The following is a 72,089-nucleotide window of genomic DNA, read 5'->3' as shown; positions in this document are numbered from 1 at the left end:
GATGTTGTTTCCCTTTTTTCCTTCCTCTCTTTCTTCCTCTCTCCCTCGATCCCTTCCCTCCCTCCCTCCCTTTCTTTATTTCTTTCCTTCCTTCCTTCCTTCCTTCCTTCCTTCCTTCCCTTCCTTCCTGTCTGTCTGTCTGTCTGTCTGTCTTTCTTTCTTTTCTTTCTTTCACCTGACTCCCTAAGGATATTCATAGCTTAGTGAAAAATAATCTCAGCAGAGCTTATTTTATGCTCTATACTTCAAGCCCCTGCGCCTGAGCTGTATGTAGGTTGAGAAATGCATTCAGTAGTCCAGCAATTTTACAAGGCTCTCCATTCTTTCAATTTTTGCTGGCCTCCCAGTGTTCATTTGCTTGCATGGATATTTTAGCAGTCAGTCAGTGATATGTGAAGAGCTTATTATTTTAGTTCTTCTAAAGCTCTCTTGCTCAGAATTATATACTTCATTTTCCCAGGTGCTCATAAGCACAGTAACAAATACCACTTACTGAGTACTTACTGAGTACTTATTACGTACCAGGCCTTATGTAAGCACGCTTCTTATACTAGTTTATTTAGTCTTCTACACAACTTGCCAGATAAGTATTATTACCTACTATGTCATTTTTTTTCTTTTATTTTTTCTTTAACAAATTATAAAACTGAAGCTCAGGAGGATGAAACCCTCAAAGCTAAACCCTCCACCCATCTTAAGCTATGACGTATTGCTATAGGGAAAATAACATGCAGAATTTATTCGGTCCACTATGTTAAGCGCTTACCACATGCCAACAACTGCGCTAGGTATTACAATGCTTCAGTGAGCAAGACAGACACAAGCCTTGCCCTACACAGAGCTTGCAGGCCTGTTGGGTGGACTAATGAGAGCTGTGACAGAGAGCTCAGAGTAATGAGTGATTCAATTTAATCAGGGAAGTAAGAAAGCTTTTGCAGAGAACATAGAATTAGAAACATATTATTATTGAAGTAAGAAAAAGAAAAAAGCAGGCAGTCACAATAGGCCAATTGATACATGCAAAGACACGAGTTCTGCTCTTGCTCTGGTGAAGGATGAAATGGACTTTTTCTTACCACCAGGTGCTAAGAGTGACTGGGCTAGAGAGGCAGCAAAGCATCAATTCCTCATGTCTGGGATTGTAATGATCTGGTCTCCTCAACCAAGATGTTTTAAGTAATGTTTCCTTTGAATCAAAATAACTATTATTGTTTAGATTTATTTGTTTTATGCTTTTAATTTATTTTATAAATAAAAAATATTAGGTATCTTAATGTTCTCTCCATAATGGTCTCAGGCATCTGTAAGGAAATGGCAGGGGGAATAGCATAGCTAAAACAGAGTCTCGAAAAAAATAGCATTGCTAATTTGAAAACATATTTTACTGGGTATAATAGATCTTATACTCAGTGTAATAAAATTATCATATTGGTAATCGACTGTCTCGGGTTCTATAAGTAGTAGTTCTGTCGGAGACTGCCCCTGTGAACCTCAAGAAAATGACAAGCTTCAAATTTTATGCTCACTATTCTTATCTCGATCCATTTAACATCCCTTTGATCCTTACGGTCTATTTAAATTGTGAAATTTGCTGAATTTCTTTTTAAAATTAGATTTTTAGAGCCAATTATGAAAAACCATAAATGACTTTCCTTAAGGGAGCAAATCATTTGAATCACTCACTCTACTATTATGATAAACTTTTTTCTTCACTTTAAAAATAAAAGAAAATATGAGGTAAAACTCACATTTTAAGAAAGGAGACACTGAATTCCTAGACACAGTTTTAATATTTCCCCTAGGATTCAAGTGGTTAGGCAGATAACTTATTTCCATCCTCTATGTTCTAAACATAAAAGAGACATATTCTACCTTGAGCAAAAATGAAAGTGAGACTTTCGCTGTAGAATGACAGTTATTGCCAATAACAGTCGAAGATGGGTCATATTAATAGCAAATTCATCCTTTTGGCTGTGGGCATAAACAAAAAAGATAATCACATACTGTTAAAAAGCAGTAATTTTTTTTTCTGTGTTCAAGTTGAAGAGAAGTTTATTGTTAAGCAGAGGAAGAAGGGAATTACAATTTAGAATTGTATTACAGAAAAAATCCATGATTTACAAAATAAATCAACACTGTAATTATGATTGATTTTGATTAAGTATGCCTCAAATCTAAGTACAAATATTGTGTTTACATTTGCTATGGAACCTGATATCATAAAAATATAAATTCCCTTACTGGATCACAACTTCTCTGAGCAATTGGTTAGTTCTCTGTGCAGTTCATTTTTAGATAGAGTAAATAAATGATTAGTTATGATTTCAATCTTAAGAAGACAAAAAATTATAGAGAAAACTTTTGATGTCGTAAGCATTTTATATATTTATTTATTACTTAATGCCCATAAAAAATTATTTCATAGGTACTATTATTACTTCCTCATGTTACAAAAACCGAAGCACAGAGAGATAAGTAATATAAATAGAAAGTGTCGGCGGGACGCGGTGGCTCATGCCTGTAATCCTAGCACTCTGGGAGGCCGAGGCGGGTGGATTGTTTGAGCTTAGGAGTTCGAGACCAGCCTGAGCAAGAGCGAGACCCCATCTCTACTAAAAATAGAAAGAAATTATCTGGCCAACTAAAATATATATATAGAAAAAATAAGCCGGGCATGGTGGCACATGCCTGTAGTCCCAGCTACTCGGGAGACTGAGGCAGTAGGATCGCTTAAGCCCAGGAGTTTGAGGTTGCTGTGAGCTAGGCTGACGCCACGGCACTCACTCTAGCCCGGGCAACAGAGCAAGACTCTGTCTCAAAAAAATAAATAAATAAATAGAAAGCGTCAAGCCAGGATTTAAACTCAGTTTGGTTCCAGACCCCACACTCTTAGGCATCATACCATACCCCTTTGACATGCTAGAATTTAAAACATTAGTGTTAATGTAAGCATGAATATTTCTGGATAGCAACATTAACTCCAGCTAATTCTAATAATATGTAAGATTTTTCTCATTTGTTGCATCAATAACTTATATGTATTCGCCAATTATACTTAATAGGTTAATACAGCTGATAATCCTCTACATACTAAAATTGTGAAATAGAGGGAGGGGAATTCAGGAATCATAAATTCAACCTACTTTTCACTATTGCATTATTTAAATTGATTTTTTGACAACCATATTGATTGCTGTGCTAGTGACTAGAGGTAGAGCAGTAATGAAGATCAAAACGATTCCGTCTTCATGGAACTTAAATTCTGATGGCAAATCAGAAAATAACATGTCACCAAAGAAGAAAGAAGAATATTACAGATTGCAATAAATTATTTGTGGAGATGGTTAAAGGATGATGTGATAGAATGGCCGTGGGGAGGATGCTAACTTCAACAGGGTGATTGACCAGTGAAGGTGCGGCTTGCAAGTGGAGATGCTCAAGTCAAATGTCACAGGAAATATAAAGCTACTCCTTCCACTTTGAAGAAACAAATAAAAGTCTCAGATCTGAGAAAATAGTTTGGTATAGTCAAGAAAATGGGAGACCAAGTTGTCTACAGCAAAATGAGGTGACACAATGATACAAGGAAAAATGCAGAGGTAGCCAGAATAAGAGTCACAAACATGTTTTCAAGAGCCCTTTATTTCTTTGCTGGAAAAGTATGCCCTGGTCACAGTAGTAGATAGTTTCCTTTAATTTTTTAGCTTTTGGACCTGATCTCCCACTTGCTATTCCTGGTTTGGCTTGGACATTCACATTTGCCTTTCTAAAAATTCAGGTTTAAAAATGTGACGCACAACGTCTGGGAATTACGGAGAGCTGAGCTGCGTTACGAGCAGCGTTCAAACCATGAGCTTTTTCAGCGGAGAACCCCGAAACAGATGGAAGTATAAGTTTGGAATTTTAAGAATTAAAGACAAGATAGGAGAAATATCATGATAAATAAATCCCTCCCAATGCCCTCCACTCTAAAAATATCAAGACAGTCTACACTGATATTTTTAATGAGACTATAATATAATCCATAAGCATCTAAGAATGAGTGTATTCTCACTCCTAAAGTGCTTTTCTTGTGCCTCCCAATCCAATAGCAAAAATGTTTTCTGGATATGATATATACATATAAATTAATATGAATTAGTTTTACCCTTCTTAACTACTTCAATTTTTAGAATATCTGTGATTTGAATATTTTAGCTATTTTGCCATGCACATATTTATCACCACATTTAATCCATCATTACCCTATAACTCATCTCATTTCTTTTACTTCAATCTTAAATTTAGAACATTACATTTTAAAAATTTATTTACTACACCCATTAAACCTACTTCCTAGAGAGGGAAAAAATATTTTCTATCTCAAACTCACATTTTTTGTAAAGGACATTTGGTCCTAAATATCTAGAGGTAAACAATGTCAGTATTGGAGGTGGAATAGTTAACTACACACAGCAGGCAAAACCACCAGGTTTTATATCCATTTTGAAAAAAATTTTTAGTAAGAGGAAGTAAAACCACTTGAATTGAGATAGATCCATTGTCTTCAGATTTGTATGCCCAAGATATATTCAATATTTGTTAATGACTATAATCTTTAAGATTAGCATAAATGATCAGTCCCAGATAAGGATGATTGATTTTATATTTGGCATAGCGCTTATTGTTTCGTTGCGTAGGCATTCAAACTCAGCTAAAATAGGCTCTTACAAAAAAGGTGACTGGAGCCCTTTGCATGAAAATACTAAATGGGCAACGACTTTATTATATGTGTAGAAAAACTACCATAAAAGTTAATGATGCCTCATAAAATAATAACTGTACTTATTAAACTATAAGAGAATTATACACATATATACAGTCATTTAATGCTCTACTTATATCAGCATTTTATTATGGCTGAAAAGGAATTTAAATGTTTTTTTTAAACAGAGGCAAGTTTTACACCCTTTCATATTGTAAGTATACAAATTATTTGACCTCATAAATAATACAGAAAGTATAATGTATATATAATTTTTGCATTTAAAATTAGAACTTAAGTCAAAAATATTTTCTGAACTATGCAGGTGATAATATAAAGATAAATTTTAAGAATAAACAACTCGCTTCTACTCTCATTGAACTCATTATACAATAAAGAAATACACACACACACACACGTATATATAGTTGGAGTTAGCTTTGCTCAAATTTAAACACTATTTTTAAATAGAAATACATATGTTTGTATACATATACATGCACATATATATGCAAAAGTTGGTGTCACATTTTTTTCTGAGTAATTTAAATATATCTCTTCATACAAAAATTATGAAAAGAGAAATGCAAATCAAAACCACAGTGAGATAATCACCTAACCCCAGTGAGATTGGCCTCTATCAAAAAAATCCCAAAACAACAAATGCTGGTGAGGATGTGGAGAGACAGGAACATTCTTACACTGCTGGTGGGACTGCAGATTGGTACAACCTCTGTGGAAAAGAATTTGGAGATACCTCAAAAAGCTAAAAATAGAAATACCATTTGATCCAGCAATAGCACTATTAGGCATCTACCCAAAAGAGCAAAAGACATTCTATAATAAAGACGTCTGCACCTGAATGTTTATGGCAGCACAATTCACTATTGCAAGGATGTGGAAACAACCCAAGTGCTGTCAATTCATGAGTGAATTATTAAAATTTGGTATATGTATACAATGGAATATTACTCAATTATAAAAAACGACAGTGATCTAGCACCTCTTTTATTTTGCTGGATAGAGCCTGAGCCCATCGTCCAAAGTGAGGTATCACAAGATCGGAGGAATAGGTCCCCCATGTACTCGCCATCAAATTGGCACTAACTGATCAACACTATGGTGCTCACACAGTAGTAATATTCTCCAAGGATTAGGAGGCTGGGGGGGAAGGGAGTAAACTCACAACTAACAGACACGGTGAGCATTGTAGAGGGGAAGGCCATGCCTCTAATCCTCACTTGGGTGAGGCAAAGTCATAAAATTTAACCAAAATGTTTGTACCCCCATAATATCCTGAAATAAAAGTAAATATTAAAAAAAAAGAAAAATTATGAAAAGAAAACTTCTCTGTGAGCTGAAAGTAGGGATTGATAGTAACCACAGTTAGCATATTTTGTAGAATTTTTTATAGACATGATGCATATTGAATACAAGCAGGATGCAGATTATTTTGTATTCCTTAGGTGAGGCACCCACAGTGAAATATTTCTGCCTACTCTTGGATCTCTGTCAATGTCAATAGATAAGGAAGCATAATGAAGTGTACATAATTTCAAAATCTTAATGATTTAGGAAAATAAGAGTTAATGTTCTTAAAAAATGTTAATATCTTACTTATGCTACAAGCCCAGTTATTTCGTTGAACATATGACATTATAATCTCCCAGGTACTCAGGCTGATTTAGCAATCATCTACATGCTATTCACTGATTACTGGGTCAGGGAGTAGGAAACATGGCCAATTATTACCTGGCTACTAAACATCCCACCTGGAAATGACATACATAAATATTGTTCAAAGCTACCTACACAGTCACACCCAATGCTACATGCTCTGAAGGAAACCTTAAAATACTTGACAAAAATATTGATCTATGTAATGCATACATGAGATATAAGTATAGGAAAGAAAAGAGAAAAATGATGATAGTAATTTCCCAATAAAATTATTTAATTTACTAAGCATAAAGCACAAGCTTTATGCTTGAAAAAATAAAAACCACTAGAAAATTTGGAAATGTATACAATTTAACATGAAGAAAACTATAAAAGTCTATTTTGAGACCTAAAGAAAAATTTGAATATGTGAAGCAACTGTTGTTTACAGAAACATTATAATTTTGTAAAGATTTCCAGTCTCCCTAAATTTATCTATGTATTTATTGTAATCACAACATAAAATTCTATAATAATTGTTCTTAGAAATAGAGAAAATTGCTCTAAAAAGTGTAATGAGTCTTACTAGGAAATTTTAGCCAGAGAAAAGTTAAATAATTATTAAAAAAATTGGTCTTGTGTGGTAATGCAAATTATGTGGCTTGGGCTCCTTTCATTCTGAGTGAACGGAAGCAGTAACCATAAAGTTACAGTAGGGTTCTGGATACCCCCACTATGCCAGGATGTAATGCTCTAATTATTGGAAAACAAGAAAGTCCTAAGGCCTTGAGGGAAAAACAGTGATTGGGGCAGTGGGTATTTACTAACCAGTATAGAAGTGTTGAAATTCAGTATTTTAACAAGTGGAGATGTACAAGGTGTTGGCTAGTGTGAGTGTGGTACTGGTGCCAGATAAAAGTTTTATAGAAGAAATTTAATAAAAATAATAGAAATCTAAGAAATTATTTAAAAATGCACAATAAATATGAATTTTTATAATCAGACTATAAAATAGATGGACTATAAAATAAGCAATTTTCTAACAAAATCTTTCATTATAATAATCATAATTATGTTATAAATGAATGAATTCCAAAGAAATCAAAGAATTGTCCATTCATTCAGTTTTAAGTCTCTCTGTTGTACTCTCAGATCATATTTTGAATCTATCACTTTCTCTTCACCTCCCCAATCAGCAAACATCCAATCAACCATCATTTCTCATCTGGTTCTAAGAAGTTACTTTTTCCTGCTTACTTTCTGCTGCTTTTGCAATCACTGCTATGTTTAGCATACAGAGTGACTGTTCTGAACTGAATTGTGTCCCCTCTAAATGCGTATGTTGAGGCTCTAACTCCCAATGGTGGTTGAAGGCGAGGCCTTTGGGAGGTTATTAGGTTTAAATGAGTTCATGAGTGGGAGATCTTCATGATGGAATTAGTGCCCTTCTAAAAAATATCAGAGAACTTGCTCTTTCGAAAGATCTGTGGGGACACAGCAAGAAATTGGGCATCTGCTAGCAGGAAAGAGAGCCCTGGCCAGGAGCTGAGTCAGCCCCCATCTTGATTTTGTATAATACTTCCCAGCCCCCAGAACTGTGAGATATAAATGCCTGATGATATAAAAGGCATTCAGTATATGGCATTTTGTTATAGCAACCCTAGATGAATAAGAGAGTGAGCATTTAAAAAAAATTAAATCATAATATTTCCTTACAAAATCTCCAGTGGATTTTTTTTTAACTTAAAAAAAAAAAAAGAACCTAGTCACATTGGCCTCTATAATTCTGACTCTCATTAAACTCTTTCCCACCTCAGAGTCTTCGTGCCTTCTGTACCTTAATTATGAAAAACATTCTACCAACATCTTGGAAAATGATTTCTTCTTACCTTTCATGTCTGCACCTAAAGGTCACCCTCTCCAAGAGACCCTTCCTGAACACTACATGAAGGAGGAGCATAATGCTTATATATTTCCCAGATAATACTCATCTGAATCTGTACTTATTTTATACTTTCATATCTTTTTGAATTTTTTGCTATGTTCTAAGCTGGAATATTAACTGTTGTTTGGTAATACTATATGCAAATTCAAAGTAAATAAACAAGACTGGAAATCACATTGGTCAAAGTTTATTTCCATGATGAAATGTGATCTGTTATAATACCTTTTATGTGACATGTTTCCTTTTATATTTATAATTAGCATAATTAAGAATAAAAGTAATATAAAACATGACTGTAACTATGTATTTATTTATCAGCAATGTATGTGGGTGCAAAAGGTATTATCAGAAAATGAAACATTTGGAATTCCAAGTTACTAAATGAATTGTGTGTATTTTCAACATAGGGAGCACTGGACAGAAGACTGCTAAGCATTATAATATTTTATAATGAATAAAAGTAAATATTTACATTTCATATTATATGCTCCAGTTCAAGTTGAGAAGTAATTACAAAGTTATGAGAAAAAATAATATCAGATACCTTTTTTGGGACTAAATGTGACTCAGATAATAACTATACATTCTAGACAAAATATAACAAACACTACTATTGTAATAGGGGGAATGGCCTGAAAGTGGTAAAAATGTTTTCTGTCTCTCTAAAACCTCCCCCAACTCCTTTTGGGAATTAAAACCTACATCCTTGCCTCAGGCCAGTGGTCAGAAAGGGTAGGGGAGTGTCCTTTTTGGAAATTAAAACCCACATCCCTACCCCAGGCCAGTGGTCAGGAGGGGCAGGAGAGAGTCCTTTGTTCTTTGTGCAATAAGAGACGGCTCAAGAGAATAGTCTAGGTGGAAGTCACAAGATTGTCTTAGCTGAAGATGGGATGAATCAGAACCATCAACTGTAGTTGAACAACAATAGCCTGAAGCTGAAAACCTCCCCTTCAAAAGTTCTGTATTTCAGTTCACAGGTAGGACGTTGGTACTTTAAGATGGGAGTCTGCCAACCTTCCCATTTGACGGCAAATTAATAAACTTCTCTTTCCTTCTCCTCAAACCGTTTGTTCTCATTCTTCTGATGCAGGCCCAAGGACAAATGCTGAGCTTTTGGTAACACAAGCACAGGGTAAAACTGCTGGGGTTCTGCTATGTGCACTTTGGTCTAGAAACTCTTTCCAGGCAAACTATGACAAGCATAGGGCTCAGCTTGTGTATTTCCCCTCTCTCAGTGATCCCTGCCTTTGCTGCCTGTTGTCTTGTACCAAAAAACAATTTCTTTCACCTATATTATTTCTGAATTTTTAGTTGTTTTAGACAAGAACTGTTACTCTATCATGGCTGGAAGTGGAAGTCTCTCATAATCCTTTAAAATTATGGGAGGAAGAGATTTAGCTTTTAGTGTAAACATTCTTCACATATGTTATACATTATTTGAAAACTACATTGAATGTACTATACACACATGCCCCCCCCAGGGGGATTTTATGATATAAGCAAAAGAGATGCACATTGCTACAAGATAGAAATGGGAAATAAAAAATAGGGTGGTTCCTATTGTGCTTTTATTTCAAAGTTTTATTAAAATATGAATTCTTTTTGTTTTAAATATAGTACATAGAAAGTGAGTCTGGGATCATTTTCTAAATAGCATGCCTATATTCTCTTTACTGGAGTGAAAACAAAATAAGCAGTTTTTGTGTAGCATGAAAACTTTTCTCTAATTCCCTTTGAAATGGCCTTACAAAGGTTGGGAGCAAAACTTTACATGCAGTACAAGCATATACCAGACTGGAGCCATTGAAAGATAGGAAGACAACTGTTGACTACCTGGTCAAATTTTTAAAAAAGTCATATCTTGTCAAAAATAAGTCCAACGATATTTCTGATGCCTAGGAGGGATCTAAATTAACATATTTTCTTAGTCCTCCAAGTGAAATAGATCGGAAGATAAAAAAAATCAGAAGAAAGATTATAACATATTCATCTACTACTAGCAATAGATGGAACAGTGGCTCCCCAGATTAGCCTGGAAGGCTCCCCTTTTCCCTGTAATTCTGCAAGCCATATATGAGCTGCTTGGAAGTCCTCGACTATAAAGACATGACCATTTTACCCAATCAGGCATATCTTTTGTTCTTCCATAGCCTTGAAGTAAAAGCCTTTGGAAGGCACCCTAGTGTCTTTGGATTATCACAAAATTTAACCCCAAACATCCAGATGCATATGGCGAGTGTGTTTAAGGTGAATCAGCTCTCTGACTTAGGAATCAGAGATTTCACTTGCTGTGTGTGAAGAATAAATCAAAGGGGTTTCAGCATCAGTTTCCAGGGGTCAGGAATTCACAAGAGTTTTGTGCTTTGTCTCTCTTTCAAACATGCAGGAATAGTTCAAAAATTAGTGAAAACTGACCATGTTATTTTAAGTACCTATGTTCCAATTCAAAAATTAGTGAAAACTGACCATGTTGTTTTAAATACCTATGTTCCAGCTCTTCCAACAAATAACATTTATTGGACTCTCAAGATCAGTATTTTAATTTTCTTATTTTCTCTACTTGTGTCAGGTTTTAGTCTGAAATGTTGATTCTTTAGTGAGCTCATGGCCGAAGAAGGGCCAGACACACCAAGTAAGGCAAGCACGAAAATGAGGTTTATTGAGGAGAGAAAGATAGGATTATACAGCAAGAGCAAGATATAGGTTTACAGAGCATGACACATACGTCACAGATAATGACGGGACCCATTCTCATAGCAAAGGGAGAGCCAAAGGAAGGGCGCAAAGGGAGTGGTTAAGGCTGCATCTTGTGTTACAGTGCCTGATTGGGACCTCCCTTGTGGTTCAGACGTCACCATGGAACCACTTTGATTGGACAGTTGGGAGCTGCATTACTATGCATGTGGGTTGTTCTCGGTCAATTTCTGGACTCTATTGTACCTATGCTGCTTGCCCCATGGGCTAGAGAGTCCTCTGTATTCTTTTGCACCTGGAGTGCTAAGCTATGATTAGCACATTTGTAGGGCATTCCCTCCTCCCCCAAGAACAGCAATCTCTTGGGAGAGGATTAAGGTGGGGCAGGACCAAGATGGGTCCTGGGGCCCACCCTTGTCCTTCCCAGGTGGGGCAATTGCACCTAGGCAACAGCACCCATTTTCATCCCTAGGAGACCCAGAATCCTCACTATCTACCTAACACTTGGAGATTTTTTTTGCATTTTTATCTTCCAATATTTCTACTAAGTTTTAAATTTATGCTATCATACTTTTAACTTCCATTTTTTTGGTAAGGAATTACTTATTATAGCATGTTTAATTTTATTATGGGTACTGAAAAGGCTAAGAATACTAACAGTAATCTTTTAAGTTTCATTACTCGAGCCTTATCTCTGTTTTCCTCAATTGTACTTGTTTTCTGTTTTTGTTTGTTTCTGCTTTCAATTTTAGATATTTTCTTAATTATGTGGTGATCATTAGCTGCCACTTTGTATTTAGTGATAGAAAATTAAGAAAGACCTTTCTTCGTCTGTCTAACATACATACACTCCATGAGAGTATCTTTATGTGTTTTCTTTTGAATTCAACATATTTAAGAGCAAATACTTCCATTATCCACCTAAATTGTAAACCACCTGGTTACCAGATGGTTTTGCTTAGCATGTGAAGAAAGTATGTGGTGGTCTTAATGTAACCAGCTCTACAAATAAATTTCAATGACACCTATATGTTTTTATAATCCTTTCCTTTCACCTTTTAGTTGTTTCCCAGAAATAGTGGAATCTCTGTAACATAAAAGAGTTGAGACTCTGAAGGCCCCTGAGCAAGATTCCTGATGCCAAGACTCACCATTTCCCACAGCCTGGCCCCCAATGCACATAGTCTCTTGTTAGTTACACCAAGACCTGCCCCAAGGGATTTGGCCCACCTTTGTAAGCCCACAGTCTCCATTAGTTGGGAAAAGAAAGCTGAGGCAGCTTCTCCCATTCTCCCAAGATATCTGTTGTATTAAAAAATTCCTTTCTTCCTTAGTAATCCTCATTGTCTCAATAATTGGATGTTTGTGCAAGGAACAACTGGACGTAGGCCAAATCCCCCTTGCATTTTTGACAGCATTTACATTTCAAAATCAAATATTCACTTAATGTCTGTGTCCAGTCTTCAGTGTGATACCTAAGTCCTTTATTTTTATCTGATGTCCAGATGTTGTCAAAACTGAAAAGGAATTACATCTCAACTTAGACTTAAAGGAAAGTTTGTTATGTAAACTTTGAGCCATTGGCCTTTCTATTGTAAAAGTTTTTGTAGTTTAGGTGCAGAGAGGGAGGTGCCTTTACAAGTGGAGATTTTCTTTTTATAGAGGTAAAATTTCTCTTACAAAGAGCTAACTATAGGTAGATTTTGTGTGGCAGGAGGTATTTTCAATTTAGCTTGTTTCTTAATTAGATTACTGGCTTTCAGGTAGAGTTCCTTAAAGGACCAGGATGAAGAAAGCCCATGATTTTAGCACCAGTACAGGTGAGAGGCAGAATATTTGGATCCCAGTTACCATTTCAAGTTATTTTAGAATATTAGATGTACAACTAATGTGATTAATTGTGCCCTCAGAAAAGTCATTCAGTTTCTAAAGAAATTCAACATCTAACATATTTTCTTAAACAAAGTTGGGGGGAAAGAGAAGGAAAAGAATTTTAAAACATAGACCAAGAAACAATCACTAAATATAGTTTTAATTATTACTTTTAAACTTAAAAAGCCTACCAAGATAACAAATGTAAGTATAGTAGTAAGACTTGCTATTCTGAAAAATGTAACATCTTTAAGTTTTATAAATATAGTAGAAATTTAACACATCTTACTTAAAAATGTTAACAAATTACATCTTTTTAAAAATACCAACATCCCAAAATAAAATTTATTGATATGACATCACTTCATTATAGACTGAATCAATCTTTAGTGTTAGGTAGATAGCAAGGGACCTCTGATCTCTCCTAGGGGAAAAAGTTGACGCCTTGTCTTGGTGCTGCCTCCAGCAATTGCCCCACCTGGGAAGGACAAGGGCGGGCACCCCATCTTAGTGCTGCCACACCTTAAGCCTGCCCCATCAACTGCCACGAATGGGGGAAGAAGGAACTCCTCCTAATCTGGGAAAGGATGCAGGGAATTCCCCAGCCAGCAGGCCGGGTAGCGCAGGCACAATAGGATTTGGACAGTGACCTAGAGTAATCTAAGGCTAATTATCATATCATTAACTGTTCATTCACGTTGTTCAGTGGTGATGTCTGAATCATGAGGAGGGCCCAATCCAGACACTATAAAACAGGATCCCAGATCACAATTGGGGCTCCGTTGGTCCATTCATCATTTATGGTGAATGTATCTTGCTCTTGCTCCATAAACCTATCTTGTCCTCTTGCCCTTCCTCAATAAACTTCTTTTCACACTTGCCTTGCTTTGGTGTGTCTGGTCATTCTTCGGCCAAGAGCACAGCAAGAACTGAGAACAGACAACTACAACCTGACACTTAGCATCTCAGTTAATGATACAAAGTCTTAACATTTTTTTTATGCAAGGATCAAGATAAAGCTATCTTAAAAACAATCTAAATGGTCTCAAACCACTTTTCTGCTTAAATGTAAATTCAGGTCTTCCAAAGAGTAAGACTGTTTTGAAATTCTCTTTGGATTCTAAGAATAATTACTCTATAAAAATTAACAGTTCAGGGAATTTAAAAAAAAAAAATTTCTTAGGCAAAAGGCCTTTGCTATGGCAACACAATGTACATATAGCAGGCTGGCTTATAGCCAGTACTCAGAACAAATCAAGGGCTAAACAAACTAAAGGGAAGCCTCCAATTTGATTCAAACAGTTTTGTGCGTACATTTCCACAGACCATAAAGTCAATGGAAGAAACTGCATTAACAGCTAGAATTAAGAGACCAAAACCAAAATGTATTTATAAACCTTTGACCAAAATTTCTTTTTTATGCTATCATTTAGTTAGAATTTTATTTATTCTAAGTCTGACACATTTTTGTTTAGATGTGCCTATTTTTTACCTAAGCAAGACTCTTAAATTTAAACACATGGGTAACTTTGCAGTTAACTCAGGAGATTTCACTGTTTTAATTATAGCAACTTATCAAAAATCACACAAACATACATCATTTTGTTTTGGCTGGGTTTATAGTTTTATAACTTCTGTGTCAAACTCTGACACCTTCAAATATGAAAATAATCAGTAGTAAACCCCAGGCAAAAATGTATACTGACAATTTTGAAGACATTTTTATTTTTATTTTACCAATAATTGTTTTAGGACCAACTTATTTACCAAAGATTACTAAATTCATGTGAACTTGAAAAGGTTTTGGACTTATTATGTTTACTTAACTTATGAGAGCTCCTTTTATTTATAAGTGAACTTTGGTACCATATAATACATATACATACACAAAACACATTTAAACACATACAAATCCACACAAAGTTTCAATAGCTTTTATCTTAGAACTCTAGCCATGAGATCCTCTGAAGTTCCACATAAATCTGTACGCATTATGTTTCCATTCCTTTCTTTCCCTTTCCAACAGTGACCTCTATCTCGGTCAGGATTGCCTCCATGGACGGGCATCTTTTAATCTCCTAGAGTTTAGGACAGAGATGTCTTCTAATCTCCCAGACATTAGGATGGAGGTGTCCTTTAACCTTAGAACCTGCTGCAATAGGAACTACCATCAGAGGTGTCCTTCAATCTCCCAGACCTTGGACTGCACTAATAATACCATCAACAGAAAATTTAAAGTAGACAAAACTAAAATAGAGACAAAGAGCTTAACAGACTCCACATTTATATACCACATATCAATGCAGATCAACACTCAATGAAAAGAGAAATTCATGATGTCCCAAACAAGCTAATTGCAGTTTTACCTACTAAGCCCTGGTAGTGCCAAATCAAAACAAGTTAGTTCCCACTTTCATAAATGGTTGGGGGCTTATCCAACCCAAAACAATTGAGAAGGGGATCCACCACTGTTCGGTATCTTCAAATAGCACTCACCTATCTGGACACAAATGTCAAAATCCAAATCCAGACCTGGAGGCAATCAGCAATGCAATGGAGGCCACTAATGGCGGAGCTGGCGGGAGAGTCCAAAGCCACCCTCTGGCAAACATGGCCAGGCAGATGTGAAGGGAAGCTTTTGGTCTCTCCCTGCTTTGCAGCCATGAAACCACAAAAAACACCATCCTGAATGAGCCCCCATAATTATTGAAACTGCGAGGGGGTTTTGGTCCAGTTCCATTTGCTCTTTGCACAATGATCCAATTAGTGAGAGAATGAGGATTGCCACGAGAAAAAAGGAATACTTTAACATGACAAATGTCTTGTCAGGAGAATCTGTCTCAAATTTTAAGCTTCTCAGGGACCTTCAGACATCAGCTTCCTTGTCTTGTAGAAAATTCACCATTTCTGAGAAACAATTCAAAAGGCCAAGTAATTAGTTAAGGGAGAGGATTATAAAAAATGTATAAGGGCCATTGAAAACATATAGGGGGTCACTGAGATTTGTTGATGGGGCCAGTTACACAAAGACCTTCTCTTTCACTCTTTGTGGGATATAACCTCTAAGCTTCTCCAAGGGCTTTGGAGAAGATTCAGAGTTGTAGAACGGCTCCATCGGCCATGCTACATTGTCTGTTTCTCTTTATTAATGTTGTCACACAACCCTCCCATTTTTATTCCTTCAACAAACCTCCCTACCCATATATTCCTTGGTGTTGGGGAATTTTATAATATAAATTGGTTTTCTTTTTTGTCTTAGACTCAGATAAGCCAGTTCCCATTCGTCTATTTTCTCTCCAGATTCCAATATATATTGCTATTCTTTCCTCTCTCTCTCTTTTTTTTTGCTCTCGTGGAACAAAAACATTATCGTCATTTTAGTGATTTACAGACAGAGTGGAACTAAATAAATGTGTTTGAGACACTGATTTTAATCAGGAGTTTTGCTTTTCTTAAGGGAATTTCTTAAATTTTCATGCAGCACTAGATAGAAATAATTTAAGTTCTTAAAAATGTGTAACACTTGACACATATCAGTATAACTACTCTCCATATCCATATTAAGAAGTATATTATAAAAATGACTCTCATACACATTATAAACTCATCAAATTATAAGAAATCTGCTAAATGGAAGGCTAAATGTAAAATTTTCTTCCTTGCTATATCTCTCACAGCGTATTTTTAGCACACTGTGTCAATTTGTAGAAGTATCCTACAGCATAGATTAAAAAAGGACAATGTAGTAAAATAAAAATTGATGGAGGCTCTTTATTTTCTAAAAATATATAGTAGAAAAATTATTTTAAATGCTTTCTTGTACTTTCATTGTTATTCTTCTGAGGCATTCATTACAAAGAAAGAAAGGAAGTCCTGAAAGACACATTTTCTTAATAAAGAATTGCCTAGTTTCATGCTCACAGTAGAATGTCACAGAGACACTCTATCTTGAGCTCTACCAGAGAGAACTAATTTATTATTAATGAAGCTTTATACAAACATGTATTCATGATACCAGTTTGCCCTCTTTAACTGTACCTCTGGGCACCATGTGAATCATTTATGAAGTGACTGTATGTCACACAGTTGAAAAGATTATAAATTTACAAGCAGGCCATGAGGAAGACATATGCATTCATGTATGAACACACACACACACACACACACACACACATATACATTATGAGTTTCTTTTCATGAGAAGCAATTTCTCATTTTGTAGAATAATAAATATCAAAAAACCTAGCTCTATTAATTAGAAAAGATTTTCTCACACAAATAGATTTTTATCTAGTAGCTGGGAGACAATTGTATTAAAGTTGTACATGATTGGTTGTAGATTATATAAATGATAAAATATAAAGGGTTAATACATAAAACTTGAAAAAAGTAAAATAAATTATCAGATTATGGTGTCATATGTCATGGATATCATGAAAAAAATTGAAAGTATTAAAACAAATAGGCAAACCATTCTTATCAAATTATAAAACAACACAAAAAATACATCTTTGACTACTATATTAGCATAGCACACAAAATATATTATACCTCAGACAGAAATGCCCCCTGTGGGGTGACAGTCACAGGTTAATTGTCATTAAGTTGTCTAAATATTGATATCATAGCAGTGGAGATAGCAATAATAGGATACCATTCTTGTCTGCTCTAAATATGAAATATATTTGGAACACAGAAAAATGAGTTGTTCAGATTATGAACAAATATATAATTTTCATATTATAAATATCCTATTTCCCTATCACTTTTTCAAATGTAATTTATTATTTTCAATATATATATAGATTTTGTTTATAGATATTTGCTACTTTTTATGTTGTTCTGGTATTTTAATTTTCTTACTGGGTTCATTTTACAAAGAAAATATACAAAAGATTTTTAATATATCTTAGAAAAATTAACAAAAAATTAAAGTTGAGAATATTACATGGTACAAAGTTTCAATAAGGGTGTTTGAAGATTATAAATATTTGATTTTCTCTCAGCATAGCATATCACAAAAATACATTTTTAAAACTTTTTTCATGCATAATTCCTATAAATGATCATATCCCTCCCTACTTATTAAGGAAAAGGCCTGATTATGACAAACAGTCAAACAGTTCTGAAATTTTCTGTATAGTAATTACAAATTTTGGAAAAGGTCCAAGACAACTTTGACAAGATTGAATTCAATAGGATGTGTTGGACCCTCTGGATATTTGCTGTTTACGAAGACAGGTTTATTCATAATATGGAGGACTTTTTGCAAAAAAATAATTTTAACGGAGACATCGTAATAAAATGTTTCATAAAAATTAAAGAGCATTGAAAACATTTTAAAAACTACAATAATTCTAAAAATGAACAATCGATGGGATGACTATCTTTTAGTTGATCCAATACCAAGAGCACTTTTTATGTCTAAATATTTTCGGATGCCAAATAATACCACTTATGCTCTTAGTATTCATTGCTGGTTAATTCCCCTAATTTTGACAACAAAAATATAAATTTAATTTGGAAAAAAATTTTTATTATAGTTATATCTACGTATGAAGAATAGTAAAACACAAATCTGTAAGATTTTGTAGAATGTAGACAACAATGCTCAAATATATACATTAAAAGATATCACATTAATTCTATGATCTCCTAGGAGTACATTGCCCATAAAAGATGTTTCTTTATTAGCCAATAAAATTTTTCAAATTATTTAGAAGTGTTCATTTGCCTCTGAAGTCTACATGGATACTAAAATATATAGTCAAACAGTAGTACTAGAGAATTTAATGAAATCTGTAATACTTTTATATTTATTAGAAATATAATTATATAAACAGAATCGTTCTTGGCAAGTAAAAATCATCTACTTGGTATTAATATATAGCAAAATATAAAGTAATTTTTAGAAGAAATTTATTTTACATCAACTTTAAATAAGAAAGATATTTGATTTCTAAATAGCATTTCTGTTCAATTTAGTTTTAAAGTTGACATACTTAAATGTCTAAATTATGCATTAGGATTTCATTTTTAGATTGATTAAAGAATCTGAGCATGTCTCTGCCTTAAAAATTGTATTTAAATGTAAGTACTTTAACTGCAATTCCTTAAGTTCTTAGAACATCTGAGTCATCTATAAAAAGAACCCATCATTGTGTTGTCAAAATGAGTGATTATGATTTTCTATTATCAAGAACAAATGATTACAATTGTTTTAAACATGACTTCAACATTTTATAATTATGCACACACAGTGCACTTTTGCAATTTCATCAACTAGTGTGAATCAGGTCTCCGGTTATCATGAAATAAAAGCATAAAAAATTGGAAATTTTATCATTTAAAATATTTATTACTCATTTACTTCCAAAAATGTAAATGTTGTATTAAGTTTTATTATAATCAGGTATGACCACCCACATATATTATTTCATTTAAACTTCAGTAAGGAGGTCATTTTGATGGCATTACATGGTGTACTTAACAATGACAAAATGATGATGACTTTAAAATCAACAGGGATGTATTTATTAAATAAAACTGCCAGCCTCTTCAGCTGTCATACTGTCACTTACGTACCTCTTTTCAAATCCTGTCATCTGGCAGAGTAAAAACTTTCCTATTCTTTCCCAAGCAGATATATAACATTAGCTAGGTAAATCACTTTCTATTCCTACATATGGTAGAAAGAAAAAATTCCAAATACACCAAGTATTCTAGAAGTCATGATAGTACTTTTCTAAATACTATTTAACATCCAAAGATTAACACTATGCTTTGGTCAATATATGTGCATTGCCTAGATGAATGAATGAATGAATGAATGAAAAGTTCTCAAAGTCTAAATATACTTCATATTTTTATTTGAGAATAAAATAAGACTTCCACCACCTCTTAAAGCTCTATAAATGTAAAGCAGAATACAAGAGAATAATGCATTACATATTTTAAATGCAGATTTCAGTTTTCATTGTATTATGTCACATGTTCAGCTGTTAACAGGAATATTTCATTTTAAGTCAATTTAGAAATACAAATATTTTCACAAAAAATCAAGTCAAAGTTTTTAAACTACAAACTTTTCCACAATTTATGATGAAAATTGAAATGGATTACATTGTTTTTAATGAGAATATAGAGCTATAAAAAGGAACAGAATGATTGATGGGTTGAGCCCGAATTTTTTACTTCTTGTTTAAACATAAAAAGTAAAGAGGCTAATATTATAGAAACAGTTATACATAATGCACGAAATTCATATGAATGAATAGTTTTCCCAGCTCCATTCTCCAACAGACAATGCCAGAAAAAAATTGGGTATGTTCCAGTCCATATTTTTATATATTGAATATATGTATATCCATAAAGTTTATTTTTAAACCACTTTCTTATAGTATAATTGATATGGAAAAAGCTATACTCAATGTATAGCTTAAAGTATACCACTCAATGAGTTTGGGGATAAGTATGTATTTGTGAATCCATCACCTGCATCAGGGGCGTGCATATCCATCACAGCACAAAGTTTACCACACCCCTGTTATTTATTTACTTATTGTAAGAACACAACATAGGATCTACCTTCTTAGAAAATTTTAAATCCACAATACAGTAATGTTAATTATAGGTATTATTCTGTATAGTAGATCTCTATAACTTAATTATCTTGCATAAGAAACTTTAGAAGTTTTATGAACAACTGTTTAATATACATCAGTTCTATCCTATTATCCTGTCTTTTACCAACTTGCTATTTTCATTTAACATATTGTTTTGAAAATACATTCATGTTGATACATGTGCTTTGGGGATTGTTTTTCTGTATCATACCCCCATTATTTGATGATAAATAATTCTTCCTTTGATTATTGGTTACTCTGATTTCTTTTTTAAAAAATGTATATGATTATAGGTTGTTCACAATTTTACAACCATTTTTATACTGACCCATTTGCCTTTTCCTTCTCTGAATATTTAGAGTGCCTTTTGTTTTATAAAAATTATATTTTTAATATGATAAAATTTATCAGTTTTTTAAGATTCTTGCTTTCTTCTTTTTAAGATATACTTCTGTATGTCAAGGTAAATAGATTTTCTCAAGGTTTTTTTCCCTAAAGACTTAATTGTTTCATATTTGTACTGTTTTGAGCAATTTGATATTTTCACATTTGTTCAATTTAAAAAAAAGTTTTTTGGAAAAACTATTGGATAGTCTTTTTCTGATTATTTTTAAGGATTCTGCTATAAAATTACAGTCTAATACAAGTGTTTTGTTATCTTTCTGACTTCTTATTCCATTACATGAGTTTATTTCCATAATCCTGCACAACTACTAGATTTTAATTAGTACACTCTACGCCTTGGTTTCTAGTAAAGATTTTCCTCCATTCATGTTGTTTTCTCAGAATGATCTTGTCTTTGAGTAGCATTTATTTTATTGCTACTGTTTTTGTTGTTGCTGTTGTTTTATTTGTTTATTTTGCGTCAGATGGAAATCAGCTGCTTTCCAATCATGTTTTTCAATTTTATTTCAATCATGTTTTGTATAATTTTTGTTACATTCATTCTTAAATATTTTAGATTTTTGTTGCTATTTTAAATGGTGTCTCTATAGACTTATTTTATTTTCTCATTAGCTATTACTTGTTTTTATATAACTCTCCCTCCTTCCTCATTATCCTCTTTCTTACACCTACCCCATTGCTGTTTCTCGGTGCCTTTCACTCTCTTGCTGTCATCACTCTCTGGCTCTCTAGCATCTTTCTCTGTCTTTGTCTCATCTTACTGCCTCTGAGGCTCAATAGCAGAAGTAATGGTGCCCATTTAGTTGTCTTGGTAGAAATATCTCTCTTTTTCCTTCTGCACTTGATTCCAGACACAGTGTACTCTGTCTTCAGGGTTTGTGTGAGTAGATAGGGCTCACCATTCTAATCTAGGTTAATCTCCTGATTTTAAGGTTTTTAACCTTAATCACATCTGCAAAGTCCTTTTGCCATGCAAGGTTAAGATAGTCACAGCTTCCAGCAGTTAGTGCATAGGCAGTTTTGGGGGCAATTCTGCATACTATGCACAATGCAAAAGAGAGATTCATAGTCCCTGACTCACAATATAAATACAAGAAGTTCTGAAAGTTTCAGAGTACTTGAATGTCCTGTAAAAAATTGATAAGATATGATAAAATAAATGTACAACACACAAATAACACCTGCTGGGTGCCAGACACTGTTGTAAATATTTTATATTTAATCCTCACAGTGATTGTGTAAGACGATTGGTATCCCAGTTTTATATAAGGAGAAACTGAGATACGGGGCAGTTAATTAACATACACAGTGCAACAAGAAAAAGAAAGGGAAGGAAGGAAGGACAGATGGAAGGAGAAGGAGTTTCAATTTTGTTAAGGGGGATAAGAAAACTACATTGTTTCATAAACTGCATGGTTCAGCTCTTTCGTATTTGTCTTCCTTCTAGAGACAATACTTCTCAAATTGACATAATTTCTCTAGCAAGGCTACATTTATAGTTAATCTACTAACACTATTCATTTTCGCCTATATGACAGTTATCAACAAAATAGCCAGATATGGAATGAACTGTTGCCTTAAATTGGAGAAAACTGTCACGAAGAATTATTTTTCATATGTGTGAGTCCTCAGAAGACTGTGCAAAATCATTCTGAGTGACAGAAGACATCCTTTCAGTCTGAAATAATCACAAAAGCCATGGTAAAAACTTTGGGCTATAGAAGACTACTGTACTTGAATTAGGTTTACAGCATATCAGATTAAAAAAAAGAATATCATGTAAATGCCACATAGCTTCTTGCCCAATGAGATAACCGTTAAAGTATACATTAATTACAAAAGATGGGCAATAAGCATAGGAATTTCTAAAGCAATCTTATTTGTGAATGTGAAGCTATTCATTCTTGATTTACATTTTCTGATTTTCTATCAATGATCCATAGCTGAATATACTTCTCCATTGCCTTGGATAGGAGTAAATGTTACATAGGAAAACTAAACTTACTCATTGATATATGGTATCTAATTCTTCCTTTAATGTTATTTTGACACATGTTAACCCTCTCTCATTCAGTCTCTTCACTGTGACCTCACTGCCATAAAACTGACTCCATTTTACATTTCTTATAAATCTGTCTTCCCAAAAACATAGTAAGTTTCTTGGGGATAGGCAATGTGTTGTCATTTGGAAAATGCCGCCACACAGGAGATACTGAATATGTGTTTGTTGACTGACTGAATAGATCGATGGCAACGTATTACCCTCTCTATCATGACGAGAAAGTGAGGCAGAGCGAGGAGTGGGAGTAGAACAATATTTGGATGAGAAGGAAATACGTCCACAAGGAAGTGGTCAGCATTGCCACATGCTGCAAAATGATTAAGGAGAACGAAGATCAAGAGAATGCAGAAGCCAGATTATAATGAGATAGAATGTTAAAGTATGCTGAGGAGCAGCAATAGGTATAAACAACAAATTCATGTATTTTTACAAAATAGAAGTGAAAAACTGGTCATAGAAACTCAGTGCAAAGCAAGGGAAAATAATTCTGCAAAGTAAAGGGCTTCAGTTGATGCAAAAGAAAGGAAATATTACATTATGTAGTAGGAATGGAAACAGGCAGAACCTGTGAAATTTATTATTTTTATGGCAATTCATTGAAGTGCACTTGTACTTTTATTATATTCACTATGCAAAATGGCATTTTCCTAATGGACTCAATAATTTTATAAAATTTGGCATCATATATGGTTACAGAGCATACATTAAATTTAGTCATCAATTTTTTTGTGTGTTTATTTACATTCTTCCTCATTCCACAAAGGAACTGAGATGGTTAGCTACAGCTAATCTTTGTACATCACATTCTTATTGACAAAGTATTTTACATAAATATCTAGATCTACTGAAATCTTATTGTGGGAAGGGAAAGAAAAATATTTTACAAGATTTTCTGTCCTGGATAAACATACATTTTAATAATAGAGACAAACATATAAATGGGCCAATTCCAATATAGGCATTAAAATAAACATATGTGCAATGTGATACAAAAGCAAAGAATGGGCAGGGCAGGATATGTTAGGAAAAGCTTCTTATAGTTGTCGGCAATTAATTGGAAGTGGGAGGAGGTGAAGAATTATAAAATAGATTCCAGGTTATAGATTTATAGTGTACGTGGGATAAGTTTTGCCATTAATTTAGGTTATATGGATTCGAAGTTTAACAGATTTATGATAATCGATGTTCAATTCTATTTTGAATATCAGGAGCTTAAGGTAACTTTGAGACACACAGACCTGATTTACAGGCAGGTAAATACATGAGGTAGACATGAAGGATGAGGTCCGGGCTAAAGAGAGACATCAGGAGTCATTAGCATATTGATGGAATTTTCAATCAGGGGAGTAAATTAAAACAACCAAAGAAAAGGTATAGAAAAAGAAGCAAGATGGTGAGATGATGTATATGTTAAGTTGCTTCACTATAGTAGTCTTTTTGCTGTTTATATGTTTCCTTTAACATCATGTTGTATTCCTTAAATGTATATATGATACAATCTATTGTTTACAAAAAGCACAATGGGCTACTTTACAACTCCTTGCAAGAACAAATGCTTACGGGCCAAATATGGAAGTCAAAACCCATAAAGTGAATACAAAGAATGAGGAAAGTAAGACCAGACAAAATAGTGTCTAGCATCTTGAAGAAGGAAAGACTTTAAAAAATGAGCATCGAACGCATCGGAGAGTCTCAGTAAGATGTAGACTGAAGAATCCATTTTAGACAAATGGATTATAATGTAATGGAAGAAATAGAAGCTGTGTTAATATATTTGAGAAGTGACTAGCGAAGCTCTCAATGGCCGAATAATTTTTAAAATACTTGGCTGAGAGTGAAGTTAAAAAAAAAAATACGAAACCTAAAAGAAAAATGTAGAGAGGCTATAAGGATGCAATTTAGACAAACCGAAATGACTCATAAACATAACGGGTGTATTGAGTAGGTTGGCCTTAATGGGGCACAAATAAGAAATGACTTAATGTTTTTCAAGTATAATACTGTGTTCAGTCAGGCTGTGTTTAATCTCTCACATCTACCCTTTGATGTTATTGAGCAATCCCAGAGCTTTCCTTTTACTTTTGTTCATATTATTAGTCTCATTGTAGTGATTGCTACTCACCTTCTGTTGTAATAAAGTTCTGTCCAGTCCCGGATAAACTTTAATCTTGCAGCAAACACAATTGTTCTCTATTATTCTAGGCACACACCAGAGCCATGGCTTAGCTTCCTTCAGATGGGGAAGGAATGGGAGCACGAGATATGGGAAAGTAGGCAAAAGCATTTCATTTATGCGGTGTGCATAGTTCTCTCTTGGGTATAAATTTTGTGTGTGTGAACAGGAAACACAATTTTCTGTGCAATATATTTTTAGGGCTCATTCACATAAGCCTGTAAGGTTCTGCAGATAATCAGCTCATAATGTCCCCTCTTGACAGGCTTCCAGACTTCTCTAAGAGGCTTTCTTGCAGACCCCGTCACAAGCCTTGAGGTTAACGTAGCGATAAGGCAGAGAAGGAAAGTCAAGAGAGCCTGAGTGTAGCCATTTTGACCAGTACCAGACCCTAGTGACCCTAAACAAGGACATCACCAGAAAATCGCTGGCCCCGGACCCCCCAAGGATGGATGAATTTACTAAGCCAGCTGTCTTACAAACTGCACTTACCTTTCTGTGACAGCAGTTTATGATTAACGTTTATGGCTTGAACAAAAGACAATGCTGGTCACGTACAGGGGTTTGAACATAATGTTACCATTGCCCCATAAGGGGTCCCCCTCCTGCTTAGGAAAGCACCCCTGCTCTGTCTGTGGCACTGCAGGGGTGGGGGACCTGCAGCCATAGGGCCACATGTGGCTTTCTAGGTCCTTAAGTGAGGCCTTTTGAGTGAATCCAAATGTTACAGAACAAATACTTTTATTAAAAAGATTTATTAAAAGGGCTTATTAAAGGATTAATAAAAAGATTTATTGTTGGTTGCATTAAGGTAATCATTTTAAATCACGAAGAAGATGAGAAGAGATAAGAGCGATGCTCAGAATGATTTTATAACTCCGTTCAATCATCTCAGAATGTATTAAAGTTTTTCATTGATTTACAAAGTAGTAAAATATAGAATAATAGTAGTTCGATTTACATAAACAATTTATTTTCTCTTCCCATGTAGTATTGTGGTTCATTCTGTCAGTCAAATAACTGAGAGTCCTTTTACAAAGTGTAAAACAACAGAACCTGAGAATTTATAGTAACACCTTATAATTGTGTACTTATCTATATAAGGATCTACAGAATATTTATTAGAAAAAATATCAGTTAAGATGCAAAGTGTTATGAAATATTATTTAATATATGGTGTTTAAATCTATATACCATTAGTAAAAAATGGTTGCATATTGAAAATACAAAATTAATAGCATATCTAAATATCAGCAACAGACAGGCCAAAAAAAAAATCTAAGATTAAAAAAATACAACTTATAATAGCATTGAAATATCACATAACAATAAGAATATCTAAAATAGTAAGAAAAACTTTATAAACTTTAAAACATTAAAGAAGAAATTAAAGAGGACCTACATAAATGGAAGCATTTTATGAATTTGAATACTCAATATTTAAATATTTATTTTTATCTATATTAGTTCATAGATTTTATGCTATCCCAGTCAAAACATCATAGCATATGTGTTTGCATGTATAAGTATGTATGCATAAGTGAAACTAGACAAACTGAATCTAAAATTTATACAGAAATATAGGTAAGACTGACACAGTGGAAGAACTAACGCTAATGGAAAACAATGTTTATCTCAAAGCTGCAGTAATTAACCACAAGAGAATCTAATCAATGAACTTGTGTACAGAGACAGAAACTGATCAATACAAACATGGATACTTAATTAATGGAAAAAGTGGCATTGCAGAGAAATAATGAAAGAACAGTGTTACTAATAAATGGCTTTAGTTCCATATACTACCATTAAAAGAAAAAGTTAAATTTGCTCATTCTCAAACTATTTTTAAAATTAAGTTCCTTTGAAAGGAAAAAATAAAATAACATCAAAAATGGCAAAACTCTTAGAGGATGACATGAGCTACATTGCTTTGGAGCAAGTTAAGACTTCTTAAACTTTGCAATTGGTAAACTTGACTACATTAAAACTAAGAACTCTGTCAAAAAATATAATGAAGGGAAAAGTCAAGGTAAAGTGTGGGAAATTATTTGCAACACATATATTTTTTAAAAGGTTCATATCCTGAGCACAAAAACAACTTCCATTAAGCAAAAAGAAAAAAATTAATAGAAAACATTGGGAAAGAAATTTAAGCTAGCACATCAGGAAAAAGAATATTGAATGCCTTGTCAATATATGAAAAAAAATCTCTTGTTAAGATTCAGGAAAATCCAAAAGAAAAACATAATGTGATATTACTACAAATCTTCATATACAGCTCACATCTAAACAGCACTTACTACCAAAACTGTACTTACTGTAGAGGATAGATGGTAATATTCATTCATTTTGGTAGGAATGTAATTTAGTCAACCATGGCAATAAATTTAGCAGTACCTACTAAAATTTAATCTGTACAAATTCTAAGACAAAACAATTCCACTGCTAAATGCATATTTTATGATAATGAGTGTACTTGTGCAATGACAATTGTACAAGAATATATCAGCATCAAGCCAGAAAGCACACAAATGCCCATATATTAAAATTTTGAGGAAAAATACAGTAATGAAGATAACACCTACATGCAACAACATAGTTAAATCCCACAAATGTGACGTTGAGCAAGATATCACAGAAAACCAATGTATGAACCCATTTAGACAAAGTCCCAAAACAGCCAAAACAAAAATATACTGTTAGAGACCAAGATCATGTTCACATTTTGGGAGAAGGGGGAGGGTAAGAATTGGAAGAAGCACAAAAGTGTCTTTGGAAATACTAAAATATATTATTTTTCTAGACTTGGGTCAGATTATATGTGTTCACTTTTGAATAATTCATTGTGTTGTAAAATGTCCTGTGTACTTTTTATATATGTGTTATATTTCATAATAAAAAATTTAAATAATTTTTAAAAATGCTTTTAACATTTGCATCAAGCTATTTTTATTACTTTGCTGTGAAACTTTAGAAAACAATGTATGCACATTGAAGAGTTATATGAGATTATAGGCTAGAAATCTCTGTTAAAATTTTTCAATTGTGTCATCATGTTTTAAATTAATTTTTATGATATATATTTATTTGTATTAAATTATCACTCAATTGTTTTTTATTTTTATTTTTATAGTTAATTCACTGGGGACATTAGAAACTTTAGGAACATTTTAACAGAATTACAGAATTAGTATTAATTTTTACATGTAGTTTAATTTCTCTTCCATTAGATGCTAACTTTAAAGTATTATGTCTTCTTAATTCAGTAAAAGTTCGTTCTTAGTTAAATTTACTGTCTTTAAACAAAATGCCTGGTTCAATATTCTACAGTATAAGTTAACTTAATTCCAGTGTCTAAATTCTCACATATGATATATTGCTTTTGAAATGAAGATTATCATCCAAAACATTCACAATTTTTTCACAATTATACTATATTAATCCCTAAAATTTTGCATATAGCCTGTAGTTAATTTTTTATAAATATACAATAATAGCAATAGAATAATTAGCTATAATTACAAATATTTATATAGATAGAAATATAAATTCAAATCCTTTCTTACAATATAAATGGAGTGATAAATCTTTACAATCATTCATTATACATTCTATGTGAATGTATAAATAAGACTATCTCCATTCTTGAGATACTTCACTTAATATAATGGGTTCCAACTCTCTCCAGGAGAACCAAAGAGATGCCATATCACTGTTATTTCTTATAGCTGAGTAATACTCCATGGTATACATATACCACATTTTACTACATGTACTCACCAGCAAATTGGTTTCCCTGATCATCACCTAAGTGCACATTTGGGAATAAAAACAATTGGGTATCGGACAGAGGTGGGGGTTGGGGGGAGGGGATGGGTGTATACCTACCTGATGAGTGCGATGTGCACTGTCTGGGGAATGGACACGCTTGAAGCTCTGACTCGGGATGGGGAAGCATGGGCAATATATATGACCTGAACTTTTGTACCCCCATAATAAACTGAAAAAAAAAAAAAGACCATCTCTGTTCCTAACAAAACCTACCAATGATTTTATTGGTAACATCCAAATATTTTAAGAAATTCCTTTTCCCCAGGATGACAAACATGGAATGAAATTGATGAGTTTGCCACAGTGTATCATTACTTCCTTTATTCCTACTTCTCTGGGTTTTGCTTCCCCCTCCATCATTACAACTGCTTTAAGAATGATCAGAAACAATAACCCAGGAAATGAAGAAAGTAAGATTGATTAGATAAGGTAATTATTTAAAGAAAAATTGCATCATGTGAGGTTACTTTATCACTGACTGAGCACGGAAGTTGACTTGTACTAAAAAAAAGTGGGGGAAGCGAAAGAGGTTTGATAAATGGATACAATCAATGAAAGATAGATGACCACAATCGTCTGACTTGATCATTTATGAACTTGTGAGAAACATTCAATCTCAGTGAAGACTGCTGAGTTCACTGCTTTTGGTCAAGTCTTCATATAATTCAATCCTTCCTCAAACCCAAGTAGTAAAAGTGAACAGGAATACAAAATTAGTCATTTAACAAAGAGTTTCCAGAAACACACATGCCCATGCACATACAAGTAAACATTTTCTTTCTCCAACTTAAATGCAAGCATATCATTATCATATTATTTTCTATAATTTTTCAATGTTTATCCTATTTTAACAATGAGTAAACAGAACAATCAGAAGCTGTGAAGTGAATGGAATTTGTTGCTTGTTCTCTTAGTTATCATGATATCTTGAGCATATTTCTTCCTCAATGAAATGCAATCTTTTTAAATGGGAGGCTAATTGAAGATAATGTTTGTGAAAGCAGTTTGCAAGCAAAACGCAATAGTGTTAAGAGTTTGAGAGACCTGGTTTTGAATCTCTCTACATGTGTGAAGCCTTGGAGAGTCAACTTTTTTGCTGAGTCTGAATTTTATTGTGTACGGAATAGAGATTATAAAACACTATTTGTTGTGCAAATTAAATATTTTAAACTTACTATATTGACATAAAATGAGTGGCCATTAAATATAATATTCTTCTCATTTACTATTTAAAGTAAAACATGCATTTGTCATCACAGTTTGCCAGTCTTAATTTCTTACATTAAAATACTACTGACTTTTATATATTTATTCCTAGGTGGCAGCCTTTAACCAAAAGATTGCAAGAAATATTTGAGCATAAAAAAATGTAAAACAATCTTAGGTCATGAGCTTCATTTTCTTACTATATTTCTTTTAATTTTAAAATGTAAGAAACTAAGAAACTTCTATTATACAAAAAAGAAAAATGTATATTTTCTTTAAAATATTTTACACTGAATTATCTATTCAATTAACATTTAATGAGAACTTTATATATTCTACTTTTTGTCCAAGGTCAAAAGAAAAATAAGAACAGCTCCAATTATCCAAAGACAAATGGGCTATTTGGGGACACGACAGAGTAAACAAATATTAGCAATAAATTAAGAAAAATGTTGACAGAGGTGTGCATACACTGTTAATAAATACTGCTGAATAAATGATTAATGGTATAGAGTTGGAGAAAAACTTTTTAGAAAAAATAAACAATGGATTCTTCAAGGACAAATAAAAAATGTCTCTGATGGTTAAGAAAAGAAACAAGTGAATTACAAGAAGAGAATAACATAGTAAAATCTCGATGAGTATTACAGCATGGTGTTACCATGAATAAAATGCAGAAATATAGACAGATGGACAGATAGATTGATAGACAGATAAATAGAGAAAAAACACTGCATACATTTTTGTATGAAGTTAAAAATGTCAACTTTATTCAGGGGTCTCATTTTAGAAATGTCAATCATCAACATTTTTTTCATTGCAATCTTAATTTTTGCAAAGGATTTAGAAATATACTTTCTTCTGTTACTGTCCTCATTTAAAACGTTATAATTTTAATATGGCAATATCACTCTGCTGAGTTATTACTTTCCTTTTCTTTTTTTTCTATTTCTGCAATGGAGAGAAATTTGGAAGTCAAAGACCACATATTTCTTTACTTGCTTTCCATATAAAATAATCATTGTTTATTAATACCGGAAGTATCCAGTAAAGATCTTTAGTAGAACGGCATCATACTAGATGCCAAATAAGTCTGAGTCATAAGGAATGTATTAAGAGGATCAAAAGAAAGTCACAGACTGAGAGAAAATATTTGCAAATAACATATATCTGGTAGAGTATTTGTATCCAAAAGACACAAAGAACATTTAAAACTCAACATTAAGTAAAACTCAATGGAAATCAAGCAGGTGGGAGGGGAGAGGGGGTTGGGTCAAATCATACCTAATGGGTACAATGTACACTATCTGGGTGATAGCATGCCTATAACTTTGTCTTAAGCAATACATAAGCAATCCATGTAACCAAAACACTGGAACCCCTGTAATATTGGAAACTTAAAAAAAAAAAAAAAAAAAAACCACTAAGAAACAAACAGCTCAATTTAAAAACTGGCAAAAGATCTGAACAGACATCTCACCAAGGAAGATATACAGATGGCAAATACGCACATGAAAGCTGCATCATATGTCACAGGGAATTGTAGATTAAAACAAGGAGATAATACTACACACTTATTAGAATAGCTAAATCCAAAACACTGACACCACCAAATGCGGGAGAGGATATGGATCAACAGAAACTCATGAATGCCGGGGGAATGCAAAAAGGTGCAGCCACTTTGGAAGACAGTTTGGCAGCTTCTTACAAAACTAAACATAGTCTTACCATAAGAACTAGCATTCAGACTCATATGTATTTACCCAAATGGGTTGAAAATTTATGTCCATACATAGACTTTTACACAAATATTTATAGCAACTTTATTAAAATTACCAAAATGCATACTGCTAAGTGAAAGAAGTCAGCCCAAAAAGACTGCATACTGTATGATTGCAACTATATGACATTCTGGAAAAGGTAACACTACAGAAACAGTAAAAAGATCAGCAGTTGCTGGCGGTTTGAGGGGAGAGGATAGGGTTAAATAAGTAGAGCAAAGGGGATTTTTAGGGTAGTGAAACAATTCTATTTGACACTGTAATGGTGGATACATGACATTAGGCATTTGTGAAAACCTGAATAACTCTACAAAACAAAGATGGATTGATAGTGTAAAGAATGTACTTTAGTTAATCATAATAGTCTACTTAAATTAGTTCATCCTTATTACAAATACACCACACTCAGGCAAGATATTAGTAATGGGGGAGAGAAGAGATATGGAAACACTACAATTTCTGATCAATTTTTCTGTAACTCAAAAATTACTCATAAAATTTATTAATTAAAAGCAAATATTTACAAAAGAAAATATAAAACATAATTGGAGAATTTCCAAAAAACAATGAAAATGAAAATATCATATAGAGAAACATTCATCACACATCTAAGTCAGCGTTCAGAGAAAAATTCAAAACTTTAAGAACTTTTTGATTTAAAAATAAAAGAATTAAGCGTTCAATTTTTTTTAAAAAATGAATAATAATAAATTAAACCGAAGTAAAGCAGAAGGACTTAATTATGAAATCAATATTAGGCTGGGCGCGGTGGCTCACACCTGTAATCCTAGCACTTGGGAGGCCAAGGGGGGTGGATCATTTGAGCTCAGGAGTTCGAGACCAGGCTGAGCAAGAGTGAGACCCCGCCTCTACTAAAAATAGAAAGAAATTATCTGGCCAACTAAAAATATATACAGAAAACTTAGCCGGGCATGGTGGCACATGCCTGTAGTCCCAGCTACTTGGGAGGCTGAGGCAGGAGGATCACTTAAGCCCAGGAGTTTGAGGTTGCTGTGAGCTTGGCAGACGCCATGGCACTCTAGCCCCAGCAACAGAGCGAGACTCTGTTTCAAAAAAAAAAAAAAAGAGTATTAAATGAATTAGAGAACAAGAAAACACAGCTAAATTAATATAAATTTTCAAAGATGATACTTTGAAATAAGAACATAAAAAGACCAACTATCATTTAATCAAGGAAAAAGTAAGGATGTTTAACATATAGAATAAAAAATGATAAAAGGAGAAAAAAATAGAATAAAAGGAAATTTCACAAACCATGAAAATATTTTGCCTGATAATATTAAAAAAAAATTCTAAAACTGATGTCCTGATTTCTGACATCATAAATTGTTTTTTCCTATTTTATTATTTTTTAATTTCAAAATATTAAGGGAGTACAGATTTTTTTTGATACATGGATTGAGAAACCTAGATTAAATGGGCAGCATTATAGGATAATAATGAAGCTAAAATTTATCTCAGAGGAAATATAACGTTTTAATTGACTAATTTTCACAGAAGTAGAAAAATTTTAAAAGTACACATTCTTCATTGTAAAAGTAAATAATAAATATCAAAACATTAGTAATGAATTCTTTTATAAGTGAATTCTGACAAACCTCAAGCTGATAATTTCATTTCAGCTAAAATATACCATGACATAAAAAGAGAAAAACATTCTAAATTTATTAGTCAATCACAACAAAAAACCTTACAAAAAGATTGGCAAAACTTTCTCGATTCTCACCAAAGTGATTCAATATTTCACAGATATATGAGTGCTAGAAATGTTTATATAAAACCACCAAATTAATAGATTTAAGGAGAAAAATCATGTTATCTCTATAAATGCTGAAAAGGCAACTGGCCAAAATCAACAACTATTCTCCATAAACACTCAATAATAGAGAAAGTATTGGTGAATATTTCTTAACTGATTATGATCGTATTTTTAAAAAATTTCTAAATACAAAACCATATGTATAATTTCTTGCATTTAAAATAAAAATGAAATTTATGAGACATATCTACTTTAAAATAATGTTTTCATAATCAAATTTATTTAAAAAATAAAAAAGACAATACTGTTTATCAGGATGATAGTTTCTAACAGGGAGACCTGATTGTTTCTGTGTGTTTGAGGTTTGCCCGTAGAATTTATGCTGGTGTTGATATTTGAAGGGTAAATATGAGATGAAATGGGGGAGAGATGTCCAAGCTTAGAAAACAGCATGGATAGTAGCTCTGAAGAAAGAGGGATCATAGCAAAAAGGGTTGAAAGAAAGAGCGTTTGAAGAGCTGAAAATGAAAAAGTTGCTGAGCCAGAGAAGGGCGTAGAAGTAGAAAAGGGGCAATGATACAGTGTTTTACAGGGAGGTCAGGATGTCATTTGATTAGAAGTAGATTACTTGACTAGGTAGAGAGAGAGGACAGGTAGAAAAGAGATCAGGAAGTGGCAAGGTAATATAAATATGTAAACAGATTCTCAGAGTAAATAACATTGAGAGCAGAGCTGCTGTGTAACGTGCAATAAAAACACACGACATATTGTGAACATGTAGATTCTGAATTAGTAATTCTAGGAGGGGGTGTGAGATTCTATACCTTTCTCAAGCTCCCAGGTGATGCTCATCCTGCTGGACTAGGGACAAAGCACATGTTCAGCAGCAGAGTTGTGCACTACAGAGATAAAAATTGGTTTTGCTTGAACCAAGCTTCTTTGACTGCTAGTCCATTCCCCAGGATACTTGAGAAGATATCATTCAGTGGGATAAATCAAGTAATGAATGGGAATGGGAATACGCTTTCAGGGTGAAAAAAAATAAGTCTCTTTTAGAATTCTTATTACAGAATTTTCTTTGAACTCTCCTTTGAGATTATTTTTTAATATTTCCTTGTCTGCCAAAAACATATTTCTCTGACCTCTTTTTACCAACAGAAAAGATTTGTATCCCAGAAGAAATGAGGTGGTGTTAGACACAAGTGAGTTTTAATACTGCTATCACTTAAAGTATATTTTCTTCCTCAGTTTACAACTAAAAGGCATTAGCTCATTTTTGTGTCTGTGTACCATATAAGTCATTTTATAGATTTTGTGGACCCATACAAAACATGTTTTTTAACATTTAAAAGATACTCTTCATAACTGTAGTTTGCAGGATAGGTAAAAACTATTAGCACTACTACCAGCAGAAATATATATATTTCTGTAGGTATTGTTTCTTTAGTTTGTTAATCTGTTATTGTTTGCATGTTTTCCCTACTCCAGAATAGTATCTAATTGACCATTTAATTTTTATTTCTAGCATTTATAAAATGGCCATGAGAATATGTTTGGAATTCAAGAGAAAATACCTATTGCATTGATACACATTATTTAAGTAACCATTTATCCTTAGAAATGCTCATTGCTAGCACTTGTCCCTCAGATACTCTGGGTTGGCACAATAGCTCACATCTGTAATGTCAACAATTAGGGAGGCCAAAGCCGGAGGATCACCTTAGAGCAGGAGTTCAAGACCAGCCTGGGAAACATATTAAGATCTTTATTTCTACAAAATAAAAAATTAGCCTGGCATGGTGGCATGCATCTGTAGTCCCAGCTGCAGAGCAAGATCTTATCTCTAAAAATTAGTTAATTAAAAATTCAGCTATTGATTTACTCTCTGGTCTTATTTCCACATATAAAAGTGTCCTTTTTCCTTTTTATTTATTTATTTATTTATTTTGAGACAGGGTCTTGCTTTGTCACACTGGCTGCAGTGGCACAATCATAGCTCACTACAGCCTCGAATTCCTAGGATCAAGTGATTCTCCTGTCTCAGCCTCCTCTGCAGTAGCTGACTTTGAAATAACTTCCTAATTTTACACTTTGCCATAAGTAAAACATTAGACTGCTATCTATCTGTGCAGCTTTTGCAAAATACCTGAGGCTGGGTAATTTATAAAAAATAGCAATTTTCCTGAGTTCTATATAGATTCTAGTTATCAGCCCTTTATCAGATGTGTAGCGTGCAAATATTTTCTCCCATTCTGTAGGTTGTCTGTTTGCTCTCATGATAGTTTCCTTGGCTGTGCAGAAGCTTTTTAATTTGATCAGGTACCATTTATTTATTTTTGTTGCTGTGATTGCCTTTGTGGTCTTCTTCATAAATTCTTTGCCTAGGCCAATGTCTATAGGGGTTTTTCCAACGTTTTCTTCTAGAATTCTTATAGTTTGATGCCTTAGGTTTAAGTCTGTTATCTACCATGTGTTGATTTTTGTGAGAGGTGAGAGATGAAAGGTGTGGATCATGTTTCAGTCTTCTACATGTGGCTATCCAGTTTTCCCAGCACAATTTATTGAATAAGGATTCTTTTCCCCAGTGTATGTTTTTGTCTGCTTTGTCAAAGATTAAATGGCTATATGAGGATGGTTTTATATTTGGGTTCTCAATCCTGTTCCATTGGTCTATGTCTCTGTTCTTGTGCCAGTACCATGCTGTTTTAGTTACTACAACCTTGTAGTATAGCTTGAAGTCTGGTAAATTGATGCCTCCCAATTTGTTCTTTTTGCTTAAGGTTGCTTTTGCTATATGGGGTCTTCTCTGTTTCCATACAAAGCATAGAAATATTTTTTCTAGATGTGAGGAAAATGATGTTGGTATTTTAGTAGGGATTGAATTTAATCTGTAGATCACTTTGGGTAGTATAGACATTTTAACAATGTTCATTCTGCCAATGCATGGTATGGTTTTCCACCTGTTTACATCCTCTGCTATTTCCTTCCTCAGTGTTTTGTAGTTCTTCATGTAGAGGTCTTTCACCTCCTTAGTTACATATATTCCTAGGCATTTTATTTTCTTTGTTGCTACTATGAAGGATATTGAGTCTTTGATTTGGTTCTAAGTTTGACTATTGTTCATGTATAGAAAAATCACCAAGAAAAAAATCAAACAACCCCATTCAAAAGTGAGCAAAGAACATGAACAGAAACTTTTGAAAAGAAGACAGACTAATGGCCAAAAAATATATGAAAAATGCTCCACATCTCCAATTATCATGGAAATGCAAATCAAAACCGCAATGAGATATCACTTAACTCTAGTGAGAATGGCTTTTATCAAAAAGTCCTATAACAATAAATGTTGGTGTGGATGCAGACAGATAGGGACACTGATACATTGCTGGTGCAACCTCTGTGGAAAGTAATAAGGAGATACCTCAAAGAGGTACAAGTACAACTGCCATTTGATTCAGCAATCCCATTACTGGGCATCTACCCAAAAGAACAAAAGACATTCTGTAAAAAAGACATCTGCACTCAAATGTTTATAGCAGCACAATTCACAGTTGTGAAGATGTGTAAACAACCCAAGTGCCCGTCAATCCATGAGTGGATTAATAAAATGTGTTACATGTATACCATGGAGTTCTACTCAGCCACAAAAAGCAATGGTGATCTAGCACCTCTTGTATTATCCTGGATAGAGCTGGAGCCCATTCTTCTAAGTGACGTATTCCAAGAATGGAAAAACAAGCACCACATGTACTCACCATCAGATTGGTATTAACTGATCAACACTTATGTGCACATATAGTAGTAACAGTCATCGGGGGTCAGGCAGGTGGGAGGAGGGTGGTGGGGATGTGTATATTACACCTAATGGGTGCGATGTGCATCGTCTGGGGGATGGACATGCTTGAAGCCCTAACTCAGGAGGGGCAAAGGCAATATATTTAACCTAAACATTTGTACCCCCTTAATATGTTGGGAAAAAAAAGAATAGAAATTTACTTTCTCATAGTTCTGCAAGTCCGAGATCAAGGTGGTGGCATCTAGTGAGAATGTTCTCCCTGCTTTCACATATGGTGAAAGGTGGAATAGCAAGAGAGGGTAGACCTATTCCCACAAGCCCTGTTCATAATAGCATTAATCTATAAATGCTCTGCTCTCGTGGCATAAACACCTCGCAAAAGACCCCAACGCTGTTGCATTGGGGATTAAAATTTCAATGCATAAATTTGGGGGGACACACTCAGACTGTAGCAACCATCTAATTTGTAACTTTTCAATTTGGGTTACCTAGAATGACCTTATGTAACTGTCCTACTAAAGGGGCACATATATCAGACAATACACATTCATAAGAATTCTTTGTCTTCCTTTCCCTCACCAGAAAACTAAATCTATTCAAAAGATTATAAGCTCAAGAAGCGATGGCTTCCTTTGTGCTAATCAGTGCAGGCAGAGATGTACAGTGTCATTCTGGAGAGAATAAGCATCATTGCATGATTTGCTCAATGCTCCTATGCTGTCCAAAATGTAAATGATCATTCTACATATTTTATCAGTTCGCATTTATAGTAAATGCTGTACAGTGGATTACCGACTTGAATTATTTATGGTAACATCACCTTATATCCTGATTGAAATGCATACTTTATAAGCAACATATTAAAGTAAGAGAACTAAAGGTTACCTCTGGGGATGTTGTATTCAAATATAAATGTAGCTTTATGTTTTCTACCGTGACACAGTTTCTTTCAGGGTATTACTCTTTGCATTTATTTTTCCTCACCAGTCACATGCAGATCTATACTTGGTAACTCTTTAGAATTAGATTAATTGGAGGTGGCAAATTTAAAAGCCTCCTAGGATCAGACAGGCAATGAAAAATAAATGAAGAAAGCCTAGTAGTAGAAAAATAATTACTAGTAGGTCGGGTTGGGAGGTATGGAAAAAAGGAACAAAAGCCACATCCTCATTGCAATGAGCAGCTGCTCCACTGCCCCAGCCAACTCGTGCACTGAGGAATGCGAATTTTTAGGCATTATTTGTGTTTCAGGTTCTTAATGCTGGGGAAAAAATACTTCCAGGTGCAAATAAACCTATTTGTGGACAAGATATGCACTTTTATTTATAACCATTAGATTTTTAAGTCCTCCCCTTTGAAAACTTTGTTATTGATGTAAATAAATTGAACACATCTTTCAAATTTATATTTTAATAATTAGTGCCTGTATCTTACTAAAATAGTGAACATAAATTCTTACAGAGTCCCTTTTACTATGCTAAACTTTACAGAAGTTATCTCATTTTACCCATAATAACACTATAGGGAGGTGTCATAGTGGCCTTCTTTTATGTATGAGAAAACTGAGGCGTGGAGAGTTTAATGTTTTCTTTCAACATTACCTCAAAAAGTATTGGATGTAAAAATTAAACCAAAAAGTCTGCCTTCAGAAACAGTGCCCCTACCCTCTAGGATACAGATTGTCTCAAATAGTCTCGTAGTGGCTAAATGTACTTGTAGGTACAAGTGCAAATGTGGCTCCTTCTACTATCTGTCTATCTGTCTGTCTGTCTGTCTAGTTGTCTAATAGAATTGTGGGTTGTGTATATTTACTTTTAACCATGTTTCTTTTCTCATACTGCAGATAGATATTGCTTTTTAAAACAGTTTTCTCAAATCATTAATTAGTATTCCATCTTTATTTGTTCACCTACCATGCCCCCCTTATAATTCTCTGTGCAAGTTTTAGCCACCCTTGTATACATTATGTTATTCAACCTTCTAAGAAACCTCAATTAAGTATAACAACTATGATTATCCGTTTTTTTCTTTCTGTTAAGAATGTATGAGACATATAATTTAGTTTTTAAAATTGTACAATTTTAAATGTAGAATGTCAATCAAATGTGCTTATGTTGCTTAAAATATAGCCTTTAAGATTTTTGAAATCAGGGATCAACATTTCCGCGTGAGGTCACAGCTGGACCTTCTCTAGAAACAGCCACCTAGTGGGGACTCAGGGCCTGAGGATCTGAGCATGGCTGGAGTCATCTGTGAAAGGCGCCAGGCAGACAGGGAGAGTGAGGCTTGGTATGAAGGGACAGCTACTGTGAAAGACAGCGTGGATAGAACTGGTCTGAGAGAACTCGTAAGGTGAGAGCCACCAGGCCCCAACTTCTTGACTGAATGAAATATTGCAGCAACACTGAACCAAAGTGGAATGCCTTCTTGCCACGGCCACCTCACAATGTCACTCCAGCACCAATTATTGAAAAAAAGTCCAATAATATACCAGCTAGAAAAGCAGAAATGTGTTCAGGATCCACAAACATCTGGTTTGAGCTGGTTTCATAGCTGAGAAACTATAAATTGATATCTGCCCCAATTTCTTATCATTGAACATCTTTCCCTAAAATGTCTAACTTATTATCTCCAGAACATACTAGGGAGAGAAACTGGATCACTGCATTATTCTGTCATTTAGTATTACATTTTACATTTGAAACGATTTGGAGGCACACTGGCATCATTTTAATATCGAAGAGTATGTTAACATTGCCTATTTAGATGAAAATAAAGAATCTGTGTTTATTTGAACCAGATGTTTTATTAAAATGCTTATTTAGGCAGATTCAGACAACTCATTAACCAATAAAATCTGTGTACATATGACTCTTTTAGTTCTTCCCAACATATGCATTTACATAGTAGGGAATAGAGTTAGAGATAGGAAAAAACATACACCTGTGTAATGAAAAATCACTTCCAGGTATGGCTTTAACCTATATTTTGGACTGGTTCCCAGGAGGTTAAAATTAAAGATATTATTTGTAACAGAATTTCAAATATTTTTCATTGAAATTTGTTCAGTTAAAAAAGATTTATCTGACATTCAGAGACATTTGTTCACTTGTCTAATATTTCACAATTAGATAGTGGCAGATTGCCCTATAACCAAACTTTCATAGCTTGAATCCCAGTTCTCTTTGTATATTGTCTGCCTTGGAAAGAGTCATTAATGAATATACTACCATGCACTGCAGCATCATTGCCTGAACACACTGCTAAATCTCCCTGGTTGTTTCTTTTAACCACAAGAAATATAATTTCTTTTACACAAGAAATGCAATTGCTTTTTGAGTTAAATAATGCCGTTACTTAATAGCATGGGCTCAATGACATAAACAAGAAATATTACTAAGAGATTCATGAAATGTACATTTTACTTCAAATAAAATAGTTTATTTTGATTTAAAGATATATGAAAATTCTATCTTATAATTCTTTAAAAATTGAAAGAAAATGTAACCTGAAGAAAATATATTTAGAATACAAAAAAAAACTGTTAAAAAGACTCATAATATGGCAGTCCTATCTTCTAAAATTCAAAGTCACCTCATTTTTGCTTTTTTCTAAAATTTTCTTTGATAAATATAAGTTATTTGATCTTATTTTTATATCCCCTTATAGATCCTGTGAGAATAATTTCTCCCCTTCTTTAGTCGATGCAGAAATGGCAGGAGAAAATTAAGACTGATAGCACAATACATCAGACGCTCAAGAAATTACCTGAGATGTCTTTGCATGACCATGTGACAAATGCCACCAACCTCCCTTGCCTCCTTTGAAATGTTTCTTTGTTTGATATAAATGATATAGCAGTGACTACCTAAGGACAGACTGTAACCAGAGGTCAACCGTATTAATGTAGCAGACACTTTATTCCTGGGATATATAATTTGCTTCCTCTAAAAAAAAAAAAAAAAAAAAGAAATCACCATATTCTTCAGTATACTTTAATCTGTCAGATATCAGGGTCAGACAACTTTCTTAAAGTAGATAGAAACAATTTATTCAGAGTAAGCCATTGTATTGGACTTTAAGGAATAACTATTCTTTCATATCTTACAAAGTTTGAAAGTTATTTTCAGGTAGAAAACTGAAGGCCAGTGTAGAGTATAGGAAAGGTACTAAATGTTAGCAAAATTTTGCTTCCAGAGACTATTTTATACTTTCTTTCAAAGATAAGCATATTTAAATAGGATTCAACTGCATAAACCCAATTTCAGAGAAACATAATAAGATGATTTCCCTTTCCTCGCCAAAGCAACACTTCCAGGCACTTAAAGGATTTAAGGATCATATAGCACCAATTATCATTCTCTTTGGCGAATGTGAATTGGAGACGTTGAGGCTAAGGGAAGTAAAAACATAGATTTAGTATATTTGTGCCTATTATACCCAAAATTAAGGGGAAAAAATAGAGCCAGAGTTCTTAGTTTATTCTGTTTTTTTAGTCCATCATATCGATGTTCCTCCATTCAACAAATATGTATCGCATATCCGCAACATGCCAGGAATTATGTCAGTATCACAGACATTTATATAGAGCTGTGTTCTTGCATTTATACAATTATCTATGAAAGTATAAGAAATGCTACTTATAGATAAAATACCCTTTCTCTTCTTTTGTTTATTTTTTATTTCAGCATATTATGGGAGTACAATGTTTAGGTTACGTATATTGCCCTTGTCCCACCCGAGTCGGAGCTCCAAGCGTGTCCATCCCCCAGACGGTGCACACTGCACCCATTAAGTGTGTATATATCCATCCCCTTCTCTCCCCCTCATCTGCCCTACACCCCCTGAATGTTGTTACTATATGTGCACTTAAGTGTTGCTCAGTTAATACCAATTCAATGGTGAGTACATGTGGTGATTGTTTTTCCATGCTTGGGATACTTCACTTAGTAGAATGGGTTCCAACTCTGTACAGATAATGCAAGAGGTGCTATATCACCATTGTTTTTTGTGGCTGAGGGCACAATTCACAATTGCAAAGATGTGTAAACAACCCAAGTGCCCATCAATACATGAGTGGATTAATAAAATGTGGTCTATGTATACCATTTCTCTTCTTCTAATCAAACTTGGACATTGAAGCTTCATAGTTGAACCATAGATGGTCATCTAGATGCAGGCTGGGATGGTCTGAATGTTTGTGTCGTCCCAAAATTGATATGTTGAAATCCTAACCTGACAGTAGATTGTATTAGGAAGTGAGACCTTTTCAAAACTTCATTCTCATGAATAGGATTAATGTCCTTATAAAACAGGCCTGAGAGAGCTTGGTCTTTCCTTCCATCATGTGAGGATACAGCTAGAAGGCATCGCCTATGAACTAGAAAGTTGGCCCCCACCAGACTTCAAATCTGCCAGTACCTTGGTCTTGAATTTCCCAGCCCCCAGAACTGTGAGAAGTAAATTTCTATTCTGTCTAGGCTACCTCCCTTACGGTATTTTGTCACAGCAGCCCGAGCAGACTATGGCATGGGCTCATCACAGAAATCATTCTTAAGTATGTTAAAGGTGTCAGCATAATATCTTTTTCAAGAGGTATTTTTTGATCACACATAATGTAACCCTAAACACTTCAACAAAAAGAACAAAAAGTTACAGAAATAAAGCCAATAGGCTTAATTCATTTCATGCAGAATGTTTTTAATCAAGTATTGTAATTGTAAATGAATTCTATCCACTATCTACTTTTTCTAAGTGGATGAAAAATTATACTGCTTTCACCCAATATATGCCAAACAAAAAGTGCAATAAAAAATGTCATTGAAATATCCGAGCTGTCTTATGACAGTATTAGTCACATCTCACACACTGACCTTTCTAGTGGTAGGGACATTCACTAAGCCATTACAAGGAGTTGGCATTTTCAGAAGTAATAAACCTCTTTAACATCAGTCATTTGCTTAGCAGGACTACCGTCTCTTAACTGATGAGTTTCAGGTGATGTAAAAATCCACCCAAGTGCTTTACTGATTTTGCCACTATAGGGAAGATACGATGGCTTATTTCAAAGAGTTAATGATAACATTAGCAGCCCCTAGACATCTAATTATCTATAAGAAGACAATGGAAAGAAGTGATGATTGACTTGGTTATACTTTTTAGAAGTATGTGCCAATGGAACATAGCTATTATGCAGAGCAAGTGCTTCCATATTAACACAATTTCTCGGTTCTCAATGGTTTCCAAAAGGTTAGTGGCTAGTATGTTTAGGTTAGGTTCTTTCTAGTTCAATGTCAGCTCCTAATCCTGTTTTTGATTGAAAACTATATGTCTTTCAGTTTTTACCTTGTATTTTATGTTACTGAGATTTATGTCGAAATGCTCAGATTCTTGAATTTAATGCAACGGCTTGCTGGTGGGGAATTGAGCTCTTCATTCCTCCTCTGGCTTGACTGAGTAACTTCCACAGTTTTCATTAAAACTTTTCTTATTTAGAAATTATATCTCCTTATTATCTGACATGCTTCAATACCACTTGCCCTTCAACTGAAAAGTTTGCCATTTCTTAATTAACATCCTTCTTTTGTATCAGTGCTTTAGCACAGTGTCGAATTAATGAAACCACAGTGTGTTATATCATTTCTCTCACCATAATAAGTTGCTCTGGCACATATTCACTGCATGAGAGATCTTATAGGGATTTTGCTTTTTTCAAATTCTTTACAATCACTCCTGGAAACCTCAAGATTAGGCATGTATGAACGTGTATTTGTAGATCATTGTAGCTCAGAAGTAAAATTTGAAAGAGAAATAGCACAGGTTTATCATGTACAAAAAATAGTTGCTAAATAAGAATATGATTTTTAATATATTGTAACTTCATCACTATGTACAACCCTCAAGCTTTATTAACTTCTTCCAATAGTCATATATCACGCAGTTTTGTAAGATGGGGTGCCGCAGATAATTAAAATGTAAAACATAATTTTTTCATTGTGAGAACAATCCATGTATCTTCATCTGCACCATAATTTTTCATGTTATTTTGAATAATGGTATAATTCATGAAGATACAAAACATGAGGGAGTTTCAGGGTCGCAAAGATGAATTGAATGCTACTGTTCAAAGTTTTAAAAGTTTTTGCAAGGCTGGAGTAAAAGTATCTGGGCGCTAGGTGAGGTGTCAGCTGGATACATAGCTATTGGACCTCAAAAATATTATAAAAGAGAAGTTAAATGAAAGGAGTTTGGGGTAGAAAGTGCAGATCACAAGTAAGGCCAAGAAAAATGGTAAGAGAGTAGAGTAAGAAAAATAAATTCACACAAATAGAACTCAGAACAATGGATATGATGGAATAAATGTCACTGTTGACATGAAGAAGGAAAACAGCAAGAAAAGAGAAAGGCAGTTCATGTTATGTGAACAGCTGGCTACTTAAGAGATAAATATCTATGAATGCTTAAAAGGCAATTTTAATATATTATTTTGTTAACACTATTGATTATATAAGTAGACAAAAGAAAACTTTATTCACCTAACATCTGGTAACACGAGCACAAAAGTGTGAAAATATACTGTGTTGTTCTGACATTAGGATGCTTACGATGGCTTTGGCTCTGAAAATTCTAAGTTTAAAAGATGATTTTTATTCAGAGAACTCGAGAATGATTAGTTTTTAAAAGGAGAAAAAGACTGGTATTTTTTTTCTGATACACCTGAAACATGCTGCAAGTGGGATCTTAATAAATTGATATTTTAATATCTTTGTACCCTGATATGATTTCTCTACCTTCCATATCACTTTGCTATCTTATGTATAAAATAAACATAAAATAAAATAGACAGCAAGGTTTACAAGAGATCACAACACATTCCCAAAAGGCCTCAAATTCCAAGTAGGCTACTAGAACAATTAAAACAAGTACTAAGAAATTAGACAAAAATAAAAGGCACTCTACAAGCAGTTGATGATAGAACTAAATTGGAACACTCTGAGAGGCCTATACCCAAAATTAAATATTGGCCAAAAATTTTAATTGAGATTTAGCTTCATTTGATTCTGAAATATTATTTCCAGATTCTTTTTCCTTTCCAAATGAAGCCACCATTTCATTGCAGAACTTATTTTTACCTATAATACCTCTACTTCAAATTATTTTCATTATTTTTTGAAGTATCATCCTACTAATTACATCATTGATTTCCTCCTGACATCTAAAGCTTAGAAGTGCTTCATAAAATAAAGTAACTTTTTAAGAAATAACTTGTGAAGTAATTCTCTTTCAGGACAAGAAATATTTTGTGTACAAATAAGATGTAAAGCACTTCCATGCTTAAATTGTGGAAAAAGAATAAAAATATGGGCTGTCTCAATAATTTTTAACAAGAGAATTAATGTCTAGTAAGTCATTAACAAATTTCTAAAATAATTTGTATTGTTAAATTCTACTTGATTCATGATAATGCATTTTGTACAACTATAATTCCCATAGACAAACAGAAAATGCCAAAAAAATGGAACCAATAGTTTACATCTCATTTATATAGCAATATTTTACAAACAAATGCAACATTAAATAATTTATAATCTAGAACTCACAGATAATAACAGTATGTGAAAGCTAAATTGGACAAAAAAAGTCTTTACTCACATATGCTATTCTAATAGTTTTTGTATGGGAAAATACAAATTCTAGTCTAATTATAAGCATCAAGAAATTCATATATCCTAAATGTTTCAGAATGTGATACTTTGAATTTGGTAAATAGTGACATTGTGTAAAAATAAAAGCCTTGTTTCTGTACTTCCTTTACTGTTTCTTTTTACATAGAAGGCTACACAGTATTGGAATATTTGAAATATATCAGGTAATAGTTTATATTCCAAAAGAATCAGCTTAGTTATCCAAAATGCAAAACATCCTTCCTATGGATAAGTGTATTAATTCAATATATGAATGTATTCAATATATGAAGCAAAAAAAGTTTTAGGCCTGTATATTATATTAATAGTAGACTTTCCAAGAGGAACATAGAGGCCAATCAGATTATGTCTGTTGTTTGGACACACTGTCTGAACCAGCTCCTTACAGCAATCACGCTTCGCTAAAAACGATCCAGACTTCTGTAGTTAGGAAAAAACATAAACTGCTAGAACAGGAGAGTCCAAATTCAATGGGTCAAAAAAATGGAAGTTTACTTGGTGATCTGGAAATGCACAGAGAGGGTATTCCAGGCTTCATATCATCAAAGCTCTTTGAGATCAGGCTGAAATCAGCTATGTCATCTTCAATACATGGTTTTCAAGATCTTTTGTCTCCATTTTATAAAAAGGATATCTTCCTTATCCATTCATTCGTTGGTAGGCACTTAGTCATTTCCATATCTTGGCTGTTGTAAATAACGGGGCAATGAACGTAGGAATGATGACATCTCTACTCATCAGGGAAACCCACATTAAAACCACAATGAAGTATCACATCGCACCCGTTAAAATGGCTAGTGTTAAAACGATGAGAAATAACAAATGTTGGCTAGGATGTTCACGCTGTTAATGGGAGTGTAAATTAGTATAGCCATTTTGGAAAACAGTATGGAGGTCCCTCAAAAAATCAAAAATAGAACTGTCATATAATCCAGCCATCCCATTTCTGCACATATATCCAAAGGAATTCAGATTCGTATATCAAAGAAACTTCTGCATTCCCATGTTTACTCCAGCATTATTCTTAATAGCCAAGATCTGGAAACAACCAAAGTGCTATATATACAACATAGAATACTAGTCCCCCTTAAAAAAGAAGAAAATTCTGTCATTTGCAATAACGTAGATGAATTTAGAGGACATTTTCCTAAGTGAAATAAGCCAGAGGCAGAAAGACAAATACCACATGATCTCATTCATATGTGGAATCTGAAAAAGTGGAACTTCTTGTAGAAGTAGAAAATAGAATGGTGGTACCAGAGGCTGGTGGAGGGAAGAAGGGTGGATGGGGAAAGGAGAGGTTAATCATAGGGTACAAAGTTCCAGTTAGACAGAAGTCCTAGTGATATACGGTTAACAATAATTTTAACAGAATTCTTTAGCAGAATTCTTTTGTCATTGCTTTCCTCTTACCCTGAACAGCCCACCTAATAAGAGTAAGAAGATATATCTGATTATCTATTCTTCGAATTAAATAAAAATCTATTTTTATCTTATATATAAAAGAGATGACAGATAATTTATGAGATTGATGAAAGACAAAAGTATATATAAAGAAAGGAAGATAATATTAAAGTTTAAAGAATATATTTATTAAGTTGATGGAATGCTGCTCTGTCTATATTAAAATAGTTTCTTGGATAATGAGAGGGGAAACAGAAAGAGAAAAATACAAGGGTCATACAATACTGTGAAACAGGAGATGCATGCCACAATGCACATGTCAGTAATGAGCCATCATTACCTAAATACTTAAAGAAGCCATGTGTCAGTTCTGTTATTGGATGCTCTTCATTCTACTACCAACAGCTCAGTTAGTAAATGTAAAACTAGCTATTTTGGAATCTATATATTCTATATTAAGAAATGATTTGTATAAAATATATATGCTTATGCTATAGTATCTTATAGAGCGGGTTCCATTTTTTACTTGGCATCCACTTGGCATCCAAGTTCCTTTCCTCAAGATGCTTACTTTTTGGTAAGAAAGATAAACATAAATTAAATAAATATGTATCTATATATTTTCATAATAAGTACAAAAATAAATCTTTGGATTATTATACATACTTAAATCATGGGAAAGTACACCAAAATAAATTAAATGGCTCTGAATTTATACAATTCAATATTAGTTTACATATACATAAAGACTAAAGTAGGCCGATATTTAACCAAATAACATACCATCATAACTACAATGTGTTTTTATTATTGATTATGAGTTTCCTTTGTCTGAATATTAATGAAACTTCTAGACAGAGGTTACTGGGGACTTGTCCTTACGTTTGTGTGTTGTGGTAGTGATTTTTCCCTGTCTGCTTATGTGTTCTAAGCCCATGCTCTGCCAACATTAATCTCAGATATCCACTGGTGTGTAAAGACTGGAATCACAGAAGATATAGTTCTAAGTCTAGGTTTTCAGTTGTTTAAATTGGAACAAATACCTAATCAATTTGTTTATAAATAAAAAGTAGTAAGCAACATCCATTTCCAGAATGTTGGAATACATTATACTATACATCAAGGACATTTAAAGCACTACATTTATTCCCTAAAAATTGTTGTGTTTCATATTTTAATTTTCAAATTTATGTTAACATCTAAAAAATCAACAATAAATATCACTTTTTGGGAACAACAAATTTTGGTACATATATGTCCAAATATCTTGACAATAATACATACCTCAACATAGCAAACTTCCTAGCAAAAACAAATACAACTATTTCTAAAAAGCAGCTATAACCAGTACTCATAAGCATGTTGTCTCAAAATATTTTTTCCGTGGAATATAGAAAGTAAATTATATTTTTGAAGAAAGCATTTAGAAAATTATTTCTGTCCAAATTTGAGCATACATTTTAATAATGCACCAATTAAAGTTGCCTAATGTTATATTTGAAGCTACTTCAAATGTTTCTGCTACATTTTAAATTTTGATCGCATACTGAGATAAAAATTCTATCATAGTCATCTTTCCTTCCAGCTTCAACAGTTCTGTAAAATAATTTAGCTTTCTTGTCAATATGTTTGTTAAATCAAGGTCAGACTGACTGCTGATCTAGCCCCAGGAAACACTTGAATGTTCTAGATTCAAAGCTGTATAATTTATGTGTTCTCATGGAAATTTTAACACACTGACTGCCACACTAGAAAAAAAAATTTCCCTGGGGCCACAGTGCTCTATTAAAACAAAATGATCCTTTTTAATTTGTTATTTTTTATTGTTTTCTGAGCGTGAGTCATATGCAATGCAGTCCACGTTTTTATAATTAAATTAGAAATATTAATTGTAATAATAAGAACATCAACAAATAAGATTTTCACGAACCAACTGTAGGGTTTTGCTTCATGAGGCCCAGTGCTCAAAACTAGTGTGAGTTAAATACAACTCACACGGCAGTTAATGTGTTAATTGATAGGAAGATGAAATACAGGCTCAGGTATTTGTTTCAACCTTATTTTATAAATCCATTTTTTAATTTTTTTTTAATTTCAGCATATTACAGGGATACAAATGTTTAGGTTACATATATTGCCTTTGCCCCGCCCGATTCAGAGCTTCAAGTGTGTCCATCCCCCAGACGGTGCACACTGCACCCATTAGGTATGTATATACTCATCCCCTCCTCCCCATTCCTATCTGCCTGACGCCTGATGAATGTTATTACTATATGTGCACTTAAGTGTTGATCAGTTAATACCAATTCGATTGTGAGTACATGTGTTGCTTGTTTTTCCATTCTTGGGATACTTCACTTAGTAGAATGGGCTCCAGCTCTATCCAGGATAATAAAAGAGGTGCTAGATCACCACTGTTTTTTGTGGCTGAGTAGAACTCCATGGTATACATGTAACACATTTTATTAATCCACTCATGGATTGATGGGCACTTGGGTTGCTTCCACATCTTTGCAATTGTGAATTGTGCTGCTATAAACATTCTACTACAGATGTCTTTCTTTATACAATGTCTTTTTTTTCCTTTGGGTAGATGACCAGTAATGGGACTGCTGGATCAAATGGTAGTTCTACTTTTAACTCTCCATGTTACTTTCCACAGGGGTTGCACTAGTTTGCAGTCCCACCAGCAGTGTATGGGTGTTCTTGTCTCTCTGCATCCATGCCAACATTTATTGTTTGGGGACTTTTTGATAAAGGCCTTTCTCACTGGAGATAAGTGATAGCTCATTGTGGTTTTGATTTGCATTTCCCTGATGGTTAGAAATGTTGAGCATTTTTTCATATGTCTGTTGGTCATTAGTCTATCTTCTTTTAAAAAGTTTCTGTTCACGTCCTTTGCCTACTTTTTGATAAATCTATATATTACATTGTCAACAGCTTTTTGATTGTCAATTGAGAATATACACAATTTGATATAAAATATTATTATATTAAATATCAAGTAACAAATGATATAAGACAGTTTTGATAATCATTGCTTATGGTCTTTCTTAAAACATTTTATACTCCCTGAAAAACTATTGAAATCAAAAGTATCTGCTAACCATGGTACATTACATATATTAATTCTTTACATTTATCTATGTCTGAAAGTTAATAAAATGAAACTCTAGAGAAATAATAAGATTGTTTTCATTAAAAGTAGACACTTCCAGCCATTTCAACAGAAGCCAATAATTTGTCACACTGCCAATAAGAGGACCACAATTAGCAGCAGATGAGTCCTATAGTCTTTGTGTGTCAGAATTTGCTCTATTTAACAACAACAACAACAAAAAAATGCAGCTTCTCTTAGTCAGACTCTTCATATACATTCCTATAGGCCATGCCATTTGTGAAAAACATTCCTGGCCTTTCTCACTCTTGGTTCTGCCTTCCTGTTTCTGGAAACTACTTTGCCCAGGGTATATATCATATATAAATTATAAATACCCTGAGCACACAGCCATTCACTAGTGCTTCTTTTTTTCTTTTTCCAATTTTGTCTGGGCCTGGAGTTTATAATAAAACCTAAACTGTTTGACAACTAGGGTGTAGCCATTTAAGTGCCACTTCTTAAATTTAAACAATTTTAAGGGAAGTATTTTAAATCATTGTCCCTCTCTGGTTTCTTAAACATATTTTGTGGAAATTAATTTAGCTTTCTTGATTACTCCACTTTCATGCTAGGATATTGCTATCCATGTAATAGAAGCTGTCATGAAATATACGTTAGCAGGGACATACTATGTGACTCTTAGATTCTTGAAAAAGCCCTAATGACAACTTGTTTATCTGTCTTACTTCCAATTCACAAAAATAAATGTGACTTTCTGGTCAATAGAATGTAGGAGACCTTCTGCCAGATCCATTAGTAAGTCAAATGTCATATCAAAATTTCTTAATCCTCTGAATAATTTTTTCATTATTTCTTTTTTGTTTGTTTGTTTCAACAGCTTTATTGTGGTATAATTTACCTATTATAAAATTCATCTGAGTAATTTCTCGCCTTCTGCTGGGTTTGGGATCATTCTGTTCTTCTTTCTCCAGCTCTTTGAGTCTATTCGTTAGGTTGTCTATTTGCATGTTTTCTGTCTTTTTGGTATAGGCATTTATGGATATGAATTTTCCTCTCAGGACTGCTTTAGCTGCGTCCCATAGATTTTGATAAGTTGTATCTCCATTGTCATTTAATTCAAAGAAATTTTTGATTTCCATCTTGATTTCTTCCTTTATAGAATAATTATTCAGGAGAAAGTTATTTAGCTTCCATGACTTTGAGGCCATCACAGCAGCAATAAAAATAAATGAATGGGACATGATTAAATTAAAAAGCTTCTGCACAGCCAAAGAAACAGTCCAGAGAATAAACAGACCACCTACAGAATGGGAAAAAATTTTTGCATACTACACATCAGATAAAGGACTGATAACAAGAATCTATTTAGAATTCAGGAAAATCAGTGAGAAAAAAATCAAGCAACCCTATCAAAAAGTGGGCAAATGACATGAATAGAAACTTCTCGAAAGAAGATATAAGAATGGCTAACAAACATATGAAAAAATGCTCAACATCCCTAATCATCAGAGAAATACAAATCAAAACCACAATGAGATATCACTTAACCCCAATGAGAATGGCCTTTATCAAAAAAACCCAAAACAACACATGTTGGCGTGGGTGTGGAGAGACAGGAACACAATACACTGCTGGTGGGACTGCAAACTAGTGCAACCCCTGTGGAAAGCATTATGGAGGTATCTTAAACAGATTCAAGTAGACCTGCCATTTGACTCAGCAATCCCATTACTGGGCATATACCCAAAGGAAAAAAGGTCATTCTGTAACAAAGACACATGTACCCAAATGTTTATAGCAGCACAATTCACAATCGCAAAGATGTGGAAACAACCCAAATGCCCATCAATTCATGATTGGATTAGTAAGCTGTGGTATATGTATACCATGGAATATTACTCAGCTATAAGGAATAATGAAGATACGACATCTCTATGGTTCTCCTGGAGAGAGTTGGAACCCATAATATTAAGTGAAGTATCCCAAGAATGGAAAAACAAGCATCACATGTACTCACCAGAAAATTGGTTTCCCTGAACATCACCTAAATACACATCTGGGAACGAACCAATCAGATATCAGACTGAGGTGGAGGGTGGGGGAGGGGATGGGGGTATGCCTACACAATGAGTGCATTACACACCATTTGGGGAATGGTAACACTTGAAGGTGCTGACTCGGGAAGGGGGGGTGGGGAAGGGAGGGATATATACCTACATGATGGGTGCAATGCGCACTACGTGGGGAACGGACACTCCTGGAGCTCTGACTTGGGGGGAAAGGCAGTACATGGGCAACGTATGTAACCTGCAATTCTGTATCCCCCATAACAATAAGATGAAATAAAAAAATAAAAATAAAAATAAATAAAAAAAATTCATCTGTTTTAAGTGACAACCAATTCTGAATGATTTTACAGTTGTGCAACCATCACAATCCAATTTTAGAACATTTCTATCACTCTTAAAAGATATTTTTTGCCCATTGGTAATCACTACGGATTCCCAGGCCAGCCCCAGGCCACCACTGGTCTACTTTCTGTCACATACATATTCTTCATTTCATTTTTTGAGACTTTTCTGAATACTTATTTTTATCAGTTATTGACAGCTGAGGATACACAATGACACACACAATCCCTGCCTTCAGGGAACTCAAGGTCTGACTGGGGTGTTAGGTAGCAGGAAAACATGTCCACTCATTTATTCATTCATTCAAAAAACACTTATTGCACACCTGCCATGTGGCCATTATTCTAGGCCCTGGGGATACAGCAGTGGAAGGGGAAAAGAAGACAAAAAAAAGAAAAATCTCTGCTCTACTGGAGTTGATATTCTAACGGAAGGATGAAGAGATAAAGAAAGAAAGAAGCAGGCCAGGTGTAGCAGCTCACGCCTGTAATCCCAGCACTTTGGGAGGATCACTTGAGGCCATCTTAAACTTGAGAGTAGCACTGAAAACTGTATGATTTTTTCCTAAAGAATTTAAAGAAGTACAAACACTACTTCTACTTACTTTAGCTAGAACTATCCCAAGTTTACAGAAAATTTTTGTTGTTTTTGTTGTTATCCTTACTGAAGGAGTCAATAATTGAGAGTATGTTTTTTAAAAGGAAAAAAAGTACCACAATAAATCACAATAAAAGTAAGTGGACTAAAATCGTAGTGTTTAAAATCAGGCCAAGAACTTACTTCGATCTCAGAAATTTCCTTAAGTTATCTAGAAGGCTGAGTTTGCCATTGGCAAGTCTGTCTAGTTCCATAGTGCAGGACAGCAAACTATTGTGACCAGTGCTTGAGACAGACACAGGAGATCAGTTTACATGGCTACTTCCCATTAATTTTTTGGGTTCTGACTTAAATGAGATCATAAACTCCTTTACGTTTCTCAATAAACTAATGTGTGAAAGATAGATGTCTATTTGGACAGTACTAATAAACTGAAGCTAAATTTACCTAAAACTCAGAATTTAGACCAAGTGAGTGATCATCTCACTTGGTCTAGTGAAAAGGAAACAAACAGGAAAAATTACTTTTACAAATCTTCCAGAGAGGAAAATGATATTCTAATTGGAATAAAAAGTTTTATTGGACATACTTTTCATTTCTATAAAGATCTATGAAATTGATTTTCACTTCCAAAGACCTAGTAAGAAAAACAAATTATTACCATGTGCACACTAGTCTGATCACTCACAATTTAAGACATTACATGTCCGATTTAGATATCCCAAATCCCTTGGACATAATAGAATCATAAAACTGCTAAAGACACAAGTTTACATAATAGGCAAAAGGTTTTGGTGAAGCTCAAATTATGTAGAGGACAAAAAAATGATTTTAGTATAGATTATTTATTTATATATCACTGTATCATTTATTATATTTCCTAAACACCTACACACTCCCATACACAAATGTTAACTTGAGTATGGCCCCATTAACAAGATATTAGTATCTCATCTTCCATAGGGTTCTTTTTTACCATGGGACATGGGGCAACGAGTTGTAAGGTTACTGAATTTTAAATATTTTCTATTATCATCTAACCCTGAAGAACAGAATTTATCTGTTTCCTATTCTTTCACCACTATTGCTTTCTCAATTAGCAGCGTGTCTGCTCCTCCACTCACTTCAGCTGTTCACGCTGCACTCTGCTCTGTAACGTGGCTGTTCTAATCATGAACCTCTTTTTCTTAAAACTACCCTCAGCATTTGCCACACGTTTCTTATTTCTATCTGTCTTTATAGAATCTTGACTTTTTTTGTTCGTATTGTTTTTCTCTCTGAATTTCTAATCTTCCATAAGGACTAATTTAAATTTGGAATTAGTTTCAAACAATTAATTGCTGATTACTTGTGATTATTGAACTGGCCAGTGATTTAGGGGCTATCTAAAGATTACCACTGCTTGTTCTCAGTTATTTTTGAGTTGCAATATACTAAATTTCAGAATTTCTTTGTCAATTATGATTTCAGAAATGAATAGAAGATATCACACATATGTTATTAAATATTATATAATATATTGCACTGTATAGGACTACAAATAATCAGGTTCTATTCATTACATTATAAAAATAACCACATATTTGGATTTAATATTTGTTTATGCTAACTGAGGCTGTCACTGGATATTACTTTCTCACTTTATTTAAAATTCTGTTACAAAAAATGTGTGTTGGAAAATATTTTGATTATTATGGAATATTATTTTACTCAAATGATTTATATGAAAGTATAGGATCTAAAGCTTTAAATTTATTCAACGAGAAATACATAAAATTTCATATGGAGGCAATTGAAAACTTACTCTGATTTGTATGTATTAATAAACGATATACTTCGACATGTAACAAATGCAAAAGCTTAGATGTTTTTTTCCAAGAGCTGTAAGTCCCTAATTTAAAACACTCATTTTTTTTTTTCTGGCTAAACTCCAAACCACAGAATAATTATAACTGTTAAAAAGAATTATTAAAATAATATTAGTTATTAAAATATACATACAAGGACACAGAGTTTACTAAAGAATAGGCAAGACTTGGTTTCATTTTGTTGAAAATGTTAAGTATTAGGTTATTAGTTATGAAATGTCTGATTCCTTAAGTGTTAAGATGACCGCTGATATCTCTGACATTTCACTTCGACACTTCTTGTTTTATTTTTATTGTGAAGGTACATTCTCAGTCTTGCAAATGCATGTTTTGGCTTGTGATTATCTTTCAAATTTTTTTAGAGCAATTTTTGTGAAACCACAGATAAGTCAAAAACTCATTTTCGAATATGAGTTCTGTTGTGGAACCAATGCAGCACAGACAGCTGGAAATATCAACACAGTATTTGGGAAGGATGTGGCTAATGAACACACAGCATGTCCATGGTTTGAGAAATTTCCTTCTGGTGATTTTAATCTTGAAAATGAGCCACATGGGCAACCTGAGACCAAGGTGAATAATGATGACCTGAAAGCTGTAGTGGAAATGAATCCATCTCAACCTCCGTGTGAATTAGCAGCAAGGGTTTGACATTACTATTCCAATATTGGACCATTTGAAACAAATGGGCAAGGTAAAGAAGCTAGCTGGATAGATGGGGGATCTGCATGAATTAAATGAGTATCAGAAGAGACATTGTCTTGAAGCTTGCCTTTCTTTGCTGTCACGATATAAAGTCAAACCAATTCTACATTGTATTATTATGTGATGAAAAATAGATTCTTTTTGACAATTGCAAGTGTTCAGCACAATGGTTGGGTAAAGATGAAGTGCTGAAACACAGTCCAAAATCAAACATTTATCAAAAGAAGCTGATGGTGTCTGTTTAGTGGTCCCGCACTGGTATTATCCACTACAGCTTCATGAAACCTGCTCAGTTGACTGCAGTGGATGTCTACTGCAACCAGTTGGATGAATGATGAGGATCCTTGCAATTAAGTGGCCAAGATTGGTCCATAGAGACAGACCAATCCTCTTGCAAGGCAACGCTTGACCACATAGCCTACAAATAATGCTGCTCAAACTACAGAAGCTGAACTCAGACACCCTCTGTCATCCACTATATTCACCAGACCTTGCACCAACTGACTACCACTTCTTCTAGTCTTTGAACCACTTCTCGCAAGGAAAAATATTCAATACTGAACAAGCTGTGTTAAACTCCTTTCACAATTTCATCACCACTCACTATGAAGGCTTCTTTGCTGCTGGAATAAAGCTATCATTATGATGGCAAAATTGTGCCCATACTTTAGCCACATATTTTGATTAATTGCACTCTTTCTTGTTTGAGATATAATAATACACAACATTTTTGATTCAAAATAGGACATTTCATATTTAATGACCTAAAATATTTATATGCCCATATCTGCATATTCATGAAATGCTAATTGGTGTGTTAACCGTGATGCCTGGAAGACGAGGTGTTAATGAGAACTTTCACATTCTCCTTCAGAACTTTCTGTTAAAACTTTTAACCATGAAAATATATTGTTTTTGAGTCAGAAAATATTTTTATTTTGGGAAAAAATGAAGGTTAAGAAATATTTTTCATACAGGGAATGGAGGGATGTCTAAAAGCCAAAAAAAACTTAAAGAAATATAGCAGCTAATAATAATAATGTTTTAATAAATGAGGTTATGGTTTTTATGTACTTATTATTTTTAAAATATTGTTTTTGTATTTGAGCTCAAATTAGAAGCATAAAAACAGCTGTCTCAGAAATAGATAACTCTTGGGATATAAGACCTAGAACAATATCTGAGAACCTGGAGAATTGATAAAAATGTTTGGAATTTTCTGTGTGTGAAAAGGGTGGTCGTGGTTTAGTTTGTTTTATTTTTTTTTCCTCTTCTTTTTAAACAACTGTTCAGATTCCCCTGTTTGTCCTCATTGCAGCAGCCAAACATACATCAATCACTTCTTCCTCAACTACCTTATGACATTGATTCCAACATGCACATCTTCACAGGTTAATAGCTGTGAAGTAATGATGGGTCTTACAGTAGATGGCGCCTTGCAATCATTGGCATCAGTAGCAATGTAGTGATCACTGGTTCACCTACATGAACTCTTGTGGTGATGATGAAAATATTCCTACTAGGTCTACAAGAACAGGCAGCTTAATTGACCAAGGGCCCCAGCTGTTGTGTTTTAAAATCTACTGTTGTGTTTTCAGTGAAGCCACACCTCCCACAGGCTGCTCCCAGCTAATGACTGAATGCAGCATGGATATTAATGTAGGCTTTTTACTTGGAGATACAGGTTTCTTCTGCTGGGCAAATATGGTTCTATGACCTCAGGACATGTGGAGTTTTTCTTTGACCACACTGCAAAGTAGGATGCAGATTCGTAAACTTCCTTTCCTCTCATCCACTTGGGTTGAACTCGTGTTGTGGTCTGAATGTTTTCTGTTTCTTTCTCCCAGCTCTCTCCTTATTCGCTCTGTAGACATTTCCCCTAAAAAGATACCTGCACCCTGTCTTCCTTTATCTTGTAGTCTATATCCTGGAGGATTTTGACAGACACAATGTGATCTTGCCCTTTCATCTTTTCAATACTCAATTAAGTTATATACATTGTTATTATGACATGTATTGAGTTTAATCACATTTGAAATATCTTCAGAATGATTACACCCTACAGGACATTGCAATTCAGAATTGTTGTGTCGGAAGTAAAGTGCAGAAACAGAGCAACAAGGTATAATTTGACATTAGTAGAGCAAATATTCATCATGGATAAAATGAACAAATTTCCATTTCTTTTATAAACAACGAAGTGCTTTGTATCTAAGAAGATGCTAACAAGGAGAAACTGTATACTCTGTTTCACTACTGAGCTTCATGCAAAAATTTCCTACCTCATCTCAGATAATATTAATAAATACAAAGGCAGAAGAAAGTGCCAAATCCTTTGGAGGGGGAGAAAAAATATAAAAACAATGAGAAGCTGATGTGACCATTTCATTAAAATATGGTGACGGCATTTCATCATAGTTTACTTGTAAACATTATTTTTTACAAATTGGTAAATTTTTGGTCAATTAAATGTGGTATTTTCTCCACCTCTTCTTTCATGCTTTATTACCCTATGGCTCAAAGACTTTAGTTTTGCACGTTTTTTCTTAAATCCAATCATGCTTGCCTGTATTCACATTAAGATGCACCATGACTTACTTTTATGGAATCATAAATCTTTAAGTTTGAAACAGAATCTACATGTCACATACTAAATATTTTTCCCTCTATAGAAATTCTTCTACAAAATCATGGCAAGTGGTAACTCAACTGTACTAGAACATATTAAGAACAGTGTTAAGTTGTTTTTGGATCTCAATTTTCCTCACTTTATAACATAAAGGTATTGAATTATTTAACCTCCAAGTTTCCTTACAGCTTACAATTTATGAATGAATTTCTTGCTACCATAGAGTTTCCAACAGAACGAAGGGTGAAAACAATCAAGAATGTAGTAGAAGGAGAGGATATCAAGGCATCAAAGGGAAGTTGATTGTATGATGTTTTGGATACAATAAGGAGTTGTCATGAGTACGTTATGAAAGTACAAGAAACACAATTTAATTGAATAAATAAAAAGTAGAAGACTACAAGATGTAAAATATTGAGGGAACTATGGAGGAGAAAGTTGGAAACAAACCAAAGAAAACCTGAGTTCTTTCTTATATAAATATTATATTTCATTTATATTTAATATAGCCACATGCAGAATAAATTATCCTTTGATGAATTCTGCAACATTTTTAATAGACTCCAGTTATACTGCATTAAGATGACTAAATCAAAACATTTTATACCTTTAAACAAATATCAAGAAAAAACATTTTATGGTAGGGACTTTTGTCTCTTGTACGCCTTATCTTCATTGTCTGGAATGGTAGCTGATGTATAGAAAACATTCTATAAACATTTGTTAAATAAAATTGTTGAAAAATATTTAGGCCTTATACTTCAACGGTTAAATGGAACTTTTACTCAAGTCATTTCAAGGAACTTTTTGAACTTTCCTTACGCAAGTATTATTTTGTGAACTTTGATTACCATGTAAGATTATGTCTAACATGAAGAAACATAAAAAGTAAGTCACCGGATATATGAAGTCTGTATATTATTTCAAATGTTATTATCAATATGATCTGTAATACATTTAATCATATTTACACATTCAGAGAGTTTTGACATATTGAATTATACAATCTTTTCCTGAAAAGGATCTGTTCCTTTCAAATATCTGCATGCCTTTTAGGGAAAACTGAAGGTTTTTCAGCAAATTGTTAATATTACCTATCATTAATGAAAAGGTCACAAACATGTAAGGCTCTTATTAAAATGAGTAACTCCCCTAAATAACAAAAATATATCAGGTTGGTTTCTCAGATTTTTACTTTAATAGCTATCTCTGATATTAATTCTTACAAACTGAATTAGTAATTGCCTAACATTCAGTGTTTTATTGGTAATTTCCCTGCTAGATGCATGGGAATTACAAATGTATGTATTTGTAATCATTAATCACATTTTACTTCAAAAGGTGTACTCACTTTTATGTATATAAAGTAAATATATTGTTTTATTTAACATATTTTATTTCCCAATTATATTATATTTAGATAAAATTAAAATCCAGCAGTTTTTTCTTAGCAATATATAAGTTAATTTTCTCAGACATTGCTATAAAAAAAAACCCTAATGTAAAATACATACAGACTGAGCTTTTAACTATGAATGCCTTGTAATACTGAAGGAGCAAATGATAGTCAAAATAAGAGTATTCCTTTATGAACTAATTGTGATTTCAAAATTATTCTATGAAATAGGTTTTCCAAAGTTTAGGACTCCAAATTCTAATTCTGTTGATCAGGTTTCACCATTACTGAGAACTTTAAAGAAGACTAGCAAAGAGTAATTTTTTCTCTTAAGAGTATTAACTGGTAGGATATTTTTTGTGACTTTCAGGAAGCTAAAATTATAAAGAATCCCTACAATGTCGGTGATGGGCACACTTATAAATTTGACTCAAGCAGTACAAAAGCAATCTATGCAACCAAAACATTTGTACCCCTGTAATATTCTGAAATAAAATAAATAAATTAATTAATTAAAAAAGAATCCCTATAACTTGCAGCTAGCACAACTGAAGGATAATTGATTCCAAGACAAAAATGCTCTGAGTAATCATCCATTTCAATATATCAAATCCATGTGCAAACTCAATAATGAGTTTGATTTTCTTTTCTTTTTTTTTTTTTTTTTAGATAGAGTCTCACTCTGTTGCCCAGGCTAGGGTGAGTGCCGTGGCGTCAGCCTAGCTCACAGCAACCTCAAACTCCTGGGCTCAAGCAATCCTCCTGTCTCAGCCTCCCGAGTAGCTGGGACTACAGGCATGCACCACCAGGCCCGGCTAATTTTTTCTATATATATTTTTTTTTAGCTGTCCATATAATTTCTTGCTATTTTTAGTAGAGATGGGGTCTTGCTCTTGCTCAGGCTGGTCTCGAACTCCTGAGCTCAAACGATCCTCCCACCTCGGCCTCCCAGAGTGCTAGGATTACAGGCGTGAGCCACCGCGCCCGGCCGAGTTTGATTTTCTTAAACAGACTAGTTTTTATTTACTTTAATCAACATTTATGTGCAAGGAAGTATGCTAGTTAATTGGAAACTTAAAATGAAAGCATCTAAATTAAGATGTTTGTAATGATGAATAGGGATAACTTTTTATACTATTTAATGAGTATGCATGAAGTGCCAGATGCTTTGCTAAAAATTTATTTGAATTGGCTCATGTAATCCTCAAAATATCCATATAATTAGTAGTGTTATGATCACTATTTTACAGATACCGCTGCTGAGGTTAGGTAACTTGCCTAAAATTAAAAATCTTGTCCTTGGTGAAATCAGTTTTGCACTTTTGTCTACAGCCGAGACCAAGTTTTAGGTGGGAATATGCAAGAGGAGTTTTACATTTTACAATATTTTACAGGCTTCAAAGGGTCTGTAAATGAACAAATGTTATGAGATATATAAGGTAGCCATTATTATGTCCACATTTAAAAATTAGGGAATAGTAGAAAAATAAAGTGAGGCTGATTCATTTTACTTAATTATTCAAAGTGAGACAGCCATTATTTTGAAAGAACAACATTTATAACCTAAATTTTCTGACACTAAATTCAAAATCCTCTTTATAACCAGAATTATAAACTGAGTTTTCTGACACCAAATCCAATATTCTTTGTATTAAACTACACTATGTCTATACATAGCAAAAGTTTCCCTTTCTGTGGCAATGTGGCTAAATCAGTTTCCTTTTCTAGCCACCTGAACCAAAATTTTGAGGGTCATACATAACACTAAATCAGCATGTTGTTATTTTATTATCAAGCCATCAAGGACCAGTCAAAAATCTTCATTAGATCCTTCAAGCAAGGTGAAGCCATCATTAACATAACTCTGTTTATACTCTTCACCTTCTATTGTCTACTGCATTTATAGAAATATCATTATGTAATAGACATTATGATCCATATCATTACATGACAGATATTAAAAAATAAACATTTATAGAATAGTTAATGAATCATTTATGTAATTCAAATGTATTTGTAACAGAAGCTCAGCATTGCAGAAATCAAAAAGGAGTAAAAAAGATAAAGCTTCATTTTTGTTTTTAGTTCATTATTCCTTGATATACTAAATATATCTATGAAAAAGTCACCTTTAGCTATTCATTTTTTATGAAATGTTCAGATAATTAGGGCATGCATATTATCTAATAGTTTTGCTTAGAAAATGTAAACAACACACACAAAGTATCTCTAATTTCAAATAGAACAATCAAATAGAATGGATTAATTTACATTTATCAAAGTAGCACTATTTTAAATACTTAGTATCCCTGTAGTGGGCAATAATTTGGCTGTCATTCTAGGGAATTTATTTTTGTATATAAGTTCCACTGAAGTATTAATATAATTTTCATAGTATAAAATATACCCATTTTAAATGTACATTTGAATTCATTCTGACTTGTAACACATTTATGTAACTGTATCAAGACATATTAATAGAATGATTTTATCATCCTAAAATATTCTGTTATGTCCCATCTGTCCTTCTCCACCACTCTGCCTGGACAATTATGGATGTATTTTCTTTTACTATAGATTAAATTTGCCTTTTCTTAAAATTTTGGGTAATGTGACTAATGCTATGAATATTTGTGTACAGACTGTGCTGACATGGGTTTTTAACTCTCTTCGTAAATTAGCTAGGAATGGAATTCCTGGATTATATGGATAACTTAATTTTCTTAGATAACTAACTAAGAATAAGAAATTGTCAAACTATTTTCCAAAGTGTTTGTACCACTGTGTGTTTACACTAGCAATCTATAGAGTATTATTTGTTCACACCATTGCTAACATTAGATATGGTCAACTTTTTGACTTTAGCTATTCTAAAGAGTGTAAAATGGTATTTTAATGTGGTTTTAAGTTGTATTTTTGTAAGGACTTACAATGTTGAGTGCATTTTAATGTTCTTTTTATTAAAATCCGTGTATCTTTTCTAGTGAAGCGTCTGTTCAAATCTTTTGCTCTTTTGAGTTGGGTCGGTTATCTCCTCTTGCAGTTGTGTATCTTCAGTGTACAGGTCCTTATCTAATATCAAATCATGTCCTTTATAAATATTTTTCCCAGCCTGTAGTTTGACTTTTTATTTTTTTAACAATGTCTTCTTAGCTAGTAGTATATATTTTACAAAATGTCTATTCAAATTTTTTACCTGTTTTAATTGGGTTGTTTGTCTTTTATTATGAATTTATAAAGGTTTTTAATATATATTCTAGGTATCAATCATTGCTCAGATATATTGTAAATATTTTCTCCCAATTTGTAACTTGATTTTTCATTTTCTGAATAGTGTCTTTCAAATAGCAAACTTTTATAAATTTAATAAATTCCAATATGTCATTTTTTTCCTTTAAGTTTCATGCTTTTTGTGTCTTAGCTAGGAATTCATTTCTTACCCTGGGTTTATGAATACTTTTTCCCATGTTTTCTTCTAGAAGTTTAGGATTTTAATCTTTAAATTTAAGTCAATAGCCCATGTTGAGATAATTATTATATATGGTGTGAGATAAGACTTGAAGCTAATTTCCTTTCATATTCAATTATTTCAAAACACTTTGTTGACAAGGTTTTTGTTTGTTTGTTTTCCAGTGGAAATGATTTGGCAAATTTGTTAGAAATTAATTGGTGTCTTTCTGTGTTCTTTCTTGATTTCCATTGATCCATTTATCTAAACTTTTACCAGATTTGAGATAGTGTTGTCTCGAATAATGTTGCTTTATAGCAACATTTGAAACTTAGTCATGTGAATCTTCCAATTACTTTGTTTTTAAAAATCACTTCTACTATACTAGGTCATTTACATTATTATGTAAATTTTGTAGTCAATTTTTATGTTTCTACAAAATGTCTTCTGGGAATCTGAACATAATTTCATCAAATTTATTAGTTAATTTGGTGAGAATGGACATCTCTACAATACTGAATCTTCCCCAATCCATGAACATGGCATATCTCTCCATTTATTTAGAGTGAGTTTGTTCATTTGTTTTTGTTCTTTTTAATTTCTCCTGGCAATATATTCTGTTTTCAATGCACATATCTTACATGTGTTTTGTTAATTGTATCCTTACTTTTAATTTATAATTGTGCATTGTTAATATAGAGAAATACAATTTTATAATTTGACTGTGGGTTCTCCTAAACTCATTTATTTCTAGTAGCTTCTTTTAAAATTGCCTAGGATACTTTATGTACACCAGAATGTATTCTGAAAGTAAAGACACATTTCTTCCTTTTTAATTTTTAGGACTTTGAATACTTTTCTTGCTTTATTTTATGGACTGGGACCACCAATACACTGTTGAAGCTGACAGAGTGGACAGCTCATATCCTCATTTTTCTTAGGAGAATAATTAGGGGGAAGCATTCAGTCTTCTACTATTAAAATATAATATTAGCCTTGGGCTTTTTGTAGATACTCTTCAACGAATTAAGAAAATTTCCTTCCCTTTCTGGTTTTCTGAGAGTATTTTTTTTAACAGCAATAAGTGTGGAAATTTGAGAAAAAATGTATATATTGAGACGATCATATGATTTCCTACTTATGCTATTAGTAGGGGAACATGCACTATTTGATTTTAACATTTTAAACTAACTTTGATTTCTTGGAATAAACCCTAGTTAGTGATGACATATTATCCTTTTATGCACTAACTAGATTTTATGCAGTATTATGTTGTTAAGGATATTTTTGTATCTATATTCATGAGGGAATTGTGGGCAGTGCTTTACTTTTGTTACATTTTTTTCATATGTGTTTGAGATAGGAAATTATGGCATTTTATTTTCTCAAAAAATTTGCTTAATACAGGTGATATTTCTCTTTAACTGTTTAATAGAAGTAACCAGTTAAGCCATCTGGATGAGAGTTTTCATTGTGGAAAAAATTTAAGTAGGATTTCAATTTCTTTAGTGTAATAGTGATAACCAGATATTTTAGTCTCCTTGAGTTAATTTAGATAATTCATTTCTTTCAAGGATGTTTTCCATTTATAATAAAGAATTGGACACCATTTTTTGATGATAGCTTTTATTTTATTTCCAAAATATTAAGGAGGTACAAATGTCTTACATTACATGGATCAGTTTTGTAATGCTTGAGTCCTGGCTAAGCTTGTGCCTGTCAGTCACCCAGATAGTGTTCACAGTACCCATCATGTTGGTTTATTCCCCTCCCCTCCTGCCCTGTACCTCTGGTTGCTCTCCACTGAGTTTTACTTACCTCTGCACTTGTGTGGGCATAGGTTAGTTCCAGTTTAATGGTAAGTACATGTGGTGTTTGTTTTTCCATTCTTGTGATACTTCACTCAAGAGAATGGTCTCCAGTTCCATCCAGATTGTTGAAGGCACTAATTCATCTTATTCTGTGGCTGAGTAGTTCTCCATAGTGTACATATACCACATTTTATTAATCCACTCATAAATTGATGAGCGAGCACTAGGGTTGATTACACATCTTTGCAATTGTCAGTCATGCTGCCATAAACAATTGAATGCCCATGTCTTTTTGATAAAATGACTTCTTTTCCTTTGGGTAAATACCCAGTAGTGGAATTGCTGGATCAAATGGTAGGTCTACTTTTAGTTCTTTGAGTGATCCCCATACTATTTTCTATAGAGGTTGAACTAATTTGCACTCCCCCCAACAGTGCATAAGCATTCCTTTCTCTATGCATCCATGCCAGCATCTACTATTTTTGGACTTTTTAATAAAGGTGATTCTCACTGGGGTAAGGTAATATTTCTTCATGGTTTTAATTTTCATTTTCCTGATGATTAGTGACATTGAGCATTTTTTTTGTATGTTTTTTGACCCTCTGTCTTTCTTCTTTCAAGAAGCATCTGTTCATGTCTTTTGCCCACTTTTAATAGGGTTGTATGTTTTTTTCTTACTGATTTTCTTGAGCTCTTTGTGAATTCTGGTTGTTAGTCCTTTATCGGATATATAGCTTACAAATATTTTCTCCAATTCTGTAAGTTGTCTATTTGCTCTGTTGATTATTTCCTTAGTTGTGCAGAGGCTTTTTAATTTAACCAAATCTCATTTATTAATTTTTGTTGGTGCCATGATCACCATTGTGGTCTTTTTCATAAGTTCTTTGTCTAGGCCAATACCTAGAAGAGTTTTCCTACATTTTTCTCTAGAATTCTTACAATTTTTTTGCCTTATATTTAGGTCTTTTATCCATTTTAAATTAATTTTTGTGAGTGGTGAGAGGTAGGGGTATTTTTTCACTCTGTGTGTGGCTATTCAATTTCCCCAGCACCATTTATTGAATAGGGCTTCTTTTCTCCAGTATATGTTGTCTGTTTTGTCAAAGATCAGTTGGTTATAGATATATGGTTTTATGTTTGGATTCTCTGTTCTGTTACATTGGTCTATGCTTTTGTTTTGTACCAAATACCATGCTTTTTTGGTTACCATAGCCCTGAAGCATAGTTTGAAGGCTGATAATGTGATGCCTCCAGATTTGTTCTTTTTGCTTAAGATTACTTTGGCTATTCAGACTCTTTTCTGGCTCCAAATGAAGCGTAGAATTATTTTTTGTAGATCTGTGAAGTATGACTTTGGTAATTTGATGAGGATTACATTGAATTTTTAAATCAGTTTGGACAGTATGGACATTTTAACATTCTTGACTCTATCTATCCATGAGCATGATATGTTTTTCCATTTGTTTGTGTCCTATGCAATTTCTTTCCTTGTGAATTTCTCCTTGTAAAGATAATTTACTCCCCTAGTTTAATATATTTCTAGGCATTTTATTTTCTTTGTACTTATTGTGAATGATATTGAGTCTTTGATTTGACTCTCAGCTTGACTGTTATTAGTATGTAGAAATGTTACTGACTTATGTACATTGATTTTGTAACCTGAGGCTTTGTGAAATTTACTTATCAATTCTAGGAGTCTCTTGGCAGAGTCTTTGGGATTTTCTAGACACAAAATCATATCATAAGCAAAGAGCCCTAGTTTGACCTGTTCTTTCCCAATTTGGATACCCTTAATATTCTTTTTTGACTGAAAGAAGAATTCTTCTAAGACTCCCAGGACTACGTTAAATAGGTGTGGTGACAGTGTGCATCCTGTCTTGTTCCAGGTCTTAGGGGGAATGCTTTGAACTTTTCACCATCCAGTATGATGCTGGATGTGGGTTTGTCATACATAGCTTTTATAACTCTGAGATAAGTTCACTCTGTGCCTAGTTTGTTAAGGTTTTTTTTTAATCATGAAAGGGTGCTGGACTTTGTCAAATGCTTTTTCTGCACGTATTGAGATGATCATATAGTCTTTGGTTTTGTTTCCGTTTAAGTGGTGAATCACATTTATTGATTTACATATGTTGAACCATCCTTGCATCCCTGGGATGAAGCCCACTTGGTCCTGGTGGATTATTTTTTTGATGAGCTGATGAATTCAGTTTCCTAATATTTTATTGAGGATTTTTGCATCTACATTCATAAAGGATATTGGTCTATGGTTTTCTTTTTTGTTGTGTCCTTTCTTGGCTTTAGTAGCAAAGTGATAGTGGCTTAATAGAATGAGTTGGGCAGGATTTCCTCTTTCTCAATATTATGGAATAATTTCTGTATTATTGGTACCAGTTTTTCTTTGTAGGTCTGATAGAATTCAGCTGTGAATCCATCTTGTCCAGTGCTTATTTTTGTTGGGAGGTTTTTTTGTTGATAGCTTTTAATACTTAACCATTTATCTTTGCCTTCTGCCCTATACCTGTGCAAGCTGATAAGCAAGCCCAGATGTTTTGTCCTGTAGCACTTGCAGAGTTCAAATCCTACAGGCCTCTGCCTATGTGTCACAACCCTCAGCCCAGGTCCATACCCAATCACCATAAAAACTCCAAGCCATTTGTCCTTTCCCTGTTATCTCAAACCATTTTTTGGACCTGTTTAAGAGCTTCCTTGCTTTCCCCAGTATGCTTTATTCTATGAGAAATAAATTCTTCATTCCCATTTGGGGTGGATGTGTGTATGTGTGTGTGTGTGTGTGTGTGTGTGGCATTATTAGTCTCTACCTGTGAACCAATTTGGATAATGGTACATTTTGCCTCAGCTTAAAGTGTACAATAATGTCACTTAAATGTTATTATTGATACTACTTTCTTATTATCCTTATAATGTTTTATGATGTTATATTCCATCTTAATTTTCTGATACTGATAATTTATGTTCTCTCTCTTCTTCTTTTTAAATACTCAATCTACTTAAAATGTCTATCAACAATATAGATATTTTTCAAAGAATCAGCTTTGGATTTTGTTGATATTGTCTGTTTTCTGTTTTATTGATTACTACTATTATGTGTATCATTTTTCATTTTCCTTTTTTAAGATCTAATTTGGTCTTCTTTTTCTGGCTTATTAAGGTTAATACCTACATCATGAGTTTAATAATTTTATCTCTCTAATTTGAAATCATTTGCAGAATAATAATTTATGGCATTAAAAGATACAAGTTTTGCTTTAAAAAATTGCTTTAGCAAAATTGCTTTAGCTGTATCCTCAAATTTGGATAGGCTGTGTTTTTATTGTCATTCAATTTTTAAAATTTTTCTAATTTTCTTTTGATTTCTCATTTCAAAATTACTGTGGTGGTGGTAGTGATGGTTTAATATTTATTGTCAAATGTTTAAAGTTTTCCCAGCAATCTTCTAATTAAATATTACATGGACAGGCACATCTTTTTTATGATTTTTTAAATGTTCAAAATTTATTGATACATGTTTTATGGCTCATCTTGTGGTCTAGTTTGTTGAATCTTGTTGAATGCCAATCAATACTTGCAAATAATTTTATCAACTTTTGCTCAATGGAGTGGTCTATAACATCAATTAAGTCCTCTTGGTTAATAAAGAATTTTTTTTATTCTTACATATTCGACATGTGTACTCTCATTCCTTTTTGTAGATCCCTGTTATCATCTGGTGCCTGTTACCTTTTGCTAGAACTTTATTTTTTAGCATTTATTGTATTTTCTATTTAATCTTTATTTTTCTTTAACATTTATTGTATTGCAGATCTGTTGGTGACACATTCTCTTTCTTTTATTTGTTGAAAAATATTTGTTTTTCCTCTGTTTTAGAGGATATTTTCACTGAATACAGCATTCTAAGTTGGCAAGTTTTTCTTTTTTGTTTGTTTCTGTTTCATCACTCTAAGTTGTTGTATCATGTCCTGGCCTGTGCAGTGTAGAGTAACTACTTATTTCATAGTGTTGCATAGGTCTATGCAAACCTATCCCCAAAGTCCAAAGAAGCTGAAAGGCCAAAGAAAGAAGCTGACATATCCAGTTTCTTAGAAAGAAATATTTCATAGAGACTTATGAACAGAAGCCATGTTGTGGGTGCCATGAGACAAGATGGTGGATCCCCATACCATTACCCCTCTGAGACCCTTATATACCATAGGAAAGGAATGTGTAGGACAGCTGAAGTCAACCCCTCAGGGAAAAACAAGAATGCTATGCAAATCTGCCTTGGGCAGGATTTATAGACAAGTTTGTTTTGACCTAAATAAGAGTAGATAAAGTAGGAATCTTAGAGGCATTCTCAATGCTTATTCACAAGTCAACATTCAACATGGAGAATTAGCATGCAAGATGAAGTTGCTTTATCCTCCACACCCCTGTATATCTTCCTCTGTACAAGTATATATATGAGATATCTAGACCATAGATACATAGATAAAATTTTTTTTTCCTTTGGCTTCTTTAAAAATTCATTTTTATAAATTGTATTTGGCAATTTTATTGTGATTTACCTTGATGTAGAATTATTTTGTCTTTCTTTATTTGGGTGGTTCCTTGATATTAATATTTCTGTGTCTGTGGAACTACATATTTCATCAAATTTGAAAAATTGTCACTCAGAATTTCTATAAATACTCTCACTCATATGTTAGATCACTCAATTTTAATCCATAGACCATTGAAGCTCTTTTTAAAAATGTTTTCCAGACTTTTTATTTTTGTACTTCAGTCTGAATACATTTTAATGCTATGTTTTTAAATTTTCAGATACTTTCTTATGCAGTATTTAATCTTCTGTTACTCATATGAAGCAGAATTTCTAATGCAGATATATTTTCACCTCTAAGAGTTCTATTTCATTCTTGTTTTATATTTTCCATTTATCTCCTCATTATGCTGATGTTTCCTCTCAAATACTTGTGCATATTTTCAACAATTGTATTAACATCTGTGTCTGCTATTTCCATTATTTTTTATTCCTATTTTTCTATGGACTGATTTTTGTCTTGATTAGTCAGCTTTTTCTTATGGCTATTATTGTTTGATTGGAAACTAGAGTCTGTATATTTTGTTTTCCTTAATGTTTATATTTTGTTTTCTCCCTTCAAACATTATTCATTTAATCACTTCAAGTACAGGTATTAAGATTTATTAACATTGTTAAAGATTAGCCTTTACTGAAGGTATGATTTACTCTGCTAAATTTTAGCACCTCTGGAGTCTCCACTGAATATACCCAGGAATCATTGTGTCTTCAGTACCCTGGTCAGAACCTCTAACTGCCTTGTGTGAGCTCTGGGAATTATTCAGCTTACAATATCCTGATGGTTTGGGCTTTTTCTTGTGGAGTTTCATTCTATTTATTCAAGGCCCTATATTCACTGTTGGCTCACGGAAACCCAAAGGCAGACTCTTGGAGCTATTTTCCTCATAGCTCCTTCATTTCTGGAACTCTGGTTTCTAATATGCTACCACCTCAGTTTCCCCTAAATCATTAATTTATTGAAAATGTCAGACTTTTTATAGACCTACCATGCACCTAAATAAGAGTAAATAACTTACAAGCATGTAAATGCTATATTATATATCTTGCCAAAAAAATACTTAGAATTGAAGGTATTTGTCTCAGTAAAGTCTATTTCACTTTATTTAAATTCACAGTTGTAGTGGCCATATTGTTAACTATCCTATATTCACTGGGTATGACAATTTGGTTCAAGGTCAAGGTAGAGTAAAGTAATACCCTATTCAAAACTTTCTGAAAAGAAAGAGAACTTTTAAAAACCACTGATACATTTGACACTAATTGACATTTTTTGACAGTATAAGTGAAAAGTCGAGAACTAAATTGGCCATAAAATAATGTAAGCAATCATGCTTCTAGCATTTTTGCTAAACTTTGGGGAAATGTTCTTGAGGGATAAAGCATGTGTGGAGAACAACAGAAAAAAGAATAATCTTATATTGGCAAAGCTTTATTATATCAGTATGATTTGTTAGGTAAAATAAGCATAAATCATTTTAAAATTTTATCCTAATTTCTATTAATGAGAAGATAAAACAGGTAAAAAAAAAAAGGATAAAAACAAATAAAAATTCATCATATCAAAACTTCCTTCACATTGAATTTTTCCTACTGATAGAGTAAGTTATACCACTTTCCAAGAATTCACTATGAAAAGTTTAATAAAATTTCTAAAAAATGCAATTTCTGTTCTCCATAAGGAGCAACTCAGGGCCATACAGACATTCAAAACTCAGTTACTATTGTCTGCTGTAAAGCTCAAATTCACAGACAAAGAAGGAAAGTCATTGCTTAACATTTGTCAGAACCATCATTGCAATCTCTAGGCCGGGAAACTATATAATC

Source organism: Eulemur rufifrons, chromosome 19 (assembly GCF_041146395.1).
Source record: "Eulemur rufifrons isolate Redbay chromosome 19, OSU_ERuf_1, whole genome shotgun sequence".
Taxonomy (NCBI): domain Eukaryota; kingdom Metazoa; phylum Chordata; class Mammalia; order Primates; family Lemuridae; genus Eulemur; species Eulemur rufifrons.
This window is presented reverse-complemented; position numbering follows the sequence as displayed.